General features: G+C 37.7%; 5 protein-coding genes across 5 annotated transcripts in view; 4 read left to right on the forward strand and 1 right to left on the reverse strand.

Moving 5' to 3' along the window:
* LOC145772217 (GATOR2 complex protein WDR24-like) overlaps positions 1-10 on the forward strand; it is a 7,575-nt gene extending 7,565 nt beyond the window's left edge. The window contains exon 11 of the mRNA XM_082584070.1: positions 1-10. This exon is cut by the window's left edge and continues 419 nt beyond it. The gene's annotated coding sequence lies outside the window, so the exon portion shown is untranslated.
* A 4,283-nt stretch (positions 11-4,293) lies between these two features.
* LOC145778281 (zinc finger matrin-type protein 5-like) lies at positions 4,294-10,206 on the forward strand. Its single transcript, XM_082589747.1, has 3 exons — positions 4,294-4,479; positions 9,061-9,201; positions 9,955-10,206. The coding sequence occupies exons 1-3, from the start codon at positions 4,353-4,355 to the stop codon at positions 10,200-10,202; spliced, it is 516 nt and encodes a 171-aa protein (XP_082445873.1). The 5' UTR covers positions 4,294-4,352; the 3' UTR covers positions 10,203-10,206.
* Positions 10,207-11,052: 846 nt separating this feature from the next.
* Positions 11,053-17,222, forward strand: LOC145778270 (SNW domain-containing protein 1-like). Its single transcript, XM_082589735.1, has 13 exons — positions 11,053-11,187; positions 11,467-11,656; positions 11,780-11,983; positions 12,371-12,477; positions 12,992-13,096; positions 13,437-13,572; positions 13,810-13,926; positions 14,346-14,484; positions 14,588-14,687; positions 15,017-15,128; positions 15,384-15,550; positions 15,777-15,897; positions 16,374-17,222. The coding sequence occupies exons 1-13, from the start codon at positions 11,171-11,173 to the stop codon at positions 16,446-16,448; spliced, it is 1,590 nt and encodes a 529-aa protein (XP_082445861.1). The 5' UTR covers positions 11,053-11,170; the 3' UTR covers positions 16,449-17,222.
* An 8,246-nt stretch (positions 17,223-25,468) lies between these two features.
* Positions 25,469-33,819, reverse strand: LOC145771472 (la-related protein 6-like). The gene is made up of 12 exons (XM_082583179.1): positions 33,684-33,819; positions 31,433-31,495; positions 31,124-31,243; positions 30,852-31,010; positions 30,298-30,411; positions 29,699-29,860; positions 29,222-29,379; positions 28,463-28,584; positions 28,296-28,370; positions 27,822-27,922; positions 27,594-27,687; positions 25,469-27,329 (listed from the first exon to the last, which is right to left on the reverse strand). The coding sequence occupies exons 1-12, from the start codon at positions 33,753-33,755 to the stop codon at positions 27,124-27,126; spliced, it is 1,446 nt and encodes a 481-aa protein (XP_082439305.1). The 5' UTR covers positions 33,756-33,819; the 3' UTR covers positions 25,469-27,123.
* Positions 33,820-49,765: 15,946 nt separating this feature from the next.
* LOC145780351 (DNA repair protein RAD51 homolog 4-like) lies at positions 49,766-63,392 on the forward strand. The gene is made up of 7 exons (XM_082592054.1): positions 49,766-49,919; positions 56,124-56,185; positions 56,968-57,168; positions 58,161-58,273; positions 58,731-58,939; positions 59,435-59,557; positions 60,518-63,392. Exons 1-7 carry the CDS (start codon positions 49,838-49,840, stop codon positions 60,733-60,735), a joined length of 1,008 nt encoding a protein of 335 aa, XP_082448180.1. The 5' UTR covers positions 49,766-49,837; the 3' UTR covers positions 60,736-63,392.
* The last annotated feature ends 8,492 nt before the right edge of the window (positions 63,393-71,884 follow it).

Consider the following 71,884-nt stretch of genomic DNA (forward strand, 5'->3'; position numbering starts at 1 on the left):
ATTTATCACAGCAGACCCAATAGCAATGACTAATAAAATCTGATTAGGAACGTTAGGCTACCGTTTACAAATGCCGAACATCTTAGAACTTAAGTTTATTTAAATCAAGTACAAAGGAATGATTGGAACGCTTTTAAGTTACCCTGAGCCTTATCAGGTTGTGTAGCCTAATGTAGGCCTACTGTCGATGTACAAGATATACTGATCGAAATGTGATTTGCCACACATGTTAAAATTGACAATATTACTTCAGTTTTTAACATCCAGCTAATTTTGCTTCGAAGAAGCCTGGTCTTCATCCCAAAACCTCAAGGCCGCATGCAGCGACACCTCCACCCCTCCCTATGGGTGCTATTTTTAAGTTTCTCTGTCAGATCCTGGTTCACCTTGCTTCCCATGTTTTTTAGGTTTTGTTATTTTTCCCATCTCTACCTTAAGTTTTAAAGTCGTTTTGTTAAATTGTTTCCATCCATTTGTTGAAGATGTCCAAGCAAGTAGCCTAGGCCTACCCCCCAATTTGCTCAAAATCCATACAATATAGAAAGAAGTCGGCAGCCATGGCCGAGTGGTTAGCGCGTTGGGCTCGCAGTCGAGAGCCTGCATGTTCGACTCCAGCCACCCGCACTTGCTGTTGTTTCTCTGGGCAAGAAACTTCACGATAATTGCCTCTACCTAGTGATCGATTTCGAGTAATGGGTAGTACCAAATTTAAGTCATACGTAAAGTAGACAACCGGAAACAGACATTGCTGTCGGCTGCAGCGTGGGTCAGGTGTATGTCGGAAGGCGTACACCGATGCATAGCGCTCAAGTCCGCTTTCCCGCAATGCAGGATAAAGATAAACAAACCAACCAAACATACGTAACATTATTTTTAATTTTGTGGAAAAGTGTCTTGCCACACATCATTCTTATTTTTGTCGTTGGATCTTCCTCATCGCCCAGCATTCAGTTCCATAGCACATTACGCTTCTTACACACTCCTTGTAAGTTATAACTTTCTTTTCCATCTGCGAGAAAGGATTCTGCCACGGAGTGTGCCTGACAATTCTTTAAAGGGGCAGTTCTACTTAGAAATTGGCACCGATAGTAGTTTAATAAATCTTGTTATGACAACTTGCATTGCGCTATTAACATCAGGCCTGGATATTCAGTATTCACAGCATGCTTGTGGCTGCTTGTTAATTCAACTACCCATATAACAGTAGAACTCGGTTAATCCGGATTCGGTTAATCCGGATCTTCGCCTAATCCGGATAAAGCTAGAAGTACAAATGAGTCAGGTTAGATAGAACCGTCATCGGTTAATCCGGATCTTCGCCTAATCCGGATGGAATCGCCGGTCAAATCGAATCCGGATTAACCGAGTTCTACTTTTTACTTGCTTTACATCTAGCCTCCTGCAAAGGCTTTGTTATAAAAAACAGCTTACTGGTAACTTTTCAATTGTCTTTGTAAACAAGTATTCTTTAAATATACTCTACGTAACACTTGCTACCATTTTAAATTTGTACATAAAATCAACCGATTGTCTCCATTGCAGCCCTAAAAACTCGAAAATGGCTAAAGGTAGGGACTTCAAACTGCATGGTGATCTAGTAGGGTATCCTAGCCATAAATTGATAGGGGATTTCTTTTAACTCTTTTATTTTTTTTAATATAAAAAATTTCATAATTGCTATGCATCGAGAGCAAATTTTACTTCAGGATTTGGTAATATAATATTTATTACTCTGAATATTGAAACAAAACTCAATCATTATGTCCGTAATGGCCTACTGTAGCCTACCGTACATGTTCGGTACATATTCGGAATACCGTAGGCTACATACATACCGTACATATTCGGAATCTGCGAAAAATTTCCAATATAGGCCAATAGGCTATCAATAAAAAAATTGATTTTTTTTCTAAGTTCCGGTACTAACTTAGAACTACCCCCTTAAACTTTTTCCAATCTGCACGTATCCTCGCCATCACTGGTGCAGTTATCTTTTTCTAGCATATCTTTTAGATAGCTGGAGAAGACCTTGTTCTTTACTTTTCTGTGAGGACGCTTTGTTGGCTATGTTAAAATCAAATACAGATCAGTGGGCTACCGTAGGCTATAGGCTAGCTTTAAGACAAAAGCAATTCTGAAATACTATGGACGGATGGCATACAACAACTTTATTGGGCTGAATAGCATCATTTAAAAAACATTGCAATAAACTCACAAAGTACCATACATAAGGAAGCGACAAAAATATCCACTTCACTAAAGGCATTTTCGTTGATGCTTGTCCTCAAGGAAATACATTTTTCTATGGTTGGATGAGAACCTTGTACTTATCTCTTCTCTGCTTCCTGTTGTGCATGTGTAGCAGTGGCGTATCCTGGTCGGTTGAGCAAGGGAGGCAACAAAACTTGGGGGGTTAGCAACAAAACGTGGGGGGTTAGAGCGTGCCGAAGGCACGCGTATTCTAAGAGGTCCAGGAGCATACCCCCGGAAATTTTTTTGCAAAATTACACTCAAATAATGGATTGTAGCGCTTTCTGGAAACACTTTAAGGCAATATTTGTATGAAATTTATTAGCAAGTAAACAGCTATTAACTTATTAAAGGTAGTTCTTACACAGAAACGGGAAAAAATTTAGCCACACAAAAACTCAACTAAACTTCTCAGCTACAGTTACCTACTGCTGTAGTGGCTTAAGTCAACATTCATTTCAGTCTAGCCTAGACCTCACATATCCTGTCTTATGTCAAATTCTACCCAGCCAGGATAACAGTGTAAAGCTAACATTAGGCTCAAACTTTTCCTTACGAGGCCGATATAACCCTAACAGCGCCTTTGATTTTCTCATTACGTAGCCTACGGGTATAATACATTGGCAATACCCAACAGTCAGAGAAAGCGATTCACAATTTCCTTCCAAAGATTAGTTAAAAGAAACCTAAATCGCGTAAACTTTGCGCTGCTTTTTTCTTTTGTTTCCCACTTGTTTCTTCCAATAGCAAAAACGAGAGCAATGGATGTGTTACGAATCCAGGGATATCTATAGTAGCCTACCGGTAGTTATAGATATCCCTGTACGAATCTCTACTTCTGTAAGCTTCCAACTTTTTTAATATTAAAGCCATGCTGAAATCATACTGGGACATGAGTTAGTAGCTGTTTTAATTTGTTTTCAGGTAAAAAAATTACGAAATTGTTTTACTGAAAAATGTCATCTTCTCTTTTTTCAATTTTGACAGGGGAAGCAATGCTGCCCTTGCTTCCATTGAGGATACGCCCCTGTTACAGTATATGCAGTCTCTGTACTTTGCTGTAGTGGGCGCAAAATAAAACAATATTAATATGTGTTCTGTTTATAGTTCGTGTGCCTGCGTTCATTTAGTGTCTCTGACTCTCTGTTTACTGTGCTTACTTGTGCTTCTTCACCGTCAGTTTTCCTTTTCGACAGTGAGGAAGTTTAGCTTTCCTTTTCCAGAATTCCGCTTTTCTTTCTATCCGACCAATCCACGCAGCGGAAAAAGTTTTTGCTAACAAGATTAGAAAATCAAAATTTCAACTTTCAATTAGGATGAGCTAGCCTGTTTGTTCGCATTGTCAAAACCCTGCAATATGTTAAGAAGCCAATAAAATACATTGAGAATATAAACAGTTTGGATTAGTTTTTTTATTTACTAGTGTAGGCTACTGTATATTCTAAATTTTACTGTGCAAGTTTCATCGTATTAGGCTAGAAGAGAGAGAGGAAACTTTTATTTCGTCTGTTACGAGAAAAGTACTGTACTTACGCTATAAAACAATAGAAATAAAATAGTACCATAACATATCTAAATTCTTAAAATGTGAATTAGTGACTTTCCTTTGCCCAGGTGATAGTTTTGTTTTCACAGTTTTAACTTAATTACAGTAGGCTATGGTGCTTCAGTATTTCTTACGGTATTTTGAAGTAGCTTGGTTGGCTGGTTTTGAATCTTTATTCTCCGACTGACTAAGCTTGATAGGTGACTCCTAGTTGTTTTGCATACTTATAGAGGCTTTTGACACAGGGCCGGTCACCATAATTGACATGGAGGGAAATTTAAGATTATTAAAATATTGTTGCCAGGGAATTATTCCATCCATTAGGGCCACTGAATGGAGAGCTCACATTTCTTAGAATGTGTTGCTCAAGTGCACACCTCATAAGTCGAACCAGCGCCGCTTGATCTTAAAGCTTCTTCGTTGGAGATAAATTATTCTGTCCCATGTAGACTACTTTGGTATTGAGCTACACCATTTAACAGTGCACTTACAGCTTAGGTACCGGTACTGAAAGTTTAGTTAAAGTCTGTGTTTATATAAAGTCAAGTTTTTTATAATGGGGAGGAGATATTACTGTGAATATTGTGATCGTGCATTTCAGGACAATCTGAATGCAAGGAAAAAGCATTTAAGAAGCACCATTCATTTGCGAAATCGTGATGAATGGTATAAGAACTTTAAAGGTTTGTAGAGTGTGCCACAACTTATTAGGCCTATCCATAATTGAAGAGTGAGTGTATGTCTTCCTTTTTCAACCTTGATGAATGAGCTTGCATAAGTGGTACAAAGCCATGCAAGTATGCTAGCCAGGGTCCATAAGCGTATTTGTGACCATCAACGTAATTGCATCCACTTCACAAATTTGTAAATATCTTGCAATTGAAACTAATCTGACAAAAAAAATTTAACAGTTCATTAATATCAATTATGTTATCACAACTTGTGTAAGTTTTATTTTTTTACACTAACTCTGTGTCTTGTTTTTTGTTTTCAAATCACGCTTTTAGACAATCTCCGTTTTAAAAAAAAAATAAAATAACAAGCAGCATCCTGACTTCCCAGCGGCAGGGCTGCGATTTTTGCCTTTTTCGGTGACGAGGTCACTCGACACGCGCCATCACTATTCGACAAACGCCGTGCCTTATGGAAAAAAAACAAAACAAAAAAAAATAAAGGAAAAAAAAAAACTGAGAGGGGACTAAACATCGTCAGTTCGAGGAACAATCGGGGTGGGGGGCATCACGTGATGCTATCATAAGAGTGCTGACTTACGTAAACTTTTCATTCGCCAGGTAGGCCTACTTCAAAGCAAGGTCTAAAAGCGACGCTTCACACGAGAAACTCCCAAGGCGTCAGCGCCGCCATTTTGAACACTGCGGGAGAATGCTTTGATCGAAGTTCCAACGCCTGGCATCAAACATTTTGCAACACACGTTTCGTGCTATTCGACACAACGGGTTTCTTTTATAGATGAAATAACCTAGGCTACGTTGAGTTGTCAACGTCTATGCCAGTTTGTATTTCGCCGTTTGAGCTAATTAACAATATTGCTCTGGTAAAATGACCAGCCCTCGAAATTAGCTTCCATCTACGACGGCAAAAACATTGCCGTCGCCAAATCAACAAACCTTGGATTGCGGCGGCAATTGCCGTATGCTTTAACCAAACGAAATTTTATGCGCTTCTTCTTCATCGTGCGTCACAAGGCGGTAGCCCAGAGCATCAGGCAAGCTATTTTATGTGCTGACAATGCTCTTGTGAACTGGAAAAAGTTTGCAACCTTATAAATACTGGCTTAATTGTTACGCAAAAGTTATTCTTTCATCGAATGCTTATTTTTGACCGGTGTCGTTGCGAATATAAAAAGTGGTACAAAATTGGATAAATGGTTCTTCGGCAGTAAAGGAAAGTAATGCTTCTGATCATATGGCATCGCGCGTTCATGAACGGGCAGTTTTGCGTCTTCAAGTATTCCAGTGACGACGCGATAACCTCATCCTCCGATGATTCCGATTCTGACTAGTTCTTTATCCAACAGACTTTGTGTTGCTCGCAGTATCCTAATTGTGCCGAAATTATGTTAGTGTAGCCTACTGTAACGTAAATCGAGGCAATCTTCTCGCAGGGAGCTATTGATTTGTTATCGGTACCTGATTGAGCAATTAATGTTATTTCATGATAATTTAACGTCGCTAGATGTCGAATTAATGTAAAACAAACGTAAATTTCTTATTGGGCATTGTTGTTACGCGATATAACTCTACTCGCCGGGAAAATTAAATCGATTTGTGCTGACTCGAACGTTGAATCAACCCAAAATTAACTTACTTTCCCTCCCCCCCAATGAGTTATAACGTGAATCACCGTAGCAGCGTGCGTGTCGCGTTGATCGCTTTATCGCTACTTTTGGTATTATTACATCACAACAAATCAAACCGTGCGGTCGTGATAGACTATTCGATTATTTTTTTCTCTTCTCGTTTAACGTGCTTTGGTGCAACTTTTTCATAATTAACGTTCGCAGCAATTGCCGAGGCAATTTCAACTTTTGCCGTTTGGCCTCGTCAACGTTTTTGCAAAGTAAAAATACGGTAATTTCCTAGACTGCGTGAGTGTTCACAGCAAGTAAAATAGTCCGAGGTGAGGTCTTGGTGCGGTGTTTCTGCTGATTAAACTCTTGCTGCGAGTAAATCAAACAGGAAGAAATTTTGAACAATTTTTGTCCGAATTAAATGCTCATCTTGCGACGGCATTTTTATTGCCGTAGCAGAATGGCCATTATGACGTTTGCGGCGGCATTTCCCACGGCAATTGCCGTGTGCCGCCGCTAAATTCGAGGACTGAATGACTGTTAAGATACTTGCTATGAAAGTTTTTCACATGTAGAAAACAGCCTGGTTTCCGACCAGACGTTCAGAAATACAGATGAAAAAAGCCGCTATTTTTATGGAAAAGAACATTTTGAACACTGCGGGAAAATGCTTGGATCGAAGTTCTAACGCCTGGCATCAAATATTTCGCCACACACGTTTCGTGCTATTCGACACAACGGGTTTCTAACTTTCTTCGAAGTAGGCTACTTTTACTTGTCAACGTCTATGCAAGTTTGTATTTATGTCTGACTTATGCACTTGTTGTTCCAAGAATGGAGAATTTTTTTGCAATGTGAATAAAGAATAGTAGACAGATAAACAGGGTTGCAACTCGACTTCCTTCCACTAAAAGGGTTTCTGTGATTACGTAATGGGCGATTTGCACTTGCATTCACAAAAGCACACAACCCAGCTAGCAAAACCCGTCGTTTTTACATTGATTCAACGCCTGCAGACGTTGAATCGAAAAAACGAGAAGCGAAAAATATACTAGAGTAGTCTATCACGACCGCACTGTTTGATTTGTTGTGATGTAATAATACCAAAAGTAGCGATACGCACGCTGTTACGTTAATTCACCTTAAATAACTCAGGGGGGAACGTAAGTTAATTTTGAGTTAACTTTAAAGTAAGTTAACAGCACAAATCGATTTAAATTTCCTGGAGGGTTATATTGCGTAGGCTAGCCCAGACAGCAAGAATCATCATTTTACATTGATTCAACGTCTACAGACGTGAAGTCAATGAAAAAATAACAAATTTTAATGCCTGCGTATCAATGACCAAGAAGAAATTTAGGTTTGTTTTACATTAATTCGACATCTAGCGACGTTGAATTATCATAAAATAACGTTAATTGTTCAACCAGGTACCGGTAACAAATTAATAGCTCACTGCGAGATGATTGCCTCGATTTACGTTTACACTGACATAATTTCGGCACAATTGGGATACTGCGAGCAAACACGAGTCTGTTTGATAAAGAACTAGCTGTCAGAATCGGAATTATCAGATGCTGTATCGGAGGATGAGGTTGTCGCGTCGTCACTAGAATACTTGAAGACGCAAAACTGCCCGTTCATGCACGCGCGATGCCATATGATCGGAAGCATGACTTTACTGCCAAAGAACCATTTATCGAATTTCGTACTACTTTTTTAACTTGACCCCGTAGCTTTTCTAATTCCAATTTGTTTCCGTCATAAAATTCTTTACAAATTTTGAAAAATACCACACTAACTTTTCCTTCTGTTTGATAATCTATAGCAGGTAAAATTCTACTTTTTAACTGTATCTTCTTTCACCATGATTTATATTCGCAACGACACCGGTAAACAATAAGCATTCGATGAAAAAATAACTTTTGCGTAACAATAAGCCGGTATGATATTTATAAGGTTGCAAACTTTTTACAGTTCACAAGAGCATTGTCAGCGCATAAAATAGCTTGCGTGATGCTCTGGGCTACCGCCGTGTGACACGCGACGAAGAAACGCATAAAATTTCATTTGATTAAACATTAAAGCATACGGCGATTGCCGCCCTAATCCAAGGTTTGTTGATTTGGCGACTGCAATGTTTTTGCCGTCGTAGATACAAGCTAATTTCGAAGGCTGTATATATGTCCGGCAGGTACATAACTCAGCGCTTGATACTCCTTTGCAATCACTCAACCAACGTGCGATTAAAAACTTTAAGTACACAACTTGTGGCCACACAACTTGTGCGGTAACTCGCGGCCAAACGCTTATAATCTGACTCTTGTGACGTCATATTACTATTCGACAAACAAACGCAGAATTTTTGGTCGTTCGACAAGAAAGAAAAAATCGCAGCCCTGCCCAGCGGTATAAAAATAAATATGTCACTTGTCAACTCGAAGTGCTTTTATCAGGGTCTGCGTGTTGTTGTTGTCATCGCATTATTTACTCCGCATTTTATTACAGATTGTTTTATTAGACGGAATTAAAACAGCAATCACAAAATGTGCTATTGTACTTTCAATACATACAACAATACCACCAAATTATTACACGCTTAAGAGTGTGACAATATATATCTAATAAAAGCAAGAGTAATTGTTTAAGTTTAAAAAAGTCGGACTGAAGGAGGAAGATGCAAGGGACAGAGTGAAATGGAGAAAAGGAATTAAAACAATTGCTGCGAGAAAACTATCGGCCACCCCCACTAGTGGGGAACAAACCGACGATGGATTATGATGATGATGAAGAGATACGATTTTCAGAGGTCCTTAAAATTGCAATTATGCACATGGACCATGCCGCTTCAATGAAAAAGCAATTTTTTTATTCTGATGATAAAGATTTTCACAGCTCATCAATTAACAGTTGTCATTCTTAATGCAAATTATTTATGGTATACATTTTCTAGACCCAAAGCAAATTCTTATGGAAAACATTGAAAAGAAACCGTGCAATAAATTTATTGCTACTGGAAACTGCCCATTTGGAGATCGATGTAAATATCGTCACATGAGAGAAGAAGATATAACAAGATTAAAGGCAGAAGTTGGTAAGTGAATGATAAGTTTTAGAAAATCAATTGAAACAAACTGTCTGATCTTTTAATATCTTTGTCTTAACCACTTGTGGACATTTTTTTTTTTATTTTGCTTAGCCTGCCAGACGAGCTTAATTTCAGAAAAAGTTAACATTTTTACTCTATATAATTTTGTTTCTAAATTGTTCTTCTGTTCGGTGGTTTTCCCAGTGCACAACATATAATAATGTTGCTATAAATATTACAATAAAGAATTGTTACAAGTTATGCATACATGCATACTTACAACATGATAAAATTTGCTCAACAAAACAAATTTATTGCAATCAGGCGTTATTGTTGGGAATGTGCGTGTGCTAACTTGGTTGCATTGGGCTTCACAACTGTGTAGTTTCAACCTACAACTGTTTGCAAATCTAATTGAAACCTGAAGAGTTTATAAGTGCTTTGTTACACAACAAAGTGCATTGCCAGCATTGGTTGTACAAGAGATTGGATTCTGATACAATTACCCAATTAACTGTTTTAAATGGTGTGCAATGAACTGATGGACTTTACTTAGCAATTAACATTAGATGACGTTTGGTTTGGGTTTTTGATGCAATACACAATTAATACGTTATCTTTTTACTAGCAGTTTGCAATTAACCGATTTGACAGCGACTTTTTAATGTTTGTTTTTATGTGCAGATTAGTAGTTTTCTCTATCTTCTAAGCGTGGTTGTTAAGGTATTACTGTATCACCAAGTTTACTACTTTTTTTAGAGAGAATTGCTGAACCACCAGTGCTAGCACCTGCTGATGAGATCGTGCAGAAATGGCTTTTGAAACGAGAAAAGTTGCAACAGAGAGGTGATGGTGAAGAACAGCCGAAAGAGGAGACTAATGTCGAGAACATGTTGCCAGTTCTTCCCGTGGAACTTCAATCAGAAACATCACTGCCCCCATCTCTAATTCCTCCACCATTGGAAGGATGGAGCTTTACTTGTGATGACTTATCAGAATGGGGATGACCTTTTTTTCTCTGTTAACGTTATGGTTTCTTGCACTTTATCACAGTGGTGCATCATGTTTTTTGTATACCATCCTTAGCATATTAAATGATGAAACAAACTTAAAAATTAAGATCACGTTCACGAATAATATAGTAGGCTAGTCCCCGTTTATCAAGCCCACCTAGGGACCGGACGATTTTGGTCTTGGAAGCGAAAGACAAATTTCTGCCACTCCTTTGCGGCATACGCATAATTGACCATGTCCGACTGTACTAATGTACTATGGCTTTATACAATGATCGGTTCTTTCCTGTTAAGGGAATGTTAAACGTTGAAGTTGTTTCTGAATGTATTCACCTGCATGTTAACGTCATACAGTTGTTGTTAGTCTTGTAAAAAAAACATAACTTCGAAATTTTACGTTGAAGCTACGTACCAGTGTAAGTTTCAGCTTTGCATCAGGAAATTGAAACATTTCACCCGCTCACGTTTAGAATGTTGCGTCGGAACATCTCCCTACACAAGGAAGTAATTACAATACTGGAAGAAACTTTGTTTGAAAGGAGCAGTTTAGATCTTTCGTATTTTCCTTCAATTTGCATTTAACGTATTTATTTTTATTTTTTGTATTACACGTGTCCTATACGTAAAAGAATGCAAGCTACCACTTTCGTTATATGATGAACCTGCACGTCAACGAACGCAGATGAATGGCAAACTCCAGAGGAGTTAAACCTGCATTAGTACTGGCTTGGGTAGTAAGATGCCGTGTCTGTAGAGAAAACGGTCACAATTTTCATTCCTCAACCCGTTCTAAGTTATTTCTTTTTGCTCATTTCAAATTGATTTTACATGCGATTTTTTGTACATGTCACGTTAAAGCTGTTTATTTTCTTTTACAGCAACTGCAGTGGGCTTGTGTCATGCATAATTACATTTATACATTTTTGTAAGTACTAAAGAAATCAAAGCTCACTTTCGGAAAGATGTCTATGTTATCCAGGTAAAATTTTGTAAAGTTTTGTTGTGCGTTGCTATGCTGAGAAATGCTTCAGTTTATCCCGTGTGCATTCCACTTTGCATCGCTGGTGATGTACTGTATGCAGCAGACAATAGTTTTCACTTGAATTGTATATTTAGGTGGCATCCTTTGGGATTTCTTATTTTTATATATTTTCAAAAGTGTGTTAAAGTAATAACACGAAGATGCACCAATCCTGTTGGTTAAAGAAGTACATAAGAATTGAAATAATTTGTTTGATAGGCCATATTAACTTTTCAGTTTGCTCCCTGAGCCCACGCAAGTGACGTACGATCAGATAGAAGATGCTCGACCGGTTTCCAAAGCAATTATTTCCACAAGGTTTGAACCTCCTCCGTACGGGCATAGGAAAGGCTTCATTCCTCGTGCCGAACGAGACTTTGGTGATGGTGGTGCCTTCCCTGAAATAGCTGTTGTGCAATTCCCACTGGTACGCAGTTGATATTATGCATGTGTGTGTATACTGTGATATTTTATCAAACAGTAGGCTTCGTGTTTTTTTTATGCCGAAAAGTTTTAATCGTGAGAAAATAACTCTTCCTTTCCGTTTCAGAGCATGGGCAAGACCAAGAAGAAATCCGAAGCATTGGCGGTTCAGTTAGATTCGGAAGGGAAAATTCGATACGATGCCATAGCGCGACAAGGCCACAGCAAAGATCGAGTTGTCCATAGCAAGTTTCAACAACTTGTACCAAAAGAAATTTTAGACGAAGCCGATCCAGATCTCCAACGACCGGATGAAGATAAGATAAGAGAGGTAAGCCATATTTAATCAGATTTTTTTTTAGCAATGTGGCCAAAACAATGACAATTTTAGACTGGTTTGATTTTATGTAGGCTATTATTATATATATGTTTTTTTATATTCATTTATGACTGCTTTTTATTTGGCTATTATAGGCTATAAGCTTTGATTGATGTTTTTGTGTGCTGAATTTTACGGCTTTGGAAAAGTTGTCTTATTTCTAGTACCACAAAATCACACCGTGCCTGATCAACTTAAATTTGGATTGACCAAGGTTCAAAATGTTATTATTCAAGTTCAGCTCCGGAACCAGTAGGTCTCAATTGAACTGCTGTTTCTTACCTGTTTTGCCATGCTCAATGTCACTTATACACTCACATTTTTTCTATACCTTTTAAGCAAACCGAGGCAACAAGATTGGCTTTGGAAAAGCTAACCAATGAGAAAATATCTGCGGCAATGCCTGTGAAACGTGCAGAACAACGTGCACCAGCACAGTACATTCGGTGAGAATGAAAGTTGACCGTTACTAATTGTTTACCTATTTCGGGGTATTGAACTGCTCCATGTAATAACTTAATGATTTGTAATTGCGTTTGTAATATGGGTTTGTATTATGCATTTTTAATTTGCACACTTGGATCATGTAAAGTTGATATGTGCATTGTGCATTCATCAATTACCTTGTTTGTAAAATAGCGCAATCGTAAGCAGGCTAAAGAGATCAATATTGCTTACAAGACCCAAAAGGTTGAAACAAGCACATAGCTTGTCGTTCAAATTTTTTGAGAGGTGACGTAGTTTGTTTGTCAATGACATTTACCTGAAGCCCAAACTCCACCAACGCAGACTGAGTTAAAGCAGACATGCCGCAGATCCTTCATCCGTGACTACACTCTACAGGCGAGACGAGATTTTTAGAACCGCATCTATGTCCGACATGTTAGTTGTCGCTTTGTCGTGTGCAACATAAACCGGTTGAGCCATTACTCCAAACTGCTAAGACTGATTAAATTACAGTTACACACCGTCACAACAAGGAGAAGCTTTCAACTCTGGAGCAAAACAGCGAGTTATCCGCATGGTGGAGATGCAAAAAGATCCCATGGAACCTCCAAAGTTCAAGTCAGTACTCCCGGATTCCTACATTGCATTTTTTGTTGTAAACCTACCGTATGAATTTTTATTTTGTTATGCGTGCCAGCAGCATAGGTTAGCAGTAAACGTATGTGGTGATAAAGATGAATAAATCGTAGTCAGTTTCTTGAAGCACAAAATCATTACATCTAGATATGCTTTCTTGTGTTAGTCAATATTAGGACGTCAAAGTCGTCCTAAAAAAGTCGAACAACCTGATCAATAATAATTTACGAGGTCAACCACGTGCTTGCTGCTTGACCTCCATTTCCGTTTACTTCCTATGCATTATGTAATCGCGAATGAAAACATTTATTTATGTAACCAGAACCAATAAAAAGCTACCTCGAGGTCCACCGAGCCCCCCTGCTCCTGTCATGCACTCCCCCAATCGCAAGGTTTCAGTAAAGGAGCAACAAGACTGGAAAGTTCCCCCGTGCATTTCCAACTGGAAAAATGCCAAGGTGAGTTTCAAAGTGATCTGACTATTTTTCCTTGTGTTAACGCTAACGGCGACAAGTTGGGCTTGCTCGTAGCATTTCAATATATGTAATTGCGATGCGCTAACGTGACGCAACGATGCCCAAACTAGATGATCAATTGAATTTCAACTGCTTTTTCAAGAATATCTTTTTTTAAAGTCTGTTCTTCTTCATTGTGATATGAGAAACCATTCTCATGATTGCTGCCTTCCTATCCAGGGCCACACTATTCCTCTAGATAAACGGCTGGCGGCAGACGGACGAGGATTGCAGAGCGTGCACATCAATGAGAACTTTGCTAAACTTGCTGAAGCCTTGTACATAGCTGATAGAAAGGTAGGATTCTTTCGTTGCGTTAATTAAAAGTAAGTTTGTTGACAGCAATAATAATAATAATCAATAATAATCATGCTTTTATTTGCGCCCATTGCGATAACATACAGTACACTGCGATCACAGGTGCGATACAACAGACGACAGGAAGCAGCGAAGTGACACATAGTCTTCGAGTCAGCTGCTCTCCTTATTTTGGCAATGTCTGTTGAATTGATGTGCTCCCTAACCATGATGTGCTCTTTAGCCATGCAGCTGACAAACATGCCTTCCAGTCTTATACAGTATAATGCACGACGGTGTCACGCCATAAAAATAACCAATGTTTTGATTTGTCAGCGATTTGGTGGAAACGATGCTTTGTCAACATCTATTTTAATGTAGTTCTAAAGGTTATTAATTCAATCACTTCTTTCACTCAGGCAAGAGAAGCTGTGGAGATGCGAGCTCATGTGGAGAAGAAGGTTGCCTCGAAGGAGAAAGAGGCCAAGGAGCGGCAACTTCGTCAGCTGGCTGAAGAAGCGAGGAATAAACGAGCCGGGATTAGAAAGGAAGACAAAGGTAGTGGCAGCTTGCTACAGCCACAAACTCAAATCTTTTACTTTAACCCGACCAAAACCTTCGATTGATACATTTTTGACAATGATTTTGTTTCTTTCCAAAGGCGACGACAAGGAAGTCAAGGAACGCGACGAGATCAGACACGAACGTCATCGCGATCGCCAGCGCGAAAGAAACATCGCTCGAGCTGCCCCAGATAAAAGGTAAGTTGTGTCTGTATATCACCGTGTGCGTGCACCGGTTGACAAGGAAACTCAAACACTGCTTGATACTTGTTTGATATCTACTCCAGGTCGCTACCATCAGCTCAAGAGCTCGATTCTGAGACTGGTGAAGGAAGAGGTTTTTGTGCACCAAGCCGTACAATTGTACATTGAGATCTCACACCCGAATTTAAGACTTTCACAAACTCAACAATCTAAACTTGGTCAAATCAACCGCGAAATCAGACGGTTTTGCAGTATAATGGTTCGCTTGTTGTGAGATGACATGCTGCACCCCTTTTCTATTGTCGGTTGACTTTATGTTTTAGGAATCGTTTACGAGAAGAACGAGACGTGAGCGAGAAGATAGCTTTGGGCATGCCGAATACAAGGAGTGGCCAGGAAACTCAGTTCGATCAAAGGTTGTTCAACAAAACCAAAGTAAGGAAACTGTTGCGTTGATTTTAATTTTAGCTTATATCTTGCGTTGAGCATTTAGAAATGTTTCTAAAAAAAAAAATTAACCCTCTACTGGCCCCAAATCCTCAAAGAAGCTTGGAATTCAATTTCTTTAGACTTTAGTCGCGATACCGAGCCTATGCTGGGTTTGAGGTTTTTTTGCTTTGAGAATTTGCAACCGATTGCCTTAACTAGTTAGATGACACACAATGATTAAATCTTACAAATCCCTACCAGGGAATGGACAGCGGGTTCCAAGGTGGCGAGGATGACGGCTATAATGTCTATGATCAACCGTGGAGATCAGAGACTCAAGTTGGGAACAGCATCTACAGGCCTACCAAGGACAAGGATCGGGAAATGTATGGTGAGGATGACATCGACAAACTCATCAAGAGCAATAAGTAAGTGTTCCTTTGATGATACGAACCTGTTTAACTCGCTTTCTCTTGAAATGATGCTATTGCAACGGTGCTCATTGTGCATGCTCAGTGCTCACCTTGAGACCCGGTGCCGATGAACATCATGTGGGGTACTTTGTTCATAAGTAAATGATAACTGAGGTTGATACGACAGCAGCATATGATGATTTACATCAGGAGGTTTACTTGCATGATTCTCTTTGAACAGATTTGTCCCCGATCGTGGTTTCAAAGGAGCGGACTCTTCCCGCCAACGAGCTGGCCCTGTGCAGTTTGAGAAAGACGAAGATGTGTTCGGGCTGAACAAGTTCATGGAAATGGCCAAGCAGGTACGTCGTGTCGCACTGAGATGGTTGTTTAAAATTAGGGTGGCCGCATCAAGCTGTTGTTATGATGGATACCGCTTAAAGACATCTGCGGGGCGTAGTAAGTCTTTTTATACACTAAATCATCTAAATTTGAATGGCAACGCCAAAATATAAGTTAAGGAATCTGACCGACTGACTCCAATGCAGCTTGTGAGCAATGTTTTCAACTGCTATGACTTCTGGTTTCTAGGCTGTTTCATAAGCACTTGCTATCGCTATCAAGAGATGAGATTGTGCAAGTGTAGAACCAGGAGTGATGAATGCAGATGCTGGTTCCATTGCTTTTCCTGCGTCAGTTTAAGGGTATCAACATTCAACACACTCGGCTGTTCTCCTGTATGGCTGCAGTAAAAAGCATATTTCTTTTAAAACAATGAAAGCAACGCATATCGGCAATGGACACAGCACTTCGTAAAAATTCTCGTTTTATTCTCCAGGCTCGCAAGCGACCTGCCGAGGCCAGTGGAAGCAAATCGAGTCAAGACAAAGGGAAACGAGGCAGAAAAGACTGAATTTACAACCAGAGCAACTCGGATACAGCTTCGGCTTCTCACTGTCAATTAGCTATTAACTTGCGGTGGCAACGTTTGACGCGACAAAGACACGTGAAAGATGGACCAGACCTATCGTGCACCAACAAATTCTTGCACAATACAACAATTCTGTCACACGTGCCAATATTGGGAATCGACACTCGACAGCTTTACGAAACTCATTTTCAAAGTTTTAACTGTACTTCTACCAGCAAAATTTGCTATTTCCGCATCATTTTGCGACGTTGAAACGATGTAAAAATGGCAACTTTTATTGGTTGACACGTGTGCCAAACCTGAGTGTCCACCAATCAGCCTTGTTGCTAGGTTTGGCGTCCGAGCCTTGCTGCTCATGATCCGTCGTTGCTATCTCGTCTTTGTGGAAGTGTCACTCGAATGCTTCATTTTATTCTTTGTCGTCATCGTGTCTGCGTCGCAATGTCCAAATATGGCGATTGATTCCCACGGTTGTGACGCGGTTCTGTTTGGCTTATCGTGTTTTATAAGAATATTAAGTTTCATTCTGCAGGTTTCTGAATCTTTAACACTTCACTAGGAACTATCGTTCCATATTAGGTTTTGGTAAGCATTTGGTTGTAACTCAGCTAATCATACTAATGTAAAAAAAAAACTGACGTTGTCAAGGAGCAGTGGACCATTGTCAATGTTTATGACGGCAAAGTAAACTTTTTTTTCTTGTCCTGCGAATGCTTTGCGTGGCAAGTCATAAAATAAAGTATAAAACTGCTGTTTTTTGCTGATTATTTTACTTAGAGATAAATACGAAGCCATGTGAACGAGCTATGCAGCACAGGAAACGGTTTTGACTAATTTTAAAATTCTTTAACAAAATTACCTTTTTTTCGTTGATGCAATGCTTAAAATTTCAAATATGGACAGATTGAACCTACTGTATGAAAAAAAGGACGTTATGTTGGTATAATAATGCTTGTTTTTATATAGCCTAGCTATAGAAATTATATAGCTTGTATCCATCGCAGAATACGTTGCTCCTCAGCGCTTTACAAAGCAGACAGTGTCAATGCATCCATATAGAGGCGCAACTGAGTACATTGTTACCCGAATCCATTGCTTAGTGCCAAGCAGGAATTAAATTCAGTCCCATTTTAAAAAAGTTTTTGGTATAACCCGACAGGGTATCGAACCCATGCCTACCGATTCAGAAGCGAGCGCACTAACCACTGAGCCGGTATGACAAAATTACTACGGATTATTGTTATATTGTTTTTCATAAAATTTTATTAAAAATTAAATTGATTTAGTTTGGGCTTCACACCACTTTTCAAACCAATATGGTTTGACGGCAGTTTGTGATAATTTCGACTCGTCACACAATGGAAACATTGCGTAGAATCATGTGAATATATTGGAAACCACTTTAACATGAATAAATTGTGCTAGACCCCAATTACACCGCCAATCAGAACATGTTATATAAAGAGCCTACCGTCCAATTGTGACCCTTTCGGCACTCCATCAGAGAATTATTCCTTGCTTTGAACTTTGTTTAATAATTACAGAAGAAAAAAAACCAATGGTAGGTGTTGGAATCGAACCCGGGTCATCGAAACCAGGTCAATTTCCTAGCCCTAACCACGCAGCTGACGGCGAAATCATCACTTAATTTCTTTTGTATCATCTGCTTTTCATTCGTTTTTACGTCACGGAAATCGCAGCTTATGATTGGCTCGAGGTGGCTGTGGTGGAATTTTGTCATGTTGAATAATAATAATAGTGTTATAGTTTTATTTATTGTCGCTCTACAACAGCTAAGGTCTTTTAGCGACAGGGCTCATTTTTGAATTATATCAGGTTTACGATGTTATCACATTATTACCCGACTCATTCTCACTGCGCTATGCAGGATAGAACACAATCGGTACCGTTTTTAAAGTCTTCGGTTTCACCCGACTTGGAATCGATCTCAGATCTACCAGAGCCGAAGGCGAAACCACTCGGCCACTGAGCTGGTGTTTGTCATGTTGAAGTAGCTACCTAATGTATTAGCATCCTATATAGGCTACGTAATTGTGCCATTGGCACAATGTGCCAAGTTACCATTTCCGAGGAGTAACAAACTGTTGTGGCAATGTTTTATTTCAGGGCGCTTCACAATGTTGCCGTTGCGACATTGTGTGAATCTTTGCCAATGAAACAGAAAATACCAGCAACACTCAATCAAGTTTATTTCCGCACAGCTTCACACCCACTCCAACCCACAAATAGCAGAACATGTAATATTTTAGTTTTTATAGATACCGGTATAGCACTTGTCCGGTATTGGATCGGGGAATGTCGGGATGTGTTTCGTGGTTCTTGGAATTCCAAAGAGGTATTGTCATTGTTTGTGTGACTTCTGGCCCGCCATGAAATTTGCTGATTGCATGTTTTGCCACTTCTTCTTTTCTCACAACAAACCGAATCAGAAATGACTAGGCTATTGCAGGGTAGCTTCACTTAAATTATTGGTGTATTTTCCCAGTTTGTGATTCAGTCCATTTTACAGTATGTAATCGTTGTTGAAAAAAACTGTTTTGATTGAGATTAAATTAAAAAAAATGTTTTTCTATCAGTCATCCAACGAAGATTTAGAGAAGGATTTTCTTTGAATCTCTTTTTGTTTACGATCAACTTCTGAAGGCGTGTCCAGTGCTCTAACGAAATGTCAGAAATGACTTTTTTGGTCGTAACGAAGTTCATTACAAAGGATTTTATTTAAAACGAAATTGAAAGAACTAATTCTTGCATTAAAAAGAAATAAAATATTTTTGCATTAACAAATCAGCTAATGGTTTTAAATATGGTCGAGAAATGGAATTGTTCTTTCTAGTTGGAGCTATGACAAAGTAGCCTAATTTACGCCGAAACGAAATATTCTTGTTAGAAACAGCTGTAAATGTAACATTAGCTCATGACTTCTTTGTTTGTATTTTGTTCCACTTGACGTTGAATGAGGCATGAAATTTTTGCTAATAAAGTCTGATGCAATACACTGCAGATTTCAATTTGAAATTTATTGCAAACTTCTATGAATAATTTTCGAAGCGTTAATGGTTATGAATATTATCAGTATCACATAGTTTTTTTTCTTTTGTATTTAAAGAATTATAGAGAAATAAAACAAAGTAACTTCAGCGGGTTTAACATGATGTATTACATACACAAATATAACATAATTAAAAATAAACTCTAACGTTTTCGACACATACGTGTGTCCACATCAGGAATTACATATCTGCAATATAAATAAAATGAAAATTGTAAGATAAATTTGACTTTGCACTGTAACTGTATACTAACGACACTCCAGACTAAAATTTAAAGAATTATTCGATATAAAATAATGTAACTTTTGCGCGGCGAAGGTGTTTAGTCTCACTAATAGCCTGTTCAAAGCAGCCTCGAACTGGTTAGAAACCGGTTCAGTTACGACAATGACGATTATGGTCCATCTGCTACCACGTCGCATTTAATCGATAATATATGGAAAAGAGATAAAGACGGTGTGGCGTGAACTTTCAGAAACCGCACCTTTTCAAAGAATTTTGATCTGTTCGGTCTCAAATTTTTATCATTATATTTGCCTTCAAGACGTTTCAGATTTTTCAGGTTTATTTCAACGACTGGTAGAATTTGTTAGCCTACTATGGTAGCCTACAAATTTTCTGGAACGAAAATACACAAACATTTCTCAATAACCTAATTGGGTAAATTCGAAAACCTTTTCACTGAAGAGTATTGATTGCCAAGAGAGACTTCAGTTCATACTTCTAAGGAACACATAGCCTACTACTATTTCTAAAAATTTATCGTAACGATTTTTATATGTGTCTCTCAATTTGTGATGCTCTATTGACAGGGGCTGTTTTGCCACAAAGGTGTAACTGCTGTGCCCTTTTCAGCAATGTTGGCACGCTTTGGCACAAACCTTCACGCTTCGAATGCCGGTGTATAATATAGGCTACCCGCAATAACCTTCGACCAGAAAAAACACACAATTTGCTGGGCTGTCTTGGCTAATTTGTTGTCACTTAGCCTACTGTAAGTAAACAAAAACATCTTCAGTAAACTGCGAGTTGGCGCCGAAGCAAATTTTAATAATTAGATTGTTTCAAAAACCTATTGTTAATGTTTGTGCTAGACTTACATAATAGATACTTACTTGGAGTAAACAATGACTCAGTTGCAAAAAATTTGTGCACAATAACAAGCAACCATCATCCGTCCTACTGCTAAAATTAGCGTTGTAATTATTAGCTTCGCGAAAGTTCTGTAGCTTGCTGTCACATGAACGCGATTTTGTTACATTTGCACATATTAAAAGTTTATAAGCAGCCTATCTATAGTGCCATACAACAAACAAACAAAGTGAATAAAATTGTCAAAATAAATAAACAATAGCCTAACCTACATTTTATAACAGTAGGTTAGATTATGGCGCAGTCAGCATGGTAGCGAAAGATCATACGCGATCATTTAGTCAGCCACCACTCTCTGACTAATTACATATTCATACACAAAAATGTACAAAGACAAGCACACTACTTCAACGAAAAGATGTAGGCTTAATTGTGGAGTAAAATACAGTAGTCGCCCAAGTTTTACTAAAACAGTCTAACGACCACCACTTAAATATATACTTCAATTGTTCGTTTCCTAGCAAACGCAAACAGCCATGCACCCATGCAACAGCCAAACTCATGTTAATGTAATCTTACGTCTGTGTTAACCCACTGTAGCTATCAATACGACATCGAGAAGCGTTAACAATGGGGTCTAGGCCCCTAGGGGTACTTTTGAACTCAAAATGGGGCTCGGGAACAAAACAACCACCACGTATTGTTTAGATATAGTGCTTTTGTTTAGAAGTGACTTGTGGCTCGATGATCTCATTAGTACCGGGCCCAAATTATCCTCTTAACGGCCTTGACTACAGCTGCCCAAGATATCACGACAAAAATGTTTTGGGGATAAGTCCAAGCTTACAATAGAAACCTTGATCAGTCTGAGTTTATGTAACGTTTTAAAATTATCGGAAGTTTCAGATCTCTGGCAGTTGTACAAATGTCTAAATTGAGTTGTTTTGTATAGCAAAAATTTGCCAATAAAAATGATTATTTACGAGTAGCACAAACAATTGTGCAAGAATTGCTGCCAATGACACACAATATGGCAATTTTGTTTGTGTGGTTAAATATCTGCTTTGCAAGTCATAATTTGATTTGTCACTTACAAATAGGCTATTGTAAGTGTAGGCTAAAGTTTATTGGGATTGCATGCGTTAGATGCAAGTCAGAGTGACACCAATTAAAATTGATAAAATTTGTTCATTTCATCAACAAGCGAAACAACAAAAATTGTCGTTTCGCAGCACTGACTGACAGTAATATAAGCTTAATCTTTCATTTTTGTCTCAAAATAATATTCACAGCACAAAATTCTGCAACACAGTAGTTTACAGTACATCATTATAACATAGCATGATGCTTCTTTGTATACCAGACACTTGTAGCATTACTCGATAGTGAGCTGATAGATGGCATTATTGGAATATATTCACTTTTTATACCTACCAAAATAAAAAATAGATTAGATTTATATAGCCTAATGTAACAATAAAATTATTCAGTTTTGTGCAACAGCAAAAAAATGTAAGAATTTTCGACATAAACAATATAATTGCCTGTCTGTAATTGTAAAATGCGACTTTTACTAACATTACAAATATATTGACGAAGCGGCATTATGGGTGATACACTTAGGACAAAGAAAAAATAAATTGTGCCTACTGGTTTATTAAAAACTGGGGTAGCTCATACCTTACCCTATTACACACTTTACCCCAGTCTCCCCTATGTACGGCAGCTTACAGTAGGCTATAATCGAGAGGACATAAAACAATGTTTTTTTCTAAATCATGATGGAGACGTGGCTTAAAGCCTTAAATACAGAATTGGCGATGTGCAAATACCTCGTGATTACTTTGAGTAGAAGGTATTAATTACGTGAGCAACTATATATACAAGATCGCTTGGTGTAATATTCAATCACTTGAAACTCTGTTCGAACAAAGTTAGTTGTCATATTTTTTCTGTGTTATCTTCAAGAAGCCTACAACAGCAACAAACAAATGGATTTGTTTAAATTCGTCTTAATATTTGGATTTATTACAGTGGTAGCCGGGAAAAGTGCCTTCGGTGAGTAGGTTACAGACAAGTTTGAACATTGAACGTTTGGCATGTCAAAGAGACCAACCATACTAGAAAACAATTTGTGCACGCAATGTCTGAAAGTGAATTTGGAGATACGAAATATGTCCATTGTCCAAGCTTATCAGGTCTTGACGAAGGCTAAGCTCATTGTCGCGAAGGTGGCCAACTGACAAAGGAACAACTTTCTTATTATTAGAGAGCAAAATTTACTTCCAACATTGCTGATTTTTTTCAAAAATGAAGCGTTTGCATGAAAAAATGTGGCATGCGATTCCGTAGGCCCTTCTCTTTAATGTCCTTTTAGCACATCCTCTCAGAAATTCCACTTGGCCTTGTAAACTACTTATAATTGAGTAACCTGTAGGCCTACACTAAGTATCACTATGTTGAGCAATACAGTTCTCTATCAAACAAAAGCATAAAACTCTGTCCCTTTAAACCGTAGCCCTAACGGTAATTTTTCTAGTTTCAGTTGTCCTGAAAAGAATGTTGGAGCAATATTTGCAAAAACTGAGTCTAGTCTCTGCCCCTTCTTTTCAATCAAAAGTTACAAATATCTTCAACAAACCTCCAACAACTGAAACCGAAGCGATCTCTCTCACCACAACAACTACTCAAGCAACAAGTGAAGCTCAAAGACAAAAATCTGTGAGTTTGAAAGTAGTTTATTGCATGCAATCTTGTTTTCATGAGTAAATCTAATGATTGCTTTAGTCAAGCTTTCTTGGTTATGAGTAGGGCCCGCAAGTCAAAAATTTTTAAGGACCTCATTTATCCACGAATCAAAGAATAAAGTTGTTTTCAGTACCTAGGGGACTGCTACTATGAAGTTTATAGATCAAAATAAAGTCAAAATTTTCAATCAAGTTAAAATTTGTCAAATTATGGCCTTTGCCTTAGCAAGCTAAATCGTCTTCAGCAAAAGTTCGACAGATTTGTCGAGATTATATTTGTCCATAAAACACCTTGACTTTTCAACAAAATATTACATTTGGGCCCGAAATTGACAAAATATTATGTTTGGGTAACTGATATCAATTCAAGGAAGAACTGTGGCCTCTACAAATAAGCAATTTCGTTAGGTCAAAATTTGATAAAAATAAAGTCAAAAAAATTTTTTTTAGGTCAAAATAAAAATGGCCCTAATGAGTCTTTATCATCAGACCGACAAAGCCTTAGATAGTTTATTCATTGCAGTTCGTCTAGCTTTCTTGTCAAGGCTTTGAGCCACTGACGCAGGGCCCGTTATCGAGATCGAATGTTTCCGATTGTTGTTGAAGTGATGTTGTCTGTGAATTTTTCCATCCATTAAGTGCCGTTGAATGGAGAGCAGTCCTTAATGTGTTGCTCAAAAAGCGCACATCCCGAGAGCCGAACCAGCGCCGCTTGATCTTGAATTGATTCAAGCTGTTGCAGTATTAAATGGTTATTTTTAAATCACAGGTAGTTGTTCTGTGCGACAATTTCTGCGTATACAACCAATACACAAAACGATTCAACAAAACCTGTGGAAAATTCAAACGCAAAGGTAATCTTTGTGGCACTACAGAGTTTAAATCTTGAAAAATTATTAAAAAAAAAAACTTGACGATTTTAAGAAAATACGCTTAATGTAGGCTGTGAGAAATAGCCTACAGTACTTATGAACAAAAAAGCGATAGAATAATTCTTAAATAAAATGTTAGGCTATCTTAATCTAAATTGTTAAGAAATGAAATTACAATAAAACTATAGAAATATTGTCATAGCCGTAGCCTAGCTTAGGAGATGGAGGGTCACTCTCATACCACAAAAATACATCGCGGATTTGGGAAAAAATATCCAGTTATTTGGGTAAATTGTAAAAACTTGTAAATTGCTGTTTTTAAAAATATAGGCTACTTGCAAAAAGAAAACTTGGGCAAATTTGTTAGCATCACCAATATTCTTCTCCGGCTATGCATATTGTAGCTCCTCCGAGAAAGAAAAATTCTCGCCCACGAAAACCTTGATTCAAATGATTTCATCAAAGTTTGCTTGCAGGTATGAGGTGTCTGCTTTGCCGGTACGACTTCAAGTGTGGGGGAAGTGGAAAGTATTTTGTGTAAAATAACTAAACAACAATGTCTTTTACTGAGCAAGTTGGACTCTACAGCCACGACGCATGTTTAAAAAAAACAACGCCGAGGGAAGAATGGCTGTGAGTGTGACATACACAGAAAGTTGGAGACGTGATACATAGACAAGACAGGTGTCTTCATGAAATGGAAAGTTGTGTCTACGGACTTTTGACCTAGGCTACATGCGGTAGCTGGTAAAAGCGTTGCGTGCAATGTTTCTTCGGAAATACCAAAAAATAAAGTTAATCAACTTGTTTTGTGCTGCATCGTTTGCTCACAGCATAACCCATAGTGCTTTGAAAGGACATATCATGCCTGGTCGACTGAGGGATAATTAACAAACTCTACCTTATGCAATTAACAAAGCTTCAGTAGCCTAACTGCTGATTATTACCTGTGAGGTGAAACAATGCGCAGTTGCACACACGCCCAAGCAAAAGGTGATAGACCGATAGTTTCAAGTAAGGTAACGTTCGTCGCATGTACAACGTTTTTCTCGACCTCCTGTTATATTTGACAAGCATGGTTTTCGCTGTGATGGTCGGAAATAAACTGAGATAACCTGTTTTGTTCATCTGCACTGCTTCAGAACAACTTAGTGTGGAAACCTACCTTTGGATTCACGGCAGAACGATTTCCCATGCAATGACTGTCTTAATTTCTGGAATTAATTATGTGCGAGAAAATGCGTAGACTGAAACAGCATAGCTTATAGCACAGCATTCACAGACACAAATAAAAAAAAATCAATAGGATTTCTGTCAAGATCAATGTTACCACATGTGGAACTTTATTACAAATTTGGGGAAATTTCAAGATCATTGGTGACAAAATCTTTTGAATTAGAAATTTTTTCAGTTTCTGGAAAGTTGTAGCGGGTAGCAAAACCCGCACAGGAAGCTCGGCAGAACTGGCATATCTGAAGAAGACCATTATTTTTTTAACTTTTCAAAAACAAGTGGAATAAACTGCCGCAAGAGCAGGTGAAGACCTTTTTTAAAAATCGTTATAAACTTATAGCGAATTTGCAGTGAAAACGTGCTGGTGAAATAAATCTGCGTTTGGGAATTTCGTTAGGCAACAATGTGGCTACCAATAATGAGACAGATGTTATACATGCACGATAAGCTCAATTTCATCAGGCGTTTGTAAAAAGTGATCTGGACATGAAATGGATTCAGTTTCTTAATGAAATTTTGTATCGTTTCAAGGTGAAAAAACACTTTTTGGGAAAAAATCAATCTTTAGTGAATTCATCACGAGCACATTATATAAAACTATATAAATTCTGAACAGCAGCAAACGTCAAATTAAAGCGACATTTCATACAAGATGAGCTGCCTCAAAGTGCTCTCTTCTAGCTCAGAATTTGACAAGTTCGTTGGTCATACACACAGATATATATTTCAATAAAATTAGTTCACTTCACATTGGTTTATCACCGCAAAAAATACAATTTCACCACTTAGATAGGAAACCTTTGCACTATTGACAACTACAAACCAAGATGAGCTGAAGCTAACATTACGTTCGCTTGATATATTAATTTAAGAAAATCACGTTGTGTCACACGAAAGAAACGGCTTGTGCAAGATGTGTACAATATCCTGTCTACACTTTCCAGTGCTACGATAGAAATATTATGAGTTATTAATACTCATTCCGAAACGTGAAGCAGACGTTGGTAAGGGAAAACAAAATGGCTAAAAGCGTTAATTTACTAATTCGGCAAGCAATACAACAACACCAGCAATACCTTGTAATCATGGCGATCTATAATGGAAATATTTTAAATGGCGTCAGTAACCGATTTTCTTTCTCATAATTTCTCTGCGACGCCGATTTCATACGCGAGACAGAGCAAAGTGTGCGAGCTGTTAAACAGAATGGCTTATTGTACTTTGCAATCAAGGGCAAGGTTGACATGAGGAGAAATGCACAAAAATCGAATATATTATCAAAAAAAAAATCAGAAACAATTGTTACGAACATGAGGGGCACGCTAAACCGTGTGTGTTGAAAAAAAAACTGGCAATACACTTGACTTGAATAGGAAAAAAGAGTTTTTAAGGCAGTGTATGAAACATACTTGAAAACGGAGAGGAAAGGGTCCTTGCAGTCGGGTTTGAATTGTTAAACGAGTACGACTTGGCATTGCAACATCAGTAACTAAAAAAGAAATATTGTAACTTATCGTCGATCGATGGTCCAGCAATTTTGATATGACACAAAAGTGACAAAGATTGTCGACTACCCCGCATCCACTATTCAATTCACCGATGACACGAGTTGGATCAAAACGAAAACGAAACACAAATACCATCAACCAGCAGCTGTCTCCTTCGAGTCGCCTTTGTTGGCGTCGTTTGTCACGTTGTCGTTCAAGGGATGTCGCCAGGACGACTCGAAACCTTTCGAGTCCTGTTTTGGAGGACCTTTCGGGAGTCGAGATACGCCAAGCGGAACCCCATCTTGGAACTTTCTCCCAAGCATGGGACTGGATCCGGGAGTGCTGGCCGGTGAATTGCCTGGATATAAACTTTCGATAAATCGGGTTGAAGGCTAAAAGCCGATTTGTAAGAAAATGATTCACAATTTAATTAAAAACGTTTACACATTTGAGACGACTACGATAACTTACCATTAAAAAAACGTTTGCAAAACATTTAGAAAGGCATGGAAGCGAGTGAACTGAAAACGATCGAAGTATACACATGATTTCACGTCGTTGTCATGTTACAAAGCTAAGGTTTTTTCAACCGTTCTCCAACAAATTGGAGCAAACAATTCACCTTGGGAAGCAACGAACTGTCGTCTTCGTTGAAGCCACGGACTTGAACCACTGGTCGGAGTGCTTGCTCCAGATGCGGAATCTCCAGGGCTCAACTACGACATTTCAATGAGCATTTTGTGATTATTCAGAATCAATATAAAAAAAGTCGGTTTTTGTTAGCTGAGTACAAAGATACAACATATCTCAAAAAAATTTTGAAACGAAGGAAAAGTTGTAGCATCCTTACCAAGCTGTTATGGAAAGCGAGCGGTGACGTCGTCTTATGATGATGCGCGGGATGCTTGACAGCAGGTTTACGATGAGAACCGGGGCTTTCCCGAGAAGCGCCTGGAAATGTAACAGCAAAGTATTACCCGCCACTCCATAATGGCACGTTGCAATATGTAATCTTAATACTGTAGTGCCGCATTTCTATTAGGATTTTTGAATTTTTTGCTGCTTCTACGTGGTTATTAGGTAATATCAAAACGGCCATGGTTGGATGCTGAAAACGGTATTTACATGTGCTAAATCTATTCAGTATATTATGAACAGTATTTTTCGACGATAATCACGTCATCTAAAACAAACAAAAAGCTCGCGTCATCACGAGACCATGCATTGAAAGTGATGATGAAATAATGAATTATTATGAATTATTTAATATCAGAATGAATTAGTTAATATTAGAATGAATTATTAAGAATCGAAAAAACTGTACCAGATGCAGCGCTGTGGTTTGAGGCAGAAGCGTTTTTCCGTTGCATAAGTGGACTACTTCTAGGACTTTTGGAATCTAAAAAATGACACAACAAACACCATGTTACGCTTCCATCACCATCTATAAACTACTCCACAAGAAACCAAGCAACTAAATGTGTCACGTACGGTTTCTCACAGGACTTGCATCTCTGCTGCCATGAGGGCTGATCAGAGGAGAGTTGCTGCGTCCAACCCCGTTGCGGCCATTGATTAGCTTTCGTCGCATCAAAGGACTCGATTCTCTGGAACTGTGAACAAGTTCAAGCTGGTTAGAAGTTGTTCAAACTACTTGTGTATTAAAATAGAAAATCTACGAGAAATCCTGCTCAGAGCGTCTTGACTAATTTCTGTACACGAGAAGCACCAGAGAACAAAAAGGTTTTAGTTTTGTGTCTTGCACGAGGTTCTGCCTTAGTCGCACCAAGAGTTTCTAGTCGGTGTGACTGTGAGCAAGCTAGACATGAGTGGACAATGAACATACCTCGTGTAGATAGCACGTTCGTGACATACTTTGTAAAGTAGTTTTCAAAAGATACTTAAATCTATGTAGGTACGTATTACTTTATGTGAAGCGTCTCAAACAGCTTGCTAGCGAATGTTACGATGTGAGTCGTGTTAAAGCCGATGTTTATCAGAACGTTTTGTTGCTGTTAGAATCTCTGCTTTGAGAGACGGTGCCAGCTTTGCACCTTTGAATTGCCTGAGAAAGTGCATCAGGATAGTTACCATCACCGGAATGTAACACTGATGTCCGATCAATACCGTCTTCAGCTCTGTACTTCCATGGATGATTCATCGGCCTCACACAGGTCAAACGCTTCTGAGAAAAATCCTCAGGCGTTTGGTGAAATGATAACAACACAATCAAAAAGAAAAAAACTTCACCTCAAATATGTAGATTCTTCAGAGCTGTCGTAATGCAGCCCGTCACGAGTTTTTCCTTTCCCGGCTTGTTTTCTTGGATTTCGACCAGACCCAAGTAGATTGTACATATCAGGCTTATTGTCGTCTCTGGCTTGCTTAGACAACGTTTTGTATGCGTTCTGTAAAAAGTGTTATCGGTTTAGTATTGAGATAACGAAATGATTCAACAAATTCAATGCGTGGTTCGTGTTGCGTGAAACAAACTGGTTATTATCTTCAATACATTGTGGCAGCCTAGGCTACAGTAAACAAAAAAGGCAAATTTTTTATCATTGCTATATTTATCCGTGCACCACTTACTGTACTTCGCTGTCAATAAAAATCGTACATCCTAATCTAAAAGCACAATAGCAGGAAACGCTGTACCGTTGTGTGAGTAAAATGACCAAATCTTATTACAAAATCAATATGTCGAAATGAACGGCATCCCAAACAGACCTGCGCTGCCTCAGTGCTTTGGTATTCAACAACGACGCATGTGTGGGTGCCGAGTTCAGGATGCTTGCTGGTGTGGTTGCGGAGATCAACTGGAACCTCCTTGTCAGGACGGATTATTCGAACTGTCGTCAGTTCACCAAACAACCGAAACTGTTCGGACATCTGAGTGATAGGCACCACACATATGATTTACGATGGTTAAAACCAAATGTAGCAATACAAAATACCAAAAAAATCTTTAGTACCTCACAACGAAATAGCACACAAACCTTTAGCCCGTGCAACCCCGAGGTTGGAAACCCGGGTATCACAAGCGCAGTTCAAGGAACATTTTAAATTTATAACCACGCATCACATGAGTTCCATATAGAGATGTTAAGACTAAAGATCCGTATTGGCATGCTTTATGACGTTATGTAATGTATACATACAGATTCATTGAGTCCTAATCTGTCAAATTTTAGTAAAAAGTCTCGAATATAACTGTTTATAAACAAAAATGCCAGCTTGGACATTAAAATCCAATACATTTCAACGAAAAAATCTTTGATACCACAACGAAATGTTACAGGAACGTTTACTATCAGATAAAAACATACTTTGTCAAGCGTAGGATCGTCCGAACCTTCAGGCAACTTGTAGAGCAAGGTCCGAATTGATGTGATGGGAAGGTCAATCTCAGGCAGAGGCTCTTTCCTTCGAACTTTCGTACCCTTTAGAAAATTTATGACACGTTAGACGCTCGGCTGGATAAAATACGATGGCTGTTCTGGATTTTAAACGCTGTTTTAGATCATTTCTTTGCACCATGTTTTCTTAGTGGTTATGTTCCTGAGGGATATACGACTTTATGCCGCTGTCCGAATGATGCAAGGCCCGAATGCCACAATACATGAATAACGTGAGACTTGGTTATTTCTTACTAAAATTAATTTTTAAGGTTTAAATGTAAAGTTAAGTATAAAATTAAGGTTTCTGAGTGACAGTTTGTGACAGACTCTACATTCTTAAAGCATAAAATGATTTAAAAGGAACTTTAAAACATGAAAAACTACTCAAAGGATACTCTGGATGAGATACATATAGTAAAGAAGCATAAGTTATAAAAACAGTTCGTAATAGTTTTATGTAAGTAGCAAAGTGTCATACATACAGATTTATTGAGTTCCAATTTTTCTGATTTTGATAAACAATATGCTGTGATTTTCCAATCAGAACGAGAAAGATTCTTCAGCTTTTTGAAGCTCGTCAACAACTTCACAGAAACGTATCCAAGTCGATTTCGCTTGACATGTTTCAATAGAAATTTGTCCTTAAAAAAAGTTAAACAGCCTTATTGAACATCACAAGAAAATGCAAGAGTTAGCTTTATAACTTCACTTTATAAACATGGCAACAGAAAAATCAATTTAAAAAAAAATTCACCTTAATTAGATTGTCATCTGAAAAGTAATGTTCCAGAAGTGCTCTTATTTTTGTTTCCAGATCAACAGGAGGGGGTTTCCAGCTGGGATCTTCTTTTAACATTTCAAAGAAGTCTTTAACCTTGAAAGGTCACATGCAAAAGATTGAATAGAAAGTCTTATATGTACAGAGAAGCAGAATAGAAAATTTTTAAAGCAACGACTGAGCTTACTTGTAGTTAAATATGAATGTGACTGATAAAATGATGCAAATACAAGACACAATATAAGCCATAAACGTTAGTTAAATGAAGATTACCACAAAACTTACATCATCGTCTTCACCGGCACTGCTAACTGGTGTTTCAACAAATTCATTTTGTAATTTTGATACCTTAACAAAAAACGGTTTGTAAGACATGCCTAAAACAGCACTCAATTTGATGTTGAAAACAACTTTCAAACACAAAATATAGAAGAATTACGTATAGGCAGCTTAAAACTTACAAGCGCCAATGATTTAAATTTATCTTTATTGTTAAACCAAAAGTTTTACTTCAACTTCAATTAAAATATAATTTTAAGATTATAGTGAAATACAAACTGTGCGTCGCAAGCTCACAATTACAGACATGAAAAAAAAAACATCATTATCAAGACACAAAATATGCAAGAAGTAAAATTTGTCAACACTTTCTGCTGTCCAGCCCCCAGACCTGCAACTAAAATGTTTGCTGCTTTGAATATAAAATTTTGCATTGTATGTTCTTTGACTTATTTGCTTTGTCAGAACTTTGATGCACCCTCAATATTGTTTCTCGATCCACTACTAAGAATATCTTTAACAGTTTTTCAACAGTTACAGATATTTAAATAAGAAAAAACTGTTAAGGTTTTTTTAAAGAAAGTTGTTCTCATGGCATGGTATTTCTGAAAAAAATATGAGTGTATTTTTTTTAATTGTGTAAGATACAATTTATAGAAGTGTGCAAAACAGGTTATTTATATTCATTTTTCAGTTGTTAGCAAGCCCGCAACCAGGGGGGGGCATTGGGGGCATTTGCCCCCCCCGAAATTTTTTGAAAAATTTTTAAGCGTTTTATGCAGTATGAAATGTAGGCCCTACTATACGTCGTACACGTACAGCCATACTGTAGGGTACCCGGACATTTTGTCGAAAGGACATTTTGCCGAAGGGACATTTTGCCGAAAGACATTTTGCCGAATAGACATTTTTTCGAAACTCATTTTGCCGAAAGACTAATTGCCGAAAGGACTAAATGCCGATTAGACAAATTGGCGAAATTATACAATTCGGTAATTAGTCCTGTAGGCAAAATGAGTTTCGGCAAAATGTCCTTTCGGCAAAATGTCTTTCGGCAAAATGTCTTTCAGCAAAATGTCCTTTCGGCAAAATGTCCGTGCACGTACTGTAGAGTGTAGACTATCGAAACCGAAAGTAGGCTACGCTGGTTGGAAGTTATGCTAACAATTTTGTTCGATAAATTAGGCTGGCATCCTCATTATCTGTTTCGTTAGCGTATACATAATGTCAGCAACCATCATCACCATAAAAAGCGTTTAAAAACAACTAAATAATTCGAGATCAAAAGCAGCTGCGATAGCGTGGTGAATAAGCTACTCAGTTGGGCTTAGGCATTTGTAAATCTGATTTTAAATGAATTCTTGAAAGTGAAAGGCCAGCAAGTGCGATTGATGCGGTGTCAGCAATAGAATCCCAAAAAGAGTTTTATCCAAACATTTACAAACTCTTGATAATTTTGGCTACACTTCCAGTCACAATTGCTTCTGCAGAAAGAACATTTAGCTGTCTACGACGCTTGAAATGTTACCTTAGATTTTAGAAGCACTATGGGGCAGGACAGGCTTTCTGGACTAGCTCTCATGCAAATCCATCGTACTCAAATTCCAAGCGCGGAATTGGTGTTAAACGAACTTGCCAAATCAAGTAGAAAGTTAGACATTATGCTCTAAATTAAAATGTCATTTTGCATTTGCAAAGTCAACTTCTTTGGGCCTACAAACATAAAAACTTGTTGAGCCAACAAAATGTTTCAGGATTGTAATTTGTAATTACCGTGTTGAGTTTATTCATATGTATCTGTTTGTTGATGTAAATATTTGTTATTGATTAATTTATGACTCCAGTCGTGCCAATGCAGTTCGTAGCCTACAAATGTTGTATTTTATTTGTAACCGACTGAACACATTACTGTGATATCGTAATTTTCTTCTTTGGGTAGTCATAGCTAAACGAGAAAAGGTTACAAAGGCTAGTTTCCTTTAATGCTGTACTAAACAAAAACGTGATTGACATAAGTTATGACCATTGAACCGTAGCATGGTAGTGCCACACACTCTATCAATGGGCGTGGACATTAACATAAAAATGTCACAATGCATCATTTTAATGTTTGTTCTTTGATAAAAATTAAATGCCCCCCCCGAAAATATTTGCTGGTTGCGGGCCTGGTTGTTAGAGCTAAGATAATAAGCAAGACACTGCTCAAATAAACTAAAATACTGATTCCATACATTAGCTCACAATAATATACACTTACTGGGGTAACTTTTACTTGAGGGATATCACCTTCAGTTAAAATGATGGCAGCAACTTCAGGAGACTCTTCCATGTTTAGATTCAAATAGTGATTAGATAGCAAATTATAAACAAATCATAACATCTCTAAATCAGTCCTTTGTTTCACAACACATTGATTTTATTGATAATATACAAAAAAAAAAAATGGTAAAGCATGAGCAATACATTATTAATGATTAATATTAAGGGAAACACTTGTACAATACTATTGTACTCTTCAGTTTGAATTTCTTATCATATGTTGTGAACATAGGCGCCGACTTTTATTTTCGCACGGGGTGACGGATAGCACAATATGGCAACCTAAAAACTTTCAAACTGCATGTTTTTGTTTGATTTTTACTAAGCGTGTTTCGTAGTTGCAATTGTCTTTTCACACCTGATTTGTGGCTCGATAATTTACAAAGCAACTTTAAAACGAAGCACAGGAGGTATGTGGTGAATTTTATTGTTACGTTGCTGCTCTGAAACTTAACATTTGGCAAAAGTATTTTTGCGAACAGCAGCTCTGTCAATTCAACTGTTAATCAACTAGTCAAGTTGTAATCGTGAAGCTTTAGCTTGATAAACATTTAAAATTAGGACGTGGTTCAATCGCTGTTGCGTCATAGTAGATCGCAAGTAGGTTTTTATGCGCCTGAGTGCACTGAACGATCACTCCGCCTCGCAGGTGGTGGAAGGCAACGATAAGTATATTTTCACAATGCAGACCACGTTTGGAAGCATTAATCAAATTGTTTCATTGCTTGCAAATAGATCAAGCAGTTGCGACATAGTTGCAAATCGGACAGAATGCTCTATCTTTGCATCTATCGTATTCTAGCCACAGGAATTCGCTCTCCCACGATTTTTGATAGCTTCTCCCTTCAGTTCTTCCACCTCCCTGATCGTGCTAACGCCTTTTGGCAGTGGCACACTTTTGTTTCGTTCAGGCGTTTGGTCAATTTCATGCTGGCTGAAATCCTGACTAGACGCAACAAAAAATGACTCAATGGAGGGCTGCAATTTTGAACGCTTTTTCGGTGGCATCTTTAAGCTGAATAAAACTGGAATGTCGGCGAAAACTTTTACTGGACGACTTTTCGAAATTATTTTCTATGATGTAACAAGCAACTCCAATAAAATCCTGCCTCAGACTTTTCATAATTTTTTCTATGATGTAACAAGCAACTCCTATGTCAGACCAATAAATTCCCGCCTCACAGTTTGTCACGCAACATTACTGCATGAAGTAGATGACAGGACATTAAAATTGAAATCGGAAAATAATTCAAAATGCAAAATCTTGAGTAATTGAAAAAGGTTGCTTTTATTATTGGGAATTGGCAGGGGGTGTAGGTAGCTTTCCTCGAATAGAATCATGTAGGCGTGTAAATTTGCAGAACGTTAAAACTGCTACTTTACTAAGTGCACTTTTTAAATAAAACTCAAAAAGTTTCGAAAATTGCATTTTTTTAAAGAAATTTGAAAATAGATATTCATTTAGGGGGTGGAGCGATCAATCATCGAGATAATTTTATTTCCAAGTATTTTATAGCTGGCATAATTTATAGCGATATTATAGGCAGTTTAAAAATTTTCAAAAAAGATTTTTGAGGAAGGCAATGGAAAGATCGTATTTTATTGATTAATAAATCCCATTGTAAACCTAACAAATCTAACAATGACTTATGACAAGTAACAAATGAAACGATCGCAACAACAAGGAAAAAACTCGTAGCCACGTGTTGCGTAATCTTCACGTAGCTTGCTTGATGTTACGCGAGTATCATGCTTGTGACAAAACAATCATTTTCTTCGCAATGCTGTATTGGTTCACCTCTTGCTTTACGTTGACTTGAAGCAAAAACCAATGATCAAAAAAAGATTTAAACGTCCGTTCAAATTACATTTATTTGCAGTAAGTAATGTAACCTAAACGGGGTGGCTGCCACCCGCCACAGCGGTTACGGGGTGGCGTGCAGGGCCGGATTTAGCTGATGGGGGGCCCGGGGCACTTTTAGATCGGGGGGCCCCCGTGCAAAAAAATTTTTTGCGCCTACGGCGCGAAAAACCATCTCTACGTTTACAGTAGCATCAGTCCAGTGCTGCACAGCATTTTGCAGAAACTTTAAAAGCCAAAAGGAAAAAAATAACACAAAATCACATTTTTTTCCTCATAGGGGGCCCTTCAAAAGTCGGGGGGCCCAGGGCAACTGCCCCCCTAAATCCGGGCCTGGTGGCGTGGCTACCCGTAAGTCGGCGCCAGTGATTGTGAATATAGCCTCTGAGGCTATATGCACATGTCCACTGGAAGAAGACATACTATTTTCTTCCACCTTCTCTTTTAAAATAAAGAGCGAGAGAAGAACAATGATAAAAAAAGTATGTACATAAACTCTACATTCAAGACATTGTTTTCTGAATCAAGTGAACAACTGCAATATAGCCTCAGAGGCTATATCCTATATTGTACCGGTTCACTCAAGTATGGTGTATTTTTTTTCACCTTTTCTTCTCTCAATAAAAATAGCTGCGTTTTGCGCCAAATCTTAGCGTAATTGTCTGTAGCTCATTGCAACTGTACCGGTTTCAGATTCTAAACGGCGTCAATTTGACACCGCCAAGGAATTTTATGGATGAAAGTGCTTTTTTGCTGCTTCCAGTTGGGACAGTATGAATGATCAAGTTTAGTTGCTAGAACTTTTATAATGTTGTTGGAGTTAGATAATCTCTCTAGGTAAATTTGCGTTTGCAAAAAAGGTTGACCAATTGTTCACCTAACAAACTTGCACGTGAACTCCAAGCACTATTATTCTTCATGGGATAACTCCATTAAGATTAAATAACTCTCTCCGCTTTTCTTGCTTAAACAGAGAAGCTTTATTTCAGAAGCAGAGATGTTGTTTGAATGTAGTGGGTAGTAGGATAACCTTAAATGGCTGCAGCAGCAGATTTAAGGGGCACTTGGTCACATGTCAGATTGTCAGTACTTAAACACAGAGGTAGCAAAATTAGACAACACATGAAAGTTCAGTTCAGTTTATTTTTTCTGCTGACAAATAAACAAAATATACACAACACAATAAAAAAAGGCAGTGGCTATTTGACCGGCTCTGGTGTTTTAATGTGAAACACTATTTGACTGGTCATAACGTTTTTTTTTCTTCTTTGAAGCAAAAGACGAGAGGAGAAGAAAAAAGTGCCTACAGTCAAACTTCAATACTATGCCACCCTTTGGGACCAAGAGAAAGTGGCATTTTAGCGAGAGTGGCATATAGTAGAGAGAGTTTGCAAAAACAGCCTTGTGACGTGACAATGTAATGCCACGTTGTGTTGTACGATTATAATTGTACGAGGAATCCAATCTGAGCCAACGATGTTAATCTGCTCGAGAACTGGGAAGCGCTGCCTGCCCGGAATGGCTTGTTTTGTTCTTTGTTGTTCGGTGAGTACGATCCCTTAACGGGGGATTTTTTCAATTTTTTTTTTAATTATCGGGTACCGTAGCCTAATTATCATTGCCGTTTTAGGGTTAGGAGTTAGAGGTTAGGAACTCACCGAATAGTAGCAGACCCCTGCCTGCCAAGGAAAAGATGCACGAGAACAAGGAGATTAAGCTGTCTAACTATCTTGAAGCTTATGAGCACCTTGAAACTGGTGGGTTTTTCACACCGGACGAGATTGCGAAGGAGATGTTGCAAAGCGAGAAGCCGATTAAAAGTGAAGATAATGAGATAACTGTTGAGGAGGAAATGATTTCGATCGAAAAAGCCCAGCGGGCAATGGAGTACTGTTCGAAAGTTCATGCAGCAGAGAAGCGGAAAGCCCAGTGTGATGCAAGCATGCTATCAGCTAGACGACAAGGTGCACGAAATCCGCCGAAAGAACATGCGCCAGCTGATGATTTCTCAGAGTTTTGGGCTGAGCTACAGTAGATAACTTGAGAGAAACATTACTTCAATTGCACATACATATACTTTTGCTGTTTTACAGCCATTTAATCATTTCGTTCATATCGTTTGTTGTATCGTTAATACAGTAATACTGTACTCTCATGTGGCATACTAGTGAGGGTAAGGGGTGGCATAGTAAATATATTTTCTATTGAATTTACTTGGTGACGATCAAAAGTGGTATAGTAGTGAGGGTGGAATGATAGCAAGGTGGAATAGTATCGAAGTTTAACTGTATATAAGTTTTCAATTCACTAGTTTTATTTAACTAAATCAGCGGTGCATACGACGCTTCTTCGGCTGGTATACCAAGGGTACGAGTTCGATACTACCCAGAAGCATTTTATTTCAAACTAAATTGCCTGCTAAAAAATACTGCCTAAAAGTAAACTTGACAAGTTGACATTGATAAAACCATTTTTTTTAAGAAGTATTGTACAGCCACCAAACTAACTTGTTGAGAGCAAAAATATAATGCATCGTTTGGCAAACATGGTCACATCCTCTTACGACAAACCGAAACTTACCCACATAAATTCACCAATTCCAGCAAATTAAAAATAATGTAACTTTATTACTCACATTTGAAAAGACATAAAAACTTGAGCTGTAGGCTACTCAAATTAAAAATTGACCACAAAAATGCAGCAGCCTAACGATTGAGTCACTTTGGTTCAAAATTAGTTTAAAAAAAAAGCGCTTCTGGGTAGTATTGAACTCATTCCCTTGGGAACACTAGCCCGAGAATTATCGTACGCGCCACCGATCCTGTTGAATAAAACTGTTGAATTTAGAAGTTATATATGCACTTTTTTTTTCTCTTCTTGTCTTTTGCTTTGAAAGAGAAGGGGAAAGAAAAAATACGTTACAATTACATAATGACCGGTCAAATAGCCACTGCCAAAAATAATTGAACAGCAAGGATGGCAGCGAAAGATCAAAAGGTCATCAAAGTCAGTTGCCATCCCAATATATAAGCAAAACCCAAAAACTAAAGAACATAATACAGGTATATACTAATACAGTAGGCAAAATAACAAAAACAATCAATCAAAAACTCCTTCCGGAAAGCGTGAACTGTGGAAGTATTGGCGATGCCTCAACCACTTAAAAACCGGCATTGGCAGGTGTATAGAACAAGAGCTTGCGTGATGCTCTAGGCTACGGCTGTGTGACACTTGATGAAGAAGCTCAGTGGTTACACACCCGACGCAAGATCAAGCGGCGCTGGTTCGACTCCCGGGGTGTGCGCTTGTGCAATGCATTTCAGGACTGCTCTCCATTCAGTGACACTTAGAAAATGGAATAATTCCCCGGCAACAACACTTCAACAATTGGAAAACTCACTCTGCCAATCTCGGTAACCGGCCTTGCATCAAGAGCCTTTACAAGTATGCGAAACTACCAGGAGTAACCAACCAAGGCTTTGTCAGTCCGAGAATAAAGATTCAAAACCAACCGACCAAAGCAACACAAAGACCATGTGCAAGGAGATAAGCAGATGATATTTTTTAGGAGTGATCACTGTATAATTTTTTTAGGAAACATTTACATATAAATTTAAAAGTACTGCAAGATGTTTCTTTTAGTTCTTTTGGTGTTTGATTCCGTGGTAACACTCCATTGAAACATACCGGTAGCATCTTCTTACAGTTTGATTTTAAAGATGGCAAATATAAATCATTCCTTTTGTTTTGACTGGTGCTATACTGGTGAATTTCATTTGTCATAAGCAAAGCAGCCAGCAAAGGCCGGTGGCAGCACTTTGTGACATACCGTACTAGTCGGCAGCAGTGGCCGAGTGGTTAGCGCGTTGGGCTCTCAGTCGAGAGCCTGCATGTTCGACTCCAGCCACCCGCACTTGCTGTTGTTTCTCTGGGCAAGAAACTTTACGATAATTGCCTCTACCCAGTGATCGATTTCGAGTAGCCTAATGGGTAGTGCCAAATTTAAGTCATAATTAGAGTAGACAACCGGAAACAGACATTGCAGTTGGCTGCAGCGTGGGTCAGGTGTACGTCGGAAGGCGTACACCGATGCATAGCGCTCAAGTCCACTTTCCCGCAATGCAGGATAAAGATAATAAAACAAAAAATACTACCGTAGTACATGAACTTCGCAGACTTCAGACGAATTTAATAATATCTTATATAAATTCTGAAGGATGCAACCTAATTCGTACCATGAACAATTCGTACCGTCAGTTCGTACCTTGAAAAGATCGAGAGAAAAAAATTAAAAAAAGCCGAAGTCGCTGATCGCAGTTTCCGCAAACATTTTAAAATTTTCCACAAACAAACAAAAACTCTTAGGACCATTACCAGAAATTTTAAAATGTTTGCGGAAACTCCGATCAACCTTAACCCTTTTAAAATGTTTGCGAAAACTCCGATCAACCCTAACCCTATCCCTTTTAAAATGTTTGCGGAAACTGCGATTAGCGACTTCGACAAACTCTTAGGATCATTACTGGAAATTTTAAAATGTTTGCTGAAACTGCAGAAAAACGGAAACTGCGATCAGCGATGTTCTATTTTTTCTCTCGATCTTTTCAGTTTGTTTGTTTGCAGAAACACCCTAAACCCAAACCCTTTTAAAATGTTTGCGGAAACTCCGATCAACTTTAACCCTAACCATTTTAAAATGTTTGCGGAAACTGCGATCAGCGACTTCAGCAAACTCTTAGGATCATTACCGGAAATTTTAAAATGTTTGCGGAAACTGCGGAAAAACAGAAACTGCGATCAGCGATGTTCTATTTTTTTCTCTCGATCTTTTCAGTTTGTTTGTTTGCGGATACCGATACCTAACCGATACTCCGATACCCAAACCCTTTTAAATGTTTGCGGAAACTGCAACCAGCGACTTCGGCTTTTTTTTATTTTTTCTCTCGATCTTTTCAAGGTACGAACTGACGGTACGAATTGTTCATGGTACGAATTAGGTTGCACCCAATTCTGAGTACATTAAATTTATTATTAAGCATAGTTGTACTTGTTGATCTTGGTAAAAATAGAAACAATCAAACAAACTTGAATTAGAGCAAGTACTGTAGTGTATAATTTGCCGTTCCCTAGTTAAAAACCGAGTATTGAATTTTGGATTCAAACAAAGCATAATATAAAGTTTGTAGTACGTTTAATGGAGTAATGCATCTGCTATTCCACAGACCTTTGCAAGCTGCTTTCTAAGATTAAAAATATGACTATTCCATTGCAACAGATAGTTCATCCGAAGTTACACCAAACTAGTTTGGAGCTGATGTACCAGTCTCCGGCTCTCCGCCCCTACAAAAAAAATACTGATCAGTGAACAAAACAAGCAGTGTTGCCAGGTTATTTTACAAAAACAAGCAATAAAATTTGAAAAACAAGCCCAAAACAAGCAAATTAACACAAAAACAAGCCCAAAAACAAGCAACAAAAAAAAAACAGTCAAAATAGCAGTTGAATAGCAGTAATAGCAGTGAATGATTTTAATAATTACCTTTCCGAAAGTAATGCTTATTGTTTGTTGATGATAGAACATATATTAAATGTAACAAAAATGAAGTAGAGTTATTTGGTACAGTAAATAAGGAGTTACTAGGCAGTGTTGTACGTTTACACCATCAACTTTTTGTTGACGCTGAGGCTAGCGCCGTCAGTTTATTTTTTTAGGTGACGGAAGTGATAGCACCGTGAACTATTTTGCCGATGTTAAGCGTCACACGCTATGCGTCATCTTTAGTTTTCATGGAAAATCTCGTTTCACAATTTATTCTGGCCTGCGCGACTCGTCTGAATTACTGGCTTTTGCGTTGGTTTGAATGGCTCCCTGGAATACAAGCGCTTGCCAAATGGTGATCACTCATATCGTGAGCAGTATCGAGAACGATGAATCAGAGAGAGAAAGCGAAAAATCAATGAATGTCATCGCAGAGGTTGAAGAAACTTTATTTCAAGAGCTGAAAAGAGCGATGTTGTTGCAGTGAACCTCGTTAAAATAAGATTTATATATGCTAAGACATCAAAGCACGCTTGGAACAGACAGTGATAGGTTACCTTTCCGAGTAAATGTTTTCAAGACTTGTTTTTGAAAACAACACACCAATACCATTCAGCGCTGCTGTGGAACGCATGTTTTCACTTGGAAAGGACGTTATGCGTTCCAAACGCAGCAGATTGTCAGACAAACGTTTTGAAATGCTTGTGTTTCTACAAAGAAATAACTAATAAGCTAAAGTAGTTAATTACAATACAGTCTCAACTCTCAAAACATAAAACCTGCTCTTTATTTATATAGCTATTATTAACCTACACTTGGTTGAAATACTTCCGTTTTGTGAAACCTTGGCTAAAATAGCGCTAGAAATTAGCGCTGACGCTGTCAATTCCTTTAAGTGCTGACGCAGTACTTAACGCCGCATAGTTTTTAGGCAATTCGCGCCGACGCCGTCCATTTATTTCATTGACGCGTACAACACTGTTACTAGGCTATAGTTACACTACCAGGCAGAAGCACACACTACCCCTGTTGACTACCTGGCTATGGCTACTGACTTGTGACATTGAACTAATAAGTTGTGACTAAACTTGTGTGCTGAGTTGTTGACTGTTGTGTGTGCTGGCCTGGAATTCCTGGAAAGTGCCTACTGCCGAGTGGAAAATTAAATCTGTTTAAACAGAAAATTAAAACAGCAAAACTTCCATAAGATTGAAAAATTTCATAACAATTTTAAAAATGTAACAATTATATCAATAAAATAAAATATATCAATAACAAAAAAACAAGCCCAAAAACAAGCAACCCGCAACCGCAAGTCTTAAAAAAAAACCGCAAACCCAGAAAAAAAAACAGTGGCAACAGTGGCCGGCAACAGTGGCCGAGTGGTTAGCGCGTTGGGCTCGCAGTCGAGAGCCTGCATGTTCGACTCCAGCCACCCGCACTTGCTGTTGTTTCTCTGGGCAAGAAACTTTACGATAATTGCCTCTACCCAGTGATCGATTTCGAGTAATGGGTAGTACCAAATTTAAGTCATAAGTAGAGTACACAACCGGAAACAGACATTGCAGTCGGCTGCAGCGTGGGTCAGGTGTACGTCGGAAGGCGCTTTCCCGCAATGCTTTCGCTTTCCCGCAATGCAGGATAAAGATAATAAAACAAAACAAAAACAAACAAAACAAGCCAAAATTCGCGGGAAAACCGCAAGGTTGGCAACACTGAAAACAAACTATCTGATGTCATAGACAGGAATCGACCAAACATATAGGGTGAAAGTACTTTAACTTTGCTTTGCTGTTGATTGATTGATTGATTGAATTTTTATCCTCGGACTGGGAAAGCTTCTTGCAGAGCTTAATCCTGGCAGTTTCGCATACTTGTAGAGGCTTTGAATCACTGACGCAGGCCCGGTCACCGAGATTGACAGAGTGTAGTTTCCGATTGTTGAAGTCTTGTTGCCGGGGAACTATTCCATCCATTAGATGCCGCTGAATGGAGAGCAGTTCTTAACGTGCGTTGCTCAAGCGCACACCCCGAGAGTCGAACGTTCTTCGTTCCAGAAGTGACGCGCTAACCAATTGAGCTATCGGGGCGGTTCACACACTCAGTTCAGCTTGTCTTTATTTGTGACCATCACAACAACAAAAACAATGTAGGCTATGCCAAACATAGCAGAGGTCTAGAAAAAGGTAACAGCGACGAAATGCGTACTTTACAACGTTCAAGTATTATTAGACTCTTTTTGAGTGCATCAGAAAAGATTTCTTGCAAAATACATTTGTTTGCTATTTTTGTGAAAAGTGGACATTAGTGTGCAGTGTTATCCAGATATCATATCAGTTTTGAGTATAGCCTAATTGATCGACTAAGCTTATGTTTATATCATTTTCAATTGCAGCCAAGCCAGATACCAAATTCCAAAGAAAGCTATCCCATTTCCAAGCAGCTTGAAGTATTGACGGCAAGAAGTTTCAAACCTGTGTTTCTCTGCATTATAGGCTATGGATCACAGTCCTAAACGAGATTCACTTTATATTAACCTATTCATGCAGCGATAGAGAACTGTTCAATGTTCCTCGGCCCCAGAGGCTCACACGACGACGACGACGAATGGACAATAAGATGATAAATTTAATGAAGTTATAAAGAAGATGTAACTAAGTAACAGAACGCTAGAAAGAGTAGGCTACCTGTAGGCCTACCCCAGTGCTGTAGCCTATTCGTAAAAAAAGCACAGGGTATACTGTCAGATTTGCCAAAATGATAAATAGGCTAATACACAACTTGCAAATGCTAATCTTTATTCTACCATAACATGAATTATCAACACCAAAATTGGACGAGAGGTACAAAATTGTTTATTTTTCTATGAATAAATTCCAAACAGCCTACAGAGAGGAATCTACATCTTTAGGCCTATCATCTTTAAAAAGTTGGAATCTAGTAGGCTATCCTTAGCGGATCCTACATACTTTTTAGTTGGTAAATTAAGCCACAGGTGTAGGCCTTAACATCTAAACAGCTACGGTGACATTATCAATGAGCAAAGATGCTCTTAAAGCTGTGATAATATTGTTCATTATAATAATAATAATATTTATTTGCATCAGACAAAGCTGTCTATATCCAAAACAACGAAATAAACTGAAACCACGTTCACATTCTGCTGTCAAACAAGGTAAAGTTGAAATAGCTGTTAAGAGAGGCTTCAAATTATTGGGCACAATTTCAAGTTTTTCACTTAAGTCTCATCACCCTTCCCTTGGATAATTGACTGTATTTCATCAATTTCAAAGCGTCTACAAATTCTTCTAACCTCTGCTTCTCCATGACGCAAATTTCCTTCTATCATTTTTTCAGGTTGGAAGTTAGCAATATCAACCAGTAGCTGACCATTGTCGGTGTCGGTATTAGCGCAAAGTTTCATTTGCATTCTGCTAACAATGCTCTGAATGAATTGATTCGCGTTAATAGGCACCATTTTAGAATTCTGTATGAGAGGAATGTTTCTAAACATTAAATTATAAATTAACCTTCATGGCTATAAAGCCAACTGTGTTTTTTTTCCGGATTTTCCTTAAAACTCTCAATAATTTGTAGGCCTATTGTTCTTTTTAAACCAGAGGGTATACCGGTACTATATACAGGGGCGCCGGAACGATTTTTGACTGGGGGGGGGCAAGATTACGAAAAAAGAGCACTTTTGTTTACTAAAAGGCCAATTTTTTTTTTTCAAGTTTTAAGATAAAACATAGCGATAATGATAATCCGGTAATCGAAGAAGGGCACCATGCTATGTTATAATGATGTAACCTATTGTCAAGCCTTAAAGCAGCCTGCGGCCATGGCCGCTAAGTAGTGCTTGAATGAACCGCCGGTGCTACCTTCTCAATCGGCCAAGTTTGGCCGCCGGTCTCTTCTAGCCAATTATTTAATTTCGCAATAGAATGATCGTGGATTAACTGTCGAAAATATGTAGTATCAAAGAGTGACGCAAAATCAGTTCAGCGCGTCATAATCGCCACTGTTGCATTGTGCGGGGAATTTTTGTTATTGATGGAATATAGCCTATCCATCGGCGATCGCCAGCGCTGTAAGTCTTGTTTGTAATTCCCGACGTTTATTTTAACAAAGTCTTAATCCGAAGTGCTAATTTACATCGGCTGGCAATATTGTCGTTTCTATGTCGATTCGATGTTGTCGGACATTGAACCGTTGTTAAAAAAAACTAAATTAGTTAACATCAATAGGGAAAACATTTTTTGATCATATTTTGCAAAAATTATGCTTCTTTTAGTAATGTCTTTTAGTAATGTAACTTACATCATTGAAATAGCTAAAACCTCAATTGTTAAGGCAACAGGGATCAGATGTCAGTAGATGTAACAGAAAAAATATTTCGCACTTGCGAGTGCATCGTCAGTTCTGATAAAGGGCAGTTAAAGCCTACAAGTAATGCTTTAATCATTGAAATACCTGTTTTATTACCTTGCCGTCATCGTCAACACATGTCGAACGTTGTTTTTCGTTGCTAAAAAAAATTCTAGGGGAGTGGCGAATTTCTATAAAATCAGCCACATTGGAGACACTCGTGCGAGTGTCGTTTGAATAGTACTGGATTACAATTCCGATAAAGCATTTATTGCGTGGTGTAACGGTTTTATTGTAGGACGTCGCCCAGGCCCAGACTTTAACAACGCTAAGTGATCCTTTTAGCATTGTTGCAAGTTTAATTCTATTTACTTGTGAATGTGCTATCGTTATTTTAATTTTGTATTTTGGCCTCCAAGCACGCAGATTTGGCCGCCGAGAAGGAGCTCCCGGTAGGCCACGATGGCTGCCGAAAAAAAATGAGTTTTAAAGCCTGTAGCATAGGGTACTGTGTTGCAAAATTTTGTGCCGTAAATATTATTTTGAGGCAAAAATGAAAGATTATATTTAGGCTAAAAGCGAATAGCAGAAATTGCTATATTGCAAAATGTGCAGTAGCTTACATGACTTTAAAAGGGCACCATTGCCCCCTCTGCCCCTCCATCTGCAGAAAATTTGAGGGCAGGGGGCATTCGCCCCCCCTGCCCCCCCGCTTCCGGCGCCCTTGACTATATAGTTGCTCGAAAATGCAGAGAGTAAACTGCGTGCGTATACCGCCGTATACCTTCGAATACAGCACTGGGCTACCCGCAAGCTTCAAGCAGTTTTTTCATATAAATAGATAGGCTACGTTGTTTAAAATCAAAACTTTAAAGGAATTCAATTTCACACTGAGGAAAGTAGGCCAGTTCAACTTAAAACGCATGATGCAACACATGATACAAATTCGTTTTTGTATTTTTTCTGAAAAATGTTTTTGGGGCCCACCTTTCGTATTGTTTCCGGACCAGTCATGATTTCTCTCCGAGGCTCTGAGCAGTGGCGTAGCAGCCACTTGGCAGTTCTGGCTCTGCGCTAGGGGCGGCAGGCTGCAAGGGAGCGGCAAAATGAGGCTGCACAGTGCACACAGCACGAATAAAAAGTAATAAATAGATAAAGAGTAAGTAATGAATAGTAAGTAATAGTAATAAATAGTAGGTAATAATAATAAGTGAATAGTAATAAGTAGGCTAATAATAAGTAATAAGTAAGTAATAGGCTAATAATAAGTAGGAATAAGTAGGCTACATAATAAATAGTAGGCTAAGTAATAAATAGTAAATAAAGAGTAGGAATAAAAAGTAATAAATAAATAAAAAGTAAAACAAGAAAATGATTTACAAAGAGACAGCTAGCACACCTCAAAGCTCAAAACGATAAGTCGTATTTACGTTCTACCATGAATGATGATCGGCTATCAGCTCTATCGATTCTTTCTATAGAAAGAGACTACGTTCAAAAACTTGCTTTTCAAGATATTATCGCTGATTTTGCTTCGGCCAAAGCTCGAAAAGTTCAATTTTGAGGCGGCTATTGATCTTTTATTTGCCTAATACATTTGTTGTCCATTTTTTGTCTTTTATTTTTGGCCCTATAAAATGCTGAGATAGTGAGGCTTCTTTCTCAAGAAATATAGCCTAGAACTTTTGAGACGCGGCACATTATTTGTAATTATTTTTATTGAAAAGATTGCTTGAACATGAAACTATTTCAAAATTTGCCGCAGTCTACTTAGGGCGGCATTTTCAACGAAAGCCAGGGGCGGCAGCATATGCTCCTACGCCACTGGCTCTGAGTATGTTTAAATTTGGGTAAACTGTACCGTACCGTACCAACCCCACTGAGGCCTTTAGCTGTAATAATTGTAATTACAGAACTGGAAATTGTCCTCAGAAGCAAAATTAGGACACAACAATTCTTCGTGTGCCGATTGCTTGGATACCGGTAACTTAATGTTTCATAAAATCACAGTCTGCAAAATACCAAACACGTGATACCACACTATTAGCCTACAATCAAAACACAAAATGCCAACAACGTAAACTTCTGGTTAAGTGCTTTGAATTTGAAGTGTTGTTGCTGCTAAAATAAAGTTTCAAACAAAAATGTGTTGTCCACTTTCGAATTAAACCTCAAATTGATTTGTTCTGTCAAAACACAGAGCCTAAAAATCTCATTCAGAAAATAAATAAGATCAACTTTTCTTTGATGTGTCAAGTTGCAAGCAATTTTTTACCAAAAAATTACTGTTTCAATCGCAGTGCTAAAACTGATATTTAAATATTGTTTTAAAGTCACGCCAACAAATATTTGTACACCTGTAGCGAACGCTGTTGATTAGCATTCCCGCTCATACACAGCCGTCAGTAGGACGGCGACACTCCCTGGGCATGATTGAATGGCGAGGAGTGACCGGGACACGAGTGGTCACAGCGGAAAACCATACTATCTCAGTGGGAATGTTGTAAGATAAATAATTCTTAAATGCTTCGTCTGTATGCGATAACACCGAAAGAAACACTCTTTTGAAAAATTCTTTTCACGAATTTAATTTCAGAACACAGGACAGATACACGGGAGTTACAAAGGGATAGCGCAACATGTATGCTCTACGCACTAAACAACTTGTCACCACAAGACAGATTTCTGGATAAAAAACGGAAATTTTGTCTAGGAATTAGTACGCACAAAGCAGAACTTTTAATATCTGACCAACCTTTTCAACCAACAATCTACAAATGACAAAACTGATTGCCATATTTCAAACGCACATAACTTGCATCTATGACGTAACAATCAATATGTTTGAATCCTGAAAAGTTTGGGTGTTCATCAGGACAATTATCGTTTCTAGCACTAGTTGCTACGTTCATCTGATGAAATTGAAAGTAAAATTAACAACAAACAAGATGGTTTATTCGCATTGTCATGGTGCGCGAAACGTCAGTGAAGCAATAAACCATCTTGTTTGTTGTTAATTTTACTTTAAATTTCATCAGATGAACGTAGCAACTAGTGCTAGAAACGATCAATATGTTTCTTGTGTAATTTTACAGGAAGTAAATCTGGATGATGCTTTTTTTTTTCATATCTTTATCCTACATTGCGGGAAAGCGGACTTGAGCGCTATGCATCGGTGTACGCCTTCCGACGTACACCTGACCTACGCTGCAGCCGACTACAATGTCTGTTTCCGGTTGTGTAGTACTCTACTTATGACTTAAATTTGGTACTACCCATTAGGCTACTCGAAATCGATCACTGGGTAGAGGCAATTATCGTAAAGTTTCTTGCCCAGAGAAACAACAGCAAGTGCGGGTGGCTGGAGTCGAACATGCAGACTCTCGACTGCGAGCCCAACGAGCTAACCACTCGGCCACTGCTGCCGATGCAACAGCTCATCCGTGGGAATGTAAAAACTTTCACAAAAAAATGTAAAATTTATTATATGAAAAAACTTTGTCTGTGACTGTTTTTATTGCCACAACATTGACGAGTGTTATCGCAAATTTTTCAGATTGAACATTGTTGATATTACGTAGACCTAGGTCTACTACTCACGAACTAGTGCTAAGTACTATTTATTAACGGCTGTCATCTTATTAACTGTATTCAAGTCGGCCTATAAACTGACTGATTTTGTTAAGGTTTAAAGTTATATACTATGATTAGGCCTACTTTTAGTGTTTCTGTTTCGTCTTTTATGCTAGCAGTTAGAAGTTGTTGTTTATGCTTAGTTTTTTGTTTGTTTTTTTTTCTCAAAACTTACTACTTTTGTAGGGCATGATATTTTTTGATATTTGAATAAAATCACAGCAATTCACTTGACTGTCGCAGCAGTAAACAACTTTATGTTTTCATTTTTTACGGAACTTAAGCTTATCCTATTTTAACGCATATCTTGGTTTCAACGTAATGCCGATGTTTGACATTTGTCACATTAAAAACACGGGAAGCAGCTGACTCGATGACTAATATAGTCTTTCGCTGCTTCCTGTCTGTTGTAGATTCTAGTTATGGTGCTATTTTATTTGCATTGTCTATATTTTGTACAGTATACTTTTCTCGCAACAGACAAAATAAAAGGTTTCTCTCTCTCTCTCTCATCCTTTGTAAAAATATTCTATGACGTAAGACCAAAATCCCCTGTTTGGATACCTTCATAGCTTTTGGCGCCACTGACTGATTTCATAATTTCATTATTTCAGCTCAATCAGCCTACTCTGCTGTAGACTGTTTATTACTGTTTTATTTTGTGTTGTTTCCCTATGCTACCATTATCAACATGCCACAGCTTACCACAGAAGTATGTCATCTGTTAACACCACACATGCTTTCGCTGCTGAAATCTGGTGGAATATGCGAAGGTACCAGTAGTGTTTTGAAGGTTTTACAGTACTAGCTGTGACCTTAGGCTATACTATTTAATCAATGCTCTTGCCCAGCCTTTATCAATTTTGAAAATATAAACTACCTACAACTTTGATTTGGATAACGTTATATACATCAGAATGATGAAAAACCACTTCAGTGTTTACGGGTACAACATCTAATATTGTTATTATAATCTAATTTTAAATATTTGATTTAATTTGATATTTAATCTATTTATACTTGAATATAACTTATGCCCCAACTTGAAAAAAAATTTGCTTTTACCACTTTTTTTTATATATTCAAGACTTTAGATAGCTTATCATGTTGCTTTATTGTAGAAATAGGTTTGCACTTTGCAGCTTGTCATGCTGTTTTTTATTATTCATCCGACTTTTCAAATGTTTTGAAATATACATCATTTGTTCTCAACTTGGTGCTTATTATGTGTATCAAGTCATATCACTGTTTTTAACACGTTTCACAAAATTGTTTTATGTTAGTGGCCTTTTTTTGGACAATGTAGTTCTATCGCAATCACAATATTACAATTGTGATATTGTGTTTATCAGCCTTTAATACAAAGTGGCTAAATTTACCGAAGCAGGACATTAAGGCGCGAACAAAACGGCGCGAGACAAAAAGGCGCAGAAAAAAGGGCGCAGAGACAAAATGGCGCAGAGGCAAAACGGCGCAGACAAAACGGCGCCAAAGTCAATGTAACAATTTTTTTTTCTTTTGAAAATACTTAACTCAAGCGCTATAGTTGATCAATAATAGTTTTGATTCAAACGCGTTGCTCACTTCAAGTTCATTTGGGAAGCACGAATAACATTATTGTAAAGAGAAACTGCTGTGCAATAATATCTAATTTGTGATAATTAAATGAGTTCAATAACACTCAATGACATTCTTAATTCAAATGCGTTGCTCCTTAAAGAAGTTTAAATGCTTTTGATGTCATCCGTCGGCGACTGGCCTCCAAGGAATGGACACGGACAAATTATTTCGGCTTTGGAGGGAAGTGTTGGAAAGCATGTCCAAAAGTTTAAACCAGAAAACTTTGGAGAATTTTTTTTTAATTGCTGAAAAAAAGTAGCCTACTGTTGTGAAATGCAGTGCGTAATTTCATTTGTGCAGTTTCGTTCAGTTGAGGAACATTGCAAATTAATTATTTTACCAGACAGCGCAAAAGACTTGAAAAAAAAAACCTTGGCGATTTCAAAACAAGCAATGAGTGTGAACCGTGTTTTTCTACCTTACCACTATTTTCGTAGGCCACATTCCATTCTCAAAACTACACAGCTGGTAAGGAGCTAAAAATAGCACGCTTGAATCAAAAACTTCAACAGTCAAAGTTCCCGTTGTGACATCACAGAGGTCGGTGAGATGAAAACAAGTCCGATTGCCGCAGTTTGTAGAAAAATGCTTTGATCGTACATGCTCTCCCAGTCAGCAAAGATGGTCTTTTTTATATTGTTTCAATGTCTGCTGACGATAAATCAATGTAAAAAGGACCAGTTTTGCTGGCTGGAACATACATCATAGTGTTAATGTGACACAGAACTAGTAAACTCTTTAAAGTTTAACCAGAGTTGTAAACAGTTGTATGAAGTATCAGTTGTAATGTGCGTTGCTGCCTAGTCAGCACAGACACCTTCTCAACAATTACGCCCATTTACAATTACTGCAGAAACGTAGTAAATAAACAATTCCTGATTTTGCTAATCATCGGCAAACCGTTGCAATTTGTACCCAGCTCGAAAAGTAAAAATAAAACCCGTCTGGTTTGCCATAGATTCCGTCCAACTGTGGTATTGATTTGCATCCTATCTTTGACACCCATCTCTCTGAACTGTCACGTGCGCTAATTCTGTACTACAAAGCAATTATCCAGGTAACAATATCCCCCACTATAACTTTGATTCAACGTTGCCAGACTTTGAATCAACATCAATGCAAAATCAATGGAATTGTTAGCTGTGTAAGAATATATTTTTGCGGCTTGTAGCCAAATCTGCCTACATCTCAAGCAAACATTTGTTTCCGATCTTCGTACCTTTCAAAACAAACAATTTTCACATCTAAGCACTGTGGTCGCACTTTTGCCAGCTGGATAATTACAGAATAAATAGTTTCTTGGCAGTTGATAAGCCGTCACGGTTGTTAGTGTGAGAGACAGAACGCAAAGTGTGATGCGGGAATATTAATCTCGCCGTATTTTGTCTTGAAAATGATGCGACACAATCTTTGAACTTATTGCAAACAAATGTACGCTGTTTCAAATTGCTCCCCGACCAAATGTGGTCTTTACTTCCCGACTGAACTTGACTTCAAATATAAGGAGCAACGCATTTGAATTAAGAATGTCATTGAGTGTTATTGAACTTATTTAATTATCACAAATTAGATATTATTGCACAGCAGTTTCTCTTTACAATAATGTTATTTCGTGCTTCCCAAATGAACTTGAAGTGAGCAACGCGTTTGAATCAAAACTATTATTGATCAACCTTCGCGCTTGAGTTAAGTATTTTCAAAAGAAAAAAAAATTGTTACATTGACTTTGGCGCCGTTTTGTCTGCGCCGTTTTGCCTCTGCGCCATTTTGTCTCTGCGCCCTTTTTTCTGCGCCTTTTTGTCTCGCGCCGTTTTGTTCGCGCCTTAATGTCGTGGACCGTAAATTTACTGCTCTGGTTGCCATGGTTGGGAACAAGAAGTATTGTTTTGTGGCAGCTGTTGCCAGGGTGAAGGTTAGGAATTTGCTCTTCCTAGCAGGGGGGAGATCGGGGATAGCTCGGACGATTTTTTGAAAACAGCCCATATTTTTTTGGCAGTGGCTAATTGACCGGCACCGGTCTTTGAATTTGAAACACTATTTGGCCGGTCATGACGTCACTATACAGTCACTTTTTTCTTTTTCTCTTTCAAAGCAAAAGACGAGAAGCGCGCATATAAGTTCTAAATCCAACCATTTTATTCAACTCGGTACGTGGCGCGTGCGATACGTCGCCGGCTCCTACTCTAGAAGGACTGAGTTCGATACTACCTGGAAGCGTTCCTTTTTTATTTATTTTTTTTTAACTAAATTTTGACAGGAAGTGCATTTTTGTAGTCAATTTTTAATTTGAGTTGCCTACAGCCCAATTTTTTATGTCTTTTCAAATGTCAGTAATAAATAAAGTTAAAGTTTTTTTAATTTTTTTTTAGAGTTTTTTTAATTTTTAATTAAATTTTTTAATCGCTGGCTGCGTAGCCGAGTGGTGAGAACGTCTGCGCGACGTTCGAAAGGACGTGGGTTCGACACCGCTCCAGAGCACACGGCTGTGTCTCGGCGAATGACACTTAAAGGCAAGCCAAAATAAAGGGAGCAGCTGACTCGAAGACTATATGTTACTTCGCTGCTTCCTGTCGTCTGTTGTATCGCATCTGTGATCGCAGTGTACTGTATGTTATCGCAATGGGCGCAAATAAAAGCATTATTATTATTATATTATTATTAATTTGCTGGAATTTAAGAATTTCTCTGGGTAATTTTCCGTTTGTGGCCGTGCTAACTACTGATATATAGCCTACTACATAATTTTTCATTCAGGCACGTTTTAAACCTTTCAAGGTTTTGCCACCTTTTCTCGTTCATTAACGTGCTGGTAGGTCTATATCGACTTTTATAGTTAGTATTGTTCCAGACGGTTGTTCGCCTGGTCAAACGTCATATAAAAACCGTTCAAGTCTACTGAATATTACGTCATGGAAATTCCTAAAACATGAGCCAAAATTGCGCCATCGTTCGTAAGACTGTGTCAAACCGGTTTAAACCTGTTTCAGTTTGAGACCTGTTTGGACATGAAATATTGCGTCACGAACTGCTCTCGTGCCTTTGAGTTATCACAAATTTTTCTGATTCATTCTCGAAGTTGTTTGTTGGAAGTCGGTCGCACATTTAACTGGTTTATTTGGTGCTTGCTAGCTGGACAAATTCTCCGTCTTTTATCCAAGTAATCTGTATCGTAGTGACAGTTTTAGAGGTGTATCGCGTTGCACCCCATTTCGATAGCCGCGGGCTAATTTTACAGAAATACATTGTTTGAAAAGAAGTTCAAGTGTGTGTTTCTTCGGTCATTATATACAGACGAACGGATTCGGGAACTTTATGTTAAAATTTTCCCACGAAGAGATTATGGTTTACCGCTGTGACCAAGTATCTTTTTTTTCCCGGACGCGTTAATGACGAAAAATAAAATGATTGATTGATGTGACCCCGTGTTTGCCGAACGAAGCATTACATTTTTGCTCTCAACAAGTTAGTTATATACAATGCTTCTTTTAAAAAAATGGTAATGGTATGTAAATGTAGTGTCGCCCGCGCCACGTAACGAGTTGAACACAATAGTCGGATTTAGAACTTATATACATACACGCTTCTCGTCTTTTGCTTTGAAAGAGAAAAAGTGACTGTATAATGACGTAATGACGGTCAAATAGTGTTTCAGATTCAAAGACCGGCGCCGGTCGAATAGCCACTGCCTATTTTTTTTAAATTACACAGCAAGTTCGTAAATGTTATTTTGTTGTAAACCTTAAAGTTTTGCCAAAAAAGGGTAGGAGTATCGTTTGTTTCAGAAAACCGGAAATGTTTATAAAAAGCATAATTTCTACGGTCCTCAAATGTCCGAAGTCACCCCGGTACCGGAGTAATTTCGGACATGCCTGGGGTCATCTCGGACAGCAATTTTATGCAGACGCTTTGAGTTGATTTGACAGTTATTACAGAATATTTGTTTTTCTTTTATTTGTTCGAACCATTATGTCTTTAAAATCCAATAAATTATTCAAAAGATCTGAAAATAAGATTTTGTTTAAGTTTGATTTTTCTCTGGGGATACTTCGGCCATTGTGTCTGAAGTATCCCCAACCACGTGACTACAGGTAAATGAAGAAAATATGGCTACCTGATTAACTGGTGGTCAAAATCATCACTTACTTATCTGAGTATAGCTTTCTAACTACAACCTCAATCAATAAAAAGTTTGTTTTGGTTAACTGCAACGGAATTATGACCTTACACGTACAATTTTAAAATCTTGATATCACTGATAAAATTACTTTTTCAGCCTCAACTTTCTAAGAAAACCAGACATACTTGCAAACTTTATCCTGATTTGTAATGGAGCCACAAAGCTTTGGTAAACGTGATTTAACAATACTCTACTGTGACGTCAAATGCCTTATCCGAGGTATCCCCGCGTCCGAACTATCCCCAGTCTCCCATACACCACAATTTGTAAAATCACAAGTTTTTGTTTTCAATGGCTTAAAATTTTTGACGATATTTGACAAATTTGAAATTTTTAACGAGCCAGCGGCGGGGGGTCTGGGGGGCCTTCCCCTAAACATTTAAAAAAATTACTTTGAATTTGGTTCATTCTGAGAGCATTTTCAACAAAAATGTGGGTATAAATATTCCTGTAAAAATGGTGCTGTCCGGTGGCATAGCAAAAGGATAAGATCATGTTTTCTTTGGCATTTTTCGGAAATAAAGCTAAGTCTCTATGTTTTCTTGTTGCTAATTTCTGGCTGAGATGTTTGAATGTTTGGTATTGGCAAAACTCGCTCTTTTAATGCAGTTTTGTTTAAAATTAGGCAATTTTTTTTAAACTGAAAGCATCATTCTCAAGCATAAAAAAGACTGACAGCATCATTCTCAATATCGTGACGTCACACGCGTGCCAAAGGGGGGGGGGTGTAGCCCCCAAACCCTCCCCCCCTTGGTTACGCCACTGCCAGGCCCTACTTAATATGCTGCAATATCTTTAATATTGTCTTATTACTTGATGAATAGTGATATTGTTTTATTCTGCTGTCTTCAATGGATACACTTCTATCATCCATGTTAGTGCTGGGTGGAGAAGTTAAACTTTTTCAAAAGCTATCACCCCTATCAGTTGAATTAAAATAAACAACTGTAATTAGTATCAACAAAAGATTTGGGTAAAGTTTTTTTAAAGGACGACAATGATGAATTAACTAACGTGACAATGATGATAAAAACACAATTTATAAGAATGTCTATTGGTTTTGGTAAATATAAGAAACAAAACTATGCTTATAATGGAAGTATTAATAATAACTTACAGTATTGATAGCACAGGTTGTTGTAAAAACTATATTAAAATGAAAAATATTTAATATTTGCAGTGCTGGATTTTGTCACAACGGATCCTGAAAAAATTACATCTTCATGTGGGTTGTCTTACAAGGTACACTTATTGCGTAGGTAGGCTACACATCTGTTAAGTTTGCAAAATTTTGTAAACATGGCTCCTATTTCTACAATCATTTAATTTTTTGCTTGTTTGCATAATAAGCAGCTTTTAGATGTATGTTGTAGGCCTAATGGCCTATGCCTTTAAATTATTTTCTGCTTCTTATGTTTGTTAAGATTGTTTGAGACTGATACTACTAGAGACTGACCCTATTTTCGTTTCCAATTGTAATGTCGCATTTTGGTCTCCGAATGGAGGCGTGGGTTTGAATCCCACTTCTGACACCATGTAATGTTGTACAGACTTCGACAACTACAACATGACTCCAACACTAAGTCGATTGAACTTATAATTGTAATAACGTAATGAATGTAAAAAACTGACGCAACACTGTCAAGGAAGCCTAATTAAAGGCGACCAATTATGACATCATGAAAAGTGCATAAAGCAAAATGTGAGACACTGGTAAGGGCAAATTCCCACACAAAATTAAGAGTGCAACGATGCAGTTCCAATACATTACACCAATAAGATTTTGATTGATTTTTAGTATGACAGAAGTAGGCTATTAGGAGATCTAGTTTTGATTTCAAAGTATTCTCAAACTTAGAAGCAGTATATTTCCCACACTGCAAAAGCAGCTCACTTATTACATTGAAGTATATATATTTTACATTGTTAAAATAACAGTATTTGTGTCTTTAACAGCAAAATAACAATTTAATTTTTGCATATCTGACGTACGTTTCATTTCGGTGTTATGAATATTTTTGCAGAAGGTTTTAGCGATCAGACGTGTCTTGCTTGCACAATACTCTGCATTTCCTATTAATGGATTAAATCTTTATGATGAAACTATCAACACAGTTGCTGTCTTATCTACTGGTTGCTCCAACTTGGATGAATCTTTAGATTGTGGTATCTACACTGGTGAAGTCACAGAAATTACAGGTGTTTCGGTAGCAGGAAAAACTCAGGTATGGGAAGATGTAAGTTAAGCTGTTTGTGTAAATTTTAAGTTTGTGCCATAAAAACTTGCACTTTGTATTTCTCTGTCTGTGTTGTTGGTTAACTTTGATAGCTCTCTCCTTCCATTTATTTTATGGTAATTACCGTGATATAAATGATGTATATATTTAATATTTATCAGTTGTTGCCAAATTGCGGTAAATTTCCACAGTTTGGGTAAAATCGAAACTTCTCCTTTAAGTTCAAAGAACGCTTTAAATACCAAAATTAGGAAATGGATAGTAAATCCTGTTTTGTGCAATACCAGCAAAGTGTCAAGAAACTGGGAGATTTGAAAGAAGTATTATCGGAGTGGCAATGTGATGACATAGCAAGGTTTAAAGTTAAATTAAAAAAGTTACTTGAAATCATTTTAGATGTGTAGGGCTGCCCTATACAAGATTGTGTAGCTAGAAGCCACTAAACTTCTGCTAAACTAATCCAGGAACATTTTTTTTTGCTTTGTCATATTTAATGTTGAATTATCACAAAGAAATGAATTGTGTATGCAACTAAGCCTTAACAAACTTTTGTATAATTTCTGGAATAATTGCATCTCTAATTCTCTATCGGTATCCATGACTGGCAGAGGCTTTGAAAGTTTGTTGACTTTTCCTTCATTTGTTTTTATATTTTTTTAAAACTGTGCTGTGTAGACTGTTAAGGACAATACAATTTTCAACAAATTTATTGTAATCTTTTTATTGAAGCCAGTTGTGTACACATTTATGTAAAATTATTACGCTCTTTCTACACATGTCTGCAAAACTCATAACACAATTATGTATCGTTTAACAATATTCATTGTTTTCTGCAACATAGATGCCCCATTGCACCATGCATGCATGGAGAGCATTATTAATTTATAGTTTAATGTGGCACTGTCATCAGCAAGTTTATTTGTTACAAATTATTTGTCATGAAAGTGACAGAAATTATGTGAAAGCATTTGTGCTTACAGTTCTGTAAGACACTGGCAATCAACGTTGCAGCCAGTCTTGATCAAAATGTCATCTGCATCGACACCACTGGCGGTTGGTCTGTGAGAAGAATAGCTGAAATTTTTATGACGCGGTAATCACTGCAACCTTGTTGACTCTGGGAAAGTTGAGATTAGTGTGCTGTATCAAACGCAAACATATTGAAACAAGCAAATAACACACGTAGTGGATTTAACATTGATATTTTAAAGCTAACATTCCTGTACACAACTACACATGTGCTATAGCCAAAAAGCACGTTAAGTATGATTTTTGTATGAAATAGCATTTGAGCATAGCATTTTGTCATATCCTGTAGTAGTGAAATCACATCTGGAATTGTTGGTTGAATCTTTATCCTCGAACTGAGAAAACATCGGAAAATTTATTGCTGGCAGTTTCTTCTGCTTGTAGAGGCAAAAATGACAAATAATTTTGTATTATTTGCATGGTAATATGCATTTTGAGCTTTTTTCTCTATCGATAGCATTCTTGTGTTAGAAACATAAACCGACTTTTTTCGGTTTTATAAACTTTTTTTTATTTTGTAGATTCTCTAACATAAGTTTGCCATCTGCGCTGAATCGAATAAAGTTGTGTCAGTGCGTTGTTCTTTCTGAACTGCTAGAGATGCTTGACAAAATTCGCACAGGTCTCCAAAACCGCGAAGATTCATTTTATTCATCAATAAAACTCATCGTGATCGATTCCGTTGCAGCAGTCCTGTCGCCTCGGTTTTTCAGTGGAACATACGTTGAAGGTGAGAGCTGATGTAGCACCTCGAATCGTTTGTTTGGTGAAGCTCTTTCTGGTCGTGTGGGGACGAATATTGTAAGCCTGGAATTATATTACAGTTCAGTTGACTTATCTTTAAGATTTTACAATTAAGGATTCGACATGTATTCATTTTGTCGATCAGTATGTACAATTTGTTTGTATTCAAGACACGATGCTCAAGACAGACAAGATGCATGCTTTTAACTTTGAAACACCTTGACTTGACAGTGTATATTTACACAATAGGAGCAGGAGACAAGTTTTTGCATTGGATGCGGAAAATTTGACTTTGAAAACTAAAAAAACACGTATTGGTAGAAACGAGGAAAGGCAACGAAATGATACATGCAAGTGATGCCAAGCCATAATTCTTTCTATTTTGGTCTGGTAGGCTACTTTTGCTCAGACTTTTTTGGTTCCCTGACTTTTTGGTAAACTTTATATTCGCTCTGCTACTGAATGTCAATTGTCGTTACAGGGTTAGCTATGCTCCAAGACTTTGGAAGAAACTTAAACTCACTCGCCAAAGAATTTGCTGTCGCTGTTGTGATAACCAATCATGTTGTGTCGTCAACCGGAACTTTCCCTTCACGTGCAGCAGGTAATCTAGTTCTTGCAACATCGTTCGCAAGAATACATATCACGTGTAGGTGCATAGAGCATTTGATTAGATTATTAAGGTGTAGTATTTAGCTAAGACGAAATGCACATGGACGAATTTGCAAGAATAGATAAACTATTACATGCTATCTCTTATTGAAGGTTTCTATTGGTTGCTAACCAGGGCCGTGGAGTCGGAGGGACTTCGACGCGTCCAGAGTCGGTGTCGTCAACAAAAACTGTCTGTGGCTTAATACAAAATGATGAACAATAAAATTACTGTTTACAATCTTTTTCAAATTATTGCTTGTTTTCTATATTGGACTCTAAACCTTTACCTGAAAGCAGAAGTGTTTGTTCTTGTCATTTTTTGACTTTTTGTGAAAGTAGCCATTTCCATTTTGATCACAACTTAGTGAAATTAAATGTGAAAAAAAAAAATAGAAATAATATCTGGCAATCGTAAAAAATCTGGAACGATGTTCCTGGACTACACTGGAAGGCTACTAGAGAGTTCATCATCCAAAACGCGTAGTACTCGTTCAAATTTTTGTAACCACGCTCGAGCACTTTGAAGTGTTGAGTTATTATTATTATCGCAGAAGACGCATAATGCGAAAGTACAGGGTGACCCAAAAAGATGCGTACCCACGTTTTATTCGATTTTTTCATATTTGGAAAACATCTTGGGAAAGCCATAAATTGACTAAAATTTGACAGAAAAGGCTGAAACTCTGGTCAATGGTCTTCTATAAACTGAATAATGTGTGGTTGTAATTTGAAATAAATAGCTTTTCAATCAAAGTCACAATTGAAATTTTCATGGGTACGCATCTTTTTGGGTCACCCTGTCGTAGTCAATTTTTGATTGTGATGTCATTTATGGTAACCTATTCCCGGCTATCAGATTTCACTCAGGGAATAAACTGACTTCAATTTTTATTACTTTTGCTTTCTCCAGACAGTTATCCCATGAAACCAGCGTTGGGGCGTTGCTGGTCTTTTGTGCCGAGTGTTCGATTACTGTTTGAACCTTTCAACGAGCCTAGTCAGTTGACAGACAATGAACCCGTTGATCAATCAGTTCGGGCTATTGTTAGCAAGTCGACACGCAGTGGAACTCGACTGACGACATTTAAAATCAGTAAGCGTGGTGTGGAAAACAGCAATCGGACTTAACATTTTCAGCACTCATGGATGCAGAAGGAACCTACACTGTGTTTAGTCGGGAAAAAAATAAAGTAAACAATTGATGGCAAGTGAACAAATGTAAAGCTTTTTGTCTTTTTTGCTTATATTTATTCTACGGAATTTTTCTTAAAAGTATGTGACCGCTAGGCTATTAATGATGCTATACTAATATTAGCCTAACAATGCTTCTATTTAATTATTAACTGTGTCCTGCATGCGTTTAGTTGCATCAAGTGCGGGGCTGTGGAGTCGAAGGGATTTGGTGTGTCCGGAGTGGGCCAGGTATAAACCGAAGAGTCAGAGTCGATTTTTCGCTCGATTTCACAGCCCTTTCAGGGTTGCCCTGATCAAACGTACTAAAGAAAACCTACTGTTTTGACATTGCGACTACAGTAGGCTACTGACATTGCTACTACTACTGTAATGCCAAATCTCGTCACTCACATGCTTTTTGAATTTTCTGACTTGATATTTTACGTATATATGTTTTATATTAGACCTATGTCATTTATGTACTAGAGCAGGGCTTCCCAAACTTTTTTGCTCGCGACCCCTTTTAATCTCCTAAAACGTTTCGCGGCCCCTTACGATTAAAACGATGAACAGTGCGAAATATACATTTGTGATATTTATTGAAAAACGAAAACCAAAAACAATTTACTGTTCTCATTTCAGTTTGTTTTTATTTATTTCTGACCATAACAACAAAGTCTCTGGGCAGCCTAGTGGAAACAAAACAAAAAAGCAAACACTTTTATTCAGTGTGAACAAAGCGAGTCCAGCCGTGGCTCAGTGTTTGTTAATGCAGGTCTCAAGGCGGTTTCAATGTTGGTTAGGCTGGAACGGTAGGCGAAGTGAGAACATTTCAGATAAATCATTTTGAAATTTTGGTTTCAAGATGTTCAATTTTTTGATGAACGCGTCAATTTTACATTTTATACAAAATATTGATGTTTTCTCCTAGGGGGAACAAATTAAATTCGTTCAGTTTTTCAAGCTAATCTGACATTTTGCATAATTTCAAAAGCTAGGTGTCATTGCGAAAATGGTGGACAAGACTGATTTTTATTCTGTTGGAAAAATCACAATTTCGGTTTTCAACGTTAATTGGCTAGCCATTTTAAAGCTTTGACTTTTGAAAGCCACCTCACTTCGCGATACAGTAAAAGAGTTTTTAACTCCGATTCCATTTCACCTCATAAATTTTCAAAAATACGGACAGCCTATTGAGTGTGCGACTTTTAATAAAGTTAATAACTGTCACAGCATTTCGCACATAAGTGTTAATATGCAGTACCTTGTGCGAATTGGTAGATATACATTCTGCGAGGGAAGCCCTGCACTCAGAGTACCGGACCAGTGCCGGTCTTTGTGGTGTGCGAACCGTACGATCGCACAGGGCCCGCAAATTAGGGGGCTCGAAATTTACTCAGAAAATACATTAATTTTTGTCATTTTTAATGGAACAAATTTAATTACAGCTACCGCAAAATGACTTCGGACCTTTCTAAATTTTCAAGAAAAACTAACATTTTGTATACAATGACCCCTTTCAATAAAAACAATCGACGATTCCTAATATTTTGTCATTATTAAAATCTTCTTCACATTTTTCACAATCTTTGCATTGTTAGTCATTATGCTTATTGTTAGTCGTGTGATCTGATGTAAAACGCACAGCTACAAACTGGCGTAAATTTTGCTGTACGCAAAAAAGTCCGAAGTCATTTTACGGTAGCTGTATATTCGCAGCAAGTAGGCCTACTGGTATCCTTAAACATAGGCGTAGGAGCTAGGGGTGCAGGGAAATGCAACGGCACTCCTAAATTTTTCATTAGTCAAAAATATGGGGCAGTTTGATAAAAATTTGGGCAAGAACTTTCAGCATGTTTCAAAAATTTCATTAAAATTGAACTTATTTCTGATTTTTCGCTCAATCAAAATTATATTTTTATGTTGAATTTAACGCATGTAAAATTTGAAAGAAATCCACTGAAATTGAGCTTGTTTAAAGTTGTGAGAGAAATAAATGTGTAATTTGTTGAGAGTTACTGAAAGTTGAGCAGAAAATACCCAGATGTTTACAAATTTTATGAAAAGTATATATCCCAATTCAATGTGCTTCAATATTGAAAGTAATGCTTCAAACGTATAACTTACAATATCAACATACTCAGCTGACATTGTCGCCTGCAAGTTTAGTTCATAAATTAAAGTTTGAAATACTTTTCAACTTATTTTCAACATCTGAAAATATCTAGATGCTTGCAAATTTTATGAAAAATATATCCTAATCGAGATGGGCCAATAATGACTTTGAAGGTGGTGCTTAACTTTACAATAATATCAAAACAAATAACTTACAATTTATCAAAATGCTCAGTTCAGATTGTAATTTACTTAACAAGTTTAGTTTCTAAAACTTTAAAAATAACTTTTAACTTGTTAAGATTTTAATTCTTTATGACAAGTTGTATAATATTGAAGTACATGTAGGTTATTATTATCTTGTTGATGTGAACTGTTTTTTCTGCGTTGAGTTATTTGTATTGTTGTGATGCTTTCCCATTATTTCGGCGATACTGGTATTGACATTTTTTATTTTGTTGCGAGTATAAATACACACATTCAGCAAAGTCAGATAAAGCAAACGATAACGTAGAATGTGTATTGTGTAGATACTGCAGGTAGTTGACAAATTACATTTATAGTGTATACCAGGGTATTGGTAGGCTGGTAGCAGTGTAGAATTTTAAATTAAGTGGTCTATGCTTTGTCGCAAAAAATATTGGGACGCATTTAATTATATTTGGGCAAGATTATTTTTCGTACCCCAAAACCTAACTTTCCCCTACACCTTTGTTTGTTTGTTTGTTCATATATTTATCCTGCATTGCGGGAAAGCGGACTTGAGCGCTATGCATCGGTGTACGCCTTCCGACGTACACCTGACCCACGCTGCAGCCGACGGCAATGTCTGTTTCCAGTTGTCTAATGTCTACTCTACTTATGACTTAAATTTGGTACTACCCATTACTCGAAATCGATCACTGGGTAGAGGCAATTATCGTAAAGTTTCTTGCCCAGAGAAGCAACAGCAAGTGCGGGTGGCTGGAGTCGAACATGCAGACTCTCGACTGCGAGCCCAACGAGCTAACCACTCGGCCACCTATGTCTTTAAAGTTGTCTTGTCTCATTGTGCCCAGTGACGTAGCCAGCCCATAATTTTGAGGGGGTCAAAGTTTTTGACTAAATATTTTGCTTATTTCAAAGAAAAATGCTGAATTGACAAACTAATTTAGTCATTTAAAAGATAACAAGCTAGCTTTTGTCAATAAAATGTTCAATTTTCCAAAGCGTTTTTTAGCTAAAACGTAATAAATATTAACAACATTAGCAAATACCACCACAATTAAAAGTCCATTCATCACTTCCGCCAACTAAGCCAGTAGCCTAACAATTTTTTTTATCTTCTCATTGATTTTTTACGATGGCAACAAAGCACATAGCTAGCCCAGTGCTTTTCAACCGGTGTGCACGGTGCACCCAGGGCCGGATTAACCATTAGGCTAATAAGGCTATAGCCTTAGGCCCTGGACAAATTCGGCCCTCAATTTTTGTAAGGCTGGTAGTGATACAGATCCAGTACAGTAGGCTACAGTTTTTGCTTAAAAACGAATGACTGAGTTCAGTCAATAGGCCTACACATGAAGAGTCCATTTCCAAAACCACGTAGGCGCCACTTTTACCGAAATTGAGTTTGGAGCAGGCCTTTTTAACCTGGGAGTCGCGAGTCGTTTTTCGGAGGTTGGCGAGATGCTTGAAATTCCAGTGTATTGTTTTCAATTATTTTTTGCTAGAAAAGATTAAAAACTGTGTTTTTTTTCGCAATCGCCCATTCCTTTACTTGAGGTTATTATATTGTTTAAGCTTTCAGACATTGCAAAGGCTTTAACGAAAGGAAAGCATTCGATATTTTTCACCAAGTTCTTTTACGTTGTTTTGTGCAGACTAACGTTAACCAAGTAACAACGCTATGGTCAAACAGCAAAATTATGTAGAATCCTATGCAAAATATAGATTTCTCACTATCGTTTTCAATGGCATTGAAAAAAATTGGTGTCGGGTATTTTGTATGGAAGGTCTTTCAGCAACAGGTGCACGCATTGACAAACTTAATAGTTAAAAATATGCAGCACCAACCATCTCACCGAAATTGATTTAAATAAATTCATAAAAGATTGCAATAAATTCAACCGGTGAAAGTGCGAAAACGTTAATTATTTATTTTCATTATTTTTTCTTCTATTATCTAGCTAAGCTTGATAGAAAATGGAAATAACAATCGGAGGAAATGCAATAGGCTAAAAGCCGTGGTAACATCGCAAAAAAACGTTTTTCGTTTCGGAAGTTACGTTGGAACAGCAAAACTAAACATAACTGGATGTCGGTTTGAATCAAATTTGGTTAAAATTTGCATTAAATATGCTTTTGTTGAATACTTTTAATTATGGGGGGCGCGAGACTACATTGATTGCTCTGAAGGGGGTCGCGGTGGGAAAAAGGTTGAAAACCCTGGTTTAGAATGTCATTAGGTAAAGTATTAGCCTACCATAGGTAGGCTACCTACTATCCACTTCTTTCTTTCCAAAATTTTTTCCATCTGCTTCAAACTTGACAATAAAAATTGTGTTTGTTTCCAAAACCAATTATGAGCCATTTTTCATGTAACTTATGTGTTTTTATTACTTTTGTAGCTTGATTTGCAAAATTAGGCCCTTCTCTAGTAAACAGCCTTAGGTCTACAATACCCTTAATCCGGCCCTGGGTGCAACCCTAGGGTGAAAAGGTAACCTACACAAAGGCATCACAAACTTGTTACACTAAACCAGGGGTTCTTAAACTGGGGTCCATGGACCCCCAAGGGGTCCGCGGACTAGTTTTAGAGGGTCCATGAAGGCCCAATAGAAATGTTCATGTATAATCTCAAAAATGGAATAACTTTTTTACAGGGATACCTAGACACTAACGGGATGCGAAACTCAAAATTCGTCCGTCCAACTGAAGGGCTAACCATGTTGCCTACAATGAATTGCACAATGCGGTGTTACTACACAAGAAAATGTTTGTTTTGCACTGGCTGTTTTATTCGTCGTTTCACAAAAGTTGTATCTGTACATTATTGTCAATCTTATGTTGATGACAAAGTTATTAATATTGTAAGTAATAACCAATTCATTAAGCTACATGTAGAATCCACAAAAGAAAAAAAAACGACTAATGGCTTATTGTTCATAAACTTGGCTACTAGGCTATGTACACAAACAAAAATAATACCAATAAATATCACTGGACAATCAGATATCATAACTTTACACTGTAACCACAATTAGGCAATGACACAAATTCAAGTATTTGCAGTCTTGCGTGAACCACCACTCGTAAGCTTGCGTACTGTTCGAGCCATCTTCGCGGGTTCCTCGCGCCTGGGAGCGTTCAAACGTTTTAGTTCATTTTTGGCAAAACAATTAAACGAAGTTTTTCCAATCAACTCGAAATTGCAGTGGCCTTTTGAACAAGCCACATCAGCCTGCAAACCGAATGACGTCTCTGCTGCATTTTTAACGGCTCGAACAAAAGCAGAGCGTGAGTTTGGTAGAGTGAGCATTTTCTTTTTAGCAGAAGGATTGCTGAGTATGTCAAAAATATATATAAAAAAATATATATATATATATATATAAAATAATAAAAAAAAGTATGTCAAAAATTAAAGCATGTCAAAAATATCATTACCCAGCTCTCATCACAACCAATTCATGCAGAAATAAATACCTGTTGCAAACATGATTGTCAACGGAGACAGCAACAACAAAAAAGATTTCATCTAGTGCATTCATCACTTTTTTCAAATCATTAAACGAGTCTAAATTGTTCGTTTAGTTCTTAAATCATTTTCCTTTTTCAGTCTTGCAGACGCTGTAGATGTAGAAGTGGATCTTTTAGGTGGCGGTTGCTTTGTCAGATAACCAGGTAAACCAGGAAATATTCTTGGTACAGCTGACGGCTTTAGGCGAAGCTTTTTCAGTTGCAACAATTATCTTTTTGCAACTTTTCTTTCGCGGACATCGGTAGTACTTGTTATAAAGTCTGAATCATAAAAATGTTTTGCACAAACTCTACTGGAAGAAGTGACTGCATATTGTTCTCTAGGAATAGCTTTAATCCAAACTTGAATTGCATTTTGATTGCGAGGTAATCGAAAACGGAATGGCCCGTTTCGGCGAGTCCGATTCGGCAAGTCCGATTCGACTAGTCCGATTCGGCGAGTTCCCTATTCGGCGAGAGCCTTTTTCGGCGAGTGCCCTATTCGGCGAGTTTTTGAAATTTTTAAAAGGAAATTATCGGGTACCGTAGCCTAACTACAATTGCCGTTTTTACATCGTTTTAACGTCGCTAAACGTTGAAATCGTGCAGAAAGGAATAAAAAGAAAATGTTTGAACTATTAAATTAAAATTCGTCATGTCAGTTCAGTTATTTTTATTTTTGACCATCATATCAAAAACAATACACGTCAACATAGCAAAGGTGTAGAAAAAGGTAGAAGCGACAAAACGCGAACGTTAAAACGTGCTTGTGACCGAAGTAACTTATTGAGTTGAAAGAAATTTGGCAAGGTTGCATCACCTTCAGAAAAATTTAAGATATAAAGGAAAAATAAAACAAAAAAAATGTTACAAAAAAAATAATGTTTATGTCTATAAGTTAGTACTTTTGAATAGTTAAAATCATAGGCGCCTAACTATTTTTTTGGCCGTGGGGGCGAAAGCGTGTTTCATCAGCAGCAACGTAAATTCAGCGAAATGTCACGCAGATGGATGACGTAATTATGTCATCACACTAGGATTGCTTTTATTGCCACACTCGGAGTTATAGACATAAACATGATCTATTTTTTTTTTTTGTAACATTTTCTTTGTTTTATTTTTCCTTCATATCTTAAATTTTTCTGAAAGTGTTGCGACCGTGCCAAATTTCTTTCAACTCAATAACTTACTTCGGTCACAAGCACATTTTAATGTTCGCGTTTTGTCGCTTCTACCTTTTTCTACACCTTTGCTATGTTGACGTGTATTGTTTTTGATATTATGATCAGAAAGAAAAACAACTGAACTGACATGACGAATTCAAGCATGTTTTAACGTTCGCGTTTTGTCGCTTCTACCTTTGCTATGTTGACATGTATTGTTTTTCATATGATGATCAGAAATAAAAACAACTGAACTGACATGACGAATTTTAATTTAATAGTTCAAACATTTTCTTTTTATTCCTTTCTGCACGATTTCAACGTTTAGCGACGTTAAAACGATGTAAAAACGGCAATTATAATTAGGCTACGGTACCCGATAATTTCCTTTCAAAAATTTCAAAAACTCGCCGAATAGGGCACTCGCCGAAAAGAGCTCTCGCCGAATAGGGAGCTCGCCGAATCGGACTAGTCGAATCGGACTCGCCAAATCGGACTCGCCGAATAGTAGCAGACCCAATCGAAAAAGTGACTCTTTTGGTTTTGAGATAAACGATAACCAGTATTACAATTAGGAACGCAACAGGTAAACCCCATATTGCTAAACAATTTGAATGACCTATAACATTCAAGCACAAGTACTTAGTTTCAGATATAAGCACAATGAGATATGAAAAAGACTTGGTAGCATTATATCATACATTGGCACGAGTAGAAATGATGTGTAATTGTGTATTGTTAGCCTACCTACCAGTGTTGGGTCCACGTCTTTTAGGCGCAGACAGTTAGGCACCGGTCAAATAGACGCGCACACTGTGGCGTCTGTATATTTAGATGCGGAGCACTGTGGCGCCCGTTCATTTAGGTGCTATTCCTAGTAAAGTCTGCAGATTTTATCAGCTTGGCAGGTAGGGCAATGCTTTTCACACAAAATGTTTTATCGAACAGAAAAATATGTTGTTTTGTTAATGCGCGTGTGGATATGAGGTGCGAGACAACGCTCTACCACTCTTGATTTTAGCTCATCTCCACAGGACATTTGCTATTTATCCTGAACACAGGTTGCAGCCAGATGGACCTTTACTTAATCTGTTATCTTTCGCAATTACTTCTACTCGGATGGATTGGTCGTGTTGCGAGTACGTATGAGACAACGCTCTACTACATGAATACACTTCTATAGGGCATGTGAACCCTGGTTACAAGTTGCAAGCATAATGGTGCGACTTTGCTCGTTATTAAACCTAGTGAGGGTTTTGACAGAAAACTAAGTTACTCTTCACTCAAGCCTACCACCCGCTTGAATATAGGCTATTATACGGTATATTTTTTACTGTAGTTATTATTTGACTTAACTAAAAGTGAACTCAGTAATGTTCGAAAACTTGAATAATTTATTGATAAGCCTACCACCCGCTTGAATATAGGCTACGGTGTATTTTTTACTGTAGTTATTATTTGACTTAACTAAAAGTGAACTCAGTAATGTTCGAAAACTTGAATAATTTATTGATAAAACGTTCGCCGACGCAAACCTGGACTAACAACAAATAAATGCCGAACACGCGCATTAAAATACAATATATTTTTCTGTTCAATATAACATTTTGTGGGAAAAGCAATGCCGGCATAAGCAGCTTCACTCACGGAAGCCATGACATACGGTATTTTTTTGTTCAATATAACATTTTCTGTGAAAAGCATTGCCCTACCTGCCAAGCTGATACAATCTGCAGACTTTACTAGGAATAGCACCTAAATAAACGGGCGCCACAGTGCTCCGCACCTAAATATCCAGATGCCACAGTGTGCGCGTCTATTTGACCGGCGCCTAATTGTCTGCGCCTAAAAGACTTGCTCCCCCAGTGTTAGCCTACTAATCTCGTTGGTCATTCGCTGCTTCCAGCTGATTAGTACTAAACTCAAGTATGTTTTTATTATGAATAAACTTGGACCGTCAGTTTATAATGAAATTAACTATTTCCCTCCAACATAGCCTACCGTACTGGTACCCTAAGGCCTAGAAAATGACCACTCCAGGCAATAGCAGATTGACACTTCATCCAATCAACAGAATTTTGAAAATTAAAAATCTGCTCGGTCTAGCCTATCTGACAGACTGACACTAGTCACAACTTTATCTTCCATATTCATAACCTACCAGCTTAAACCAAACTAAAAACGAGCACACCACGATTTAGGCATGCCCTTCAGTTGGACGGAATAAATGAAAAAACGGATAAGCTTCGGATCCCCTAAGTCCAATATCCCTACTTTTTTAAAAGAAAAGAGATTACGTTTAAACAACGCTTATGATTTTACTCAGGTCGTCGTTACTCATTGCTTTTTACATCGCCATGCATTAGCATCTAAAACTCCCCCAACAAATTTGAAAGAAATTTTGTCTGGTAGTGTTAAAATAGTTAATTTTATCATAGCTTGTACTTTGAACCATCAAATATTCAAGAGGTTATGTCAAGAAATGGGAGCGGAACAGGAAGTCATCCTCTATCATATAGAAGTTCGCTGGCTGTCAAGGGGACAGTTTTGATCGCTTATTTAAACTTCCAATGGAAGTTTCTTTTTTCTAAGAGACAAAAATATTGAACTCTCAAAGCAGTTTAACATTGAAGAGTTTATTCAAGGGTTAGCTTACTTGGCGGATGCTTTTACTCATATGAATAAGATAAATCGTTCTGTTCAAGGCCCTGTCGTTACAATTATGGACGCTTCTGAAAAACTTAAAGCTTTTCAGGACAAGTTATCTTTGTGGAAGAGGAGATTGGAGACTAACAACTATTCCATTTTCTCAACGTTGGAAGAATTTATGCTTAAAAATGTAACTGTAGTTTGTAATGCTCTACCATCTTCCTTGCACACAGACATGTGCAGACACTTGGAAGCATTGTAAAACTCTTTCAGAGGTTACTGCTTAGCCGCAGAGGATGTTAAAAACACAGCATGGATGTGTTACCCTTTCCTCGTTGAACTGGAATCTATCAGTGATGAGGACCTTACAAAAGATGAGTTTATTGAACTAAGGGCAATGAAATCATTAAGAATGTTCTTCAATTCGAAAAGTATCGGCGATTTTTGGAGTTCGTTGACGCAAGCATATGCTCTTTTGGTAAAGAGAGCCATGGCTGCTTAATCGCTTTTGCAACTACATATTTATGTTAGTCAGGATTTTCATCCTTGGTAACTATCAAAACAGAGAGCCGAAACCGGTTGCATGCAAAGGATGACATGCGTGTTGCCCATCAAATACGAACCCACAATTTCATGTTCTTGATGAAGACAATCAGCAGCATCCTTCACATTAATGAAAATAAATCGAAGATATTGAAAAACAATCTGCATTCGCTATTTCTTAAATTTAATAAAAACATAAATTTGGTTACCAATTCATTTTAATTTTATTGCGTTATGTCCAATTCATGCTGATCAGAAAAGTTTTTCGGACTAGGCCACAAAGGGGGTCCTCGCAAACCAAAAGTTTTTTTAAGGGGTCCGCGATCAAAAAAGTTTAAGAACCCCTGCACTAAACAGAAGGTTTAAACAATCTTTTGTTAGCAAAAATGAACCATTAATCCAGATATTCAGAAGAACGGGATTTCCATCTAGGCTACCTGCCAAGAAGAAGGTGCGTTGAAAAAACACTTTGCCTGGTGTTTTTCAAAGTTAAGCAGAAATGCTATTTCAAAGTAGCATTCGCACATATTTTATCCATTTATGAAATTATGACTATTCAAAATTTGAGATTAAATAAAATTAATCTTAACCAATTTGTAATCAACTCATCTTGCAATAATATTTTAAAACTTATTTGATCTAACAAGAAACCAGGCTACAAGTTTAAAAATTATTTTGCTCTCACTTTAAATGTAAAAAAAGAAAATTAAAACTACGTCTTAGGATTATAAAGCACCATGTGTCAAATCCTAATTGATAAATCTACATTTTTTTCTGGTTATAAGATATCTAGATGGAATTTGCAAACATGATTATGCTTTGATGAGTTTAAGGCTACCAGTAGGCTACCTCGAATCTGTGCAAATCTAATTTTAATTTGTTGAATTTGGTTGGTTAGTATAGTTACATAGCCTAGG

This window comes from Aplidium turbinatum, chromosome 1 (genome assembly GCF_918807975.1).
Source record: "Aplidium turbinatum chromosome 1, kaAplTurb1.1, whole genome shotgun sequence".
NCBI classification, from domain to species: domain Eukaryota; kingdom Metazoa; phylum Chordata; class Ascidiacea; order Aplousobranchia; family Polyclinidae; genus Aplidium; species Aplidium turbinatum.

What these genes read in the sequence shown, in the direction of transcription:
- LOC145771472 (XM_082583179.1), bottom strand. Translation starts at nt 33,755, where the DNA reads ATGGAAGAGTCTCCTGAAGTTGCTGCCATCATTTTAACTGAAGGTGAT. An exon ending in CTCAAGTAAAAGTTACCCCA is followed by an intron (nt 31,496 to 33,683) that starts GTAAGTGTATAT and finishes TTTTTTGTTAAG; the next exon opens with GTATCAAAATTACAAAATGA. An exon ending in TGCAAGTCCTGTGAGAAACC is followed by an intron (nt 28,371 to 28,462) that starts GTACGTGACACA and finishes GTCATTTTTTAG; the next exon opens with ATTCCAAAAGTCCTAGAAGT.
- LOC145778270 (XM_082589735.1), top strand. An exon ending in CGAGCTGCCCCAGATAAAAG is followed by an intron (nt 14,688 to 15,016) that starts GTAAGTTGTGTC and finishes TTTATGTTTTAG; the next exon opens with GAATCGTTTACGAGAAGAAC. An exon ending in GGTTGTTCAACAAAACCAAA is followed by an intron (nt 15,129 to 15,383) that starts GTAAGGAAACTG and finishes AATCCCTACCAG; the next exon opens with GGAATGGACAGCGGGTTCCA.
- LOC145778281 (XM_082589747.1), top strand. Translation starts at nt 4,353, where the DNA reads ATGGGGAGGAGATATTACTGTGAATATTGTGATCGTGCATTTCAGGAC. An exon ending in ATGGTATAAGAACTTTAAAG is followed by an intron (nt 4,480 to 9,060) that starts GTTTGTAGAGTG and finishes TACATTTTCTAG; the next exon opens with ACCCAAAGCAAATTCTTATG. An exon ending in AAGATTAAAGGCAGAAGTTG is followed by an intron (nt 9,202 to 9,954) that starts GTAAGTGAATGA and finishes TACTTTTTTTAG; the next exon opens with AGAGAATTGCTGAACCACCA.
- LOC145780351 (XM_082592054.1), top strand. Translation starts at nt 49,838, where the DNA reads ATGCCACAGCTTACCACAGAAGTATGTCATCTGTTAACACCACACATG. An exon ending in GCTGAAATTTTTATGACGCG is followed by an intron (nt 58,274 to 58,730) that starts GTAATCACTGCA and finishes TTTATTTTGTAG; the next exon opens with ATTCTCTAACATAAGTTTGC. An exon ending in TTTCCCTTCACGTGCAGCAG is followed by an intron (nt 59,558 to 60,517) that starts GTAATCTAGTTC and finishes TGCTTTCTCCAG; the next exon opens with ACAGTTATCCCATGAAACCA.